The 72,089-nt window shown below is 39.3% G+C and overlaps 2 protein-coding genes and 1 pseudogene across 2 annotated transcripts; all 3 read left to right on the top strand.

Annotated features, from left to right (window-relative positions):
* Positions 1-5,422: 5,422 nt before the first annotated feature.
* On the top strand, positions 5,423-13,193 carry LOC119773110 (zinc finger protein 691-like). The gene is made up of 2 exons (XM_038269929.1): positions 5,423-5,690; positions 11,034-13,193. Exons 1-2 carry the CDS (start codon positions 5,531-5,533, stop codon positions 11,993-11,995), a joined length of 1,122 nt encoding a protein of 373 aa, XP_038125857.1. The 5' UTR covers positions 5,423-5,530; the 3' UTR covers positions 11,996-13,193.
* Positions 13,194-19,083: 5,890 nt separating this feature from the next.
* LOC119773109 (zinc finger and SCAN domain-containing protein 31-like) lies at positions 19,084-22,110 on the top strand. The gene is made up of 2 exons (XM_038269927.1): positions 19,084-19,353; positions 21,141-22,110. The coding sequence occupies exons 1-2, from the start codon at positions 19,194-19,196 to the stop codon at positions 21,983-21,985; spliced, it is 1,005 nt and encodes a 334-aa protein (XP_038125855.1). The 5' UTR covers positions 19,084-19,193; the 3' UTR covers positions 21,986-22,110.
* Positions 22,111-55,165: 33,055 nt separating this feature from the next.
* On the top strand, positions 55,166-69,442 carry LOC119773107 (annotated as a pseudogene).
* The last annotated feature ends 2,647 nt before the right edge of the window (positions 69,443-72,089 follow it).

Genomic DNA, 72,089 nt, shown 5'->3' with positions numbered 1-72,089 from the left:
CAGAAGGCCAGATTGGAAGGACGATTACGTCATAGTGCGGCGCTGAGGTCTGGTCGGATTCCAAGAGTCCTCGTTATGCGGCCTTAAACTGCGTCCTTCTTTTAGTTTGATTTGAAGGACGGGTCTGATGTATCCTCAGTATTGAGGAGGAATCAAGATGAAATCTAGAATTTACAACTAACCCAAAGAAACATTTAAACCTTAACCAAACTTTAAGAAAGCTCCAGCTGCGGAAAAAAGAAGAAAAAAAGATATTGAGGATGGAGAAAGCAAGGAGAAAACAAGTTAGCATCCGAGATCACGATTACAACTGGGGAGCACTGAAAGAGTTGTGTGAGGAAGAAGATTTTCCAGAGTCGGAGGAGTTGGAAGAGAGCGCGGTAACTCCTGTGAATGAACACACACCGGTTCCTAGCCCTGACCACAAAACACTTAAAAAGAAGAAAACAAATATGTGTGAAGAAATTAATATTAGCAATGAGAGCATATATGAAGCCATTCAAACAGTCCTGCAAAGATTCAACACACAGGACAAACGTCTCATGAACTCCACATAGAGGCGAATACAAAAGCTGTTAAGGAAAATAAGGAGGAAATTGGAAAACTTCAAAATCAAATAGCTGCCCTGACGAAAGAAAACAGCACTCTGATGGAAATGTGTAAAGAAAATGCCAGATACAAGAGGAGATGGGACCACAAGCTACTGGGCTTATGGGAGAAAGACAACGAGGATGGAAAAGAGGCTGTAGTCAGGATCCTGACCAGGGTGATTCTAGCGGCGGTGGATAAAATACGGGAATCGGTCGACACCGTTCATCGGCTGGGCAAGAAAAATGACGCAGTGACCAACAAAATGCTGAGACCAATCATCATTCAGTTTGCGAACCCAGAAAGTCAGAAATGAATTCTGGAAGAAATCTAAAGATGCAAGAGAGTCTGCAAGGAACTAAACATCCACTTCAGGGAGGACTTCTCTAAAGATGATCGAGAGGCCAGAGCTAAGCTGTGGCCGAAAGTGGAAGAGGCCAGACGGAACGAGAGAAAGGCGGGTTATGCTGTCATTGATGGCAAACGAGTCGAACCCTGAAAAGTGGACAAAAAAAAAAGATTAAAAAAAGATCAAAAAGTGCCTTTCTATCAGGTAACATGAAACAAAAAATGCTTCTGAATGTGCTGTAAAAGGTGTTGATTGAGAGTTTTCAGTAAAGATATAATTCCAAAAGTAAAAAAAAGAAAAAAAGGTTAATTTTGGGTTATGCAAATATGTTGGCTAACGAATAACAAGGGAGAAAAAATGTTGAAGACTGCCACAGCCCTGTTTTTGTTTATTTTGTTTTATTGCCTTCAAATGAGTTATACTTAAAGGTAAACTGTATGAAACAGTGAAGTTAAAAGAGTTCTGGGGGTTGGTTTAATTAAAATTTCCAATTAAGGACTTCATAAACATTCCTGCGTCTAATAATGTTAGAAAAAAAAGGCGTATTTCTGGAGTTTTCTAAAATATGTCTGTATCTTTTGTTTCTATAAATGTTAGAGGTTTAAAAAATACTGTTAAATGCAAGGCTTTCTTTTTATTTTGTAAGGAACAACAGGCAAATAGTTATTTTTCTACAAGAGACTCACTCAGAGGTAACAGATGAAAAATGTTGGAAACAGCAATGGGGAGATGAAATACTTTTCTCTCACTCTGCAGGATTGATGGTGCTTTTCAATAATTTTTTAAGAAAGGTAATTGCACACAAATGCGATACAGATGGACATTGGCTTATAATGGCAGTAGAGATGTATGATCAGAGATATATTCTACTTTGTGTGTATGGCTATAACAACAGAACAGCTAATAAGTCATGATGGAAAGTCTAAGTTTGGTAATAAATGAGTGGAAAATTACTTTCATGATCGAGAAAGTGGTAATGGGTAGTGGTTACAACATAGCTCCTGATTCATGGCTTGATGGCAAACCTCATAGAGGTCAGCAACCCTGTATATGATGATATTTTGACCAATCTATGTACATCAACACATACAGTGGATTATTGGAGAATCTCAAACCCCACCTCTGTAAAATACACTTGGTCTAACTCTGCAGATAACAATCTGTGTTCAAGATTAGATAATTGTTTAATTTCTTTGATTATAGCTAAAGATGTTTTAAAATGTGATATTTCCATATTCCCCCTAACGGACCACTGCATGATTGGACTGTCTCTGAGAATAATTCAACAACCTAAATCATCACAAAACATCTGGAAATTCAATAATAGTTTAGTACTTAATGCCAAATTCTGTTGGCAGGTTAAAAATTCTTTTTCAAAAAATAAATGGTCTGGATATGTCACATGCAAACAAATGGGAGTGGTTCAAATTTGAACTTAAACAGCCATTGGAACACAAGGGAAAACATTTCACAGGTGAGAAAACAAAAACAAATCATTTTTAAAATATATGAGATATGTGGAAAAACTGATATAACAACAGAAGAAAAGGCTGAATTGAACACCCTTCAAGTCAAATTAGATGACATGTATAAGGAAAAAGCTAACGGGTTATTTATAAGATCAAAAGCGAAATGGATAGAACTTGGAGACAAAAATACAGCATACTTCTATAGATGAGAAAAACAGAGGCAAAACAAAAAGAGAATAAATAAACTGAAGAAAAATGACACAATTATTAATGACCAAAAACAGATAAATGTTAAAATATGGAGTTTTTACAACAACTTGTATAAATCCAATTTCCAAAAAGAAGAATGCGACATACTGAAACAATCAAAGACAACAAAAAAAAAAACTAAATGAACAAGGGGGAAAAATATTAGATCAAGACTTAAACATATCAGAAATGGAAACTGCAATAAAACAGATGAAAAATGGGAAGTCACCAGGAATTGATGGCATAACATCAGAATTTTATAAACACTTTTGGAATGATATTAAAGAGCTGTTACATAAAGCTTTTTTTAGAATGTATAGATAAAGGATACTTATCCCCCACGATGAAAACTGGACTGATAACTTTATTACCTAAACCTAATAAGAATTTGCTAAACCTGAATAATTGGAGACCTATAACTCTTCTGTGCAATGACTACAAATTAGTAGCTTTAGTTTATGCAAATTGACTTAAATATGTACTGGCCACTCTAGTTGAGTTCAGTCAGCCTTCATAAAAGGCAGAAATATCCATGATAATGTGAGATTAGCTTTAGATTTGCTAGACTATCAGTCGCTTATAGATTTTGAAAATCTCATTCTCTTCATTGACCTTTTCAAAGCTTTTGATTCTATAGAACACCCCTTTCTGATTCAGACACTAAAAATGTTAGGATTTGGGGAAAAGTTTTGTAAAGTAATAAATATATTGTATAAAGACATAATCAGTTATGTTTCTCTAAACCCAGGAATGACCCCTAGAGTAGAAATTTCTCGTGGTTTTGACAAGGTTGTCCGATAGCACTAAAACTTCTCATTTTATGCACCCAGATGTTGGCTTATTAAGGTATAAATATTTTTGATTATGAATTTCTCATCAGTCAATTCGCAGATGATGCAGTTTTCTTTCTAAAGAACAAGTCAGTAGTTTTCCAAGCACTGAACATTATTTCTGTTTTTTCCAAATCATCTGGATTGAATATCAATTTACAGAAAAGTGAAATACTACCATTATATTCATGTACAGAAGCACAAATAATGTCCATTCCTGTGAAATCCAAAGTCAACTATCTCGGAATAAAATTAATGAAAGAAAAAAAAAACAAGGGAGGAAGGAAATATTAATGAAAAAATAGATAAAATGAAAAAGAAACTTAATCTCTGGCTAATGAGAAATTTGTCCATTGTTGGTCAAAATCTGAGGGGATATCAAAAAACATCAAAAAAGCTAATTCTATAATATACAACTTTATATGGAGAAACAAAACGCATTATCTTAAAAAAATCACAACTGGTTAAAGATTATGAGAAAGGAGGTCTGAAAACTCTAGATTTTGAATCAATGGTAGGAGTTTTAATAATAAATTGGATAAAAGCTTTTATGTCACAGAAAGAATCCATCTGGTTTCATATCCCTAAAAATATTTTTAAGAAAGTTGGAGGGCTGGAAATCATCCTGAAATGCGATTATGAAATGAGGAAACTTCCAGTCAAATTATCAGAATTTCATAAACAGATATTACACTTTTGGAAGATGATTTTTTTCACATAATTTTACTCCACATGGCTCCACACTGTGGAACAACAGAACTATAATGATAAATAGGAAAACAATATTTAAAGAAGTTTGGTTTAAAAAAAAAAGTGATCTTCGTTACTGACCTAATAGATGAGTGTGTAAATTTCTTAAATTTTAATACTTTTAAAGAAAAATTTGGTATCCAATGTTCATACACAGAATTTAACAAAGTATGCAAAATAATACCTGCTGTTCTGTTGCATTTAATACAAAGCTCTCTCTCTCAGTCAAATATACAACAACTCTTGCCAGAACTAAAAATTGAGCAATTTTTTATTAGACATAAAAAAAAAAATGTAACAATCATTTTATAGGGACAGCATTTAAATGCAAAATCCTATATAATTTTACTGGAATAACAAAAAGTTGTATAATTAATGATTCCGATAACAAAATATTTCAAATATTTAAAATGGCCAATTCCTCCAAAGAAATACAATATAAAATTATCAATAGTTATTATCCTACAGCAGAAACTCTTAGGAAAAGATTTGGATTTGAGGTGGATGCTTGTGTGTTTTGTCTTGAAGAACCAGAAACTATTAAACATCTCTTCTATTCCTGTCGAGTCACAGGTTGCTTTTGGCAGAACCTGCATAATTGGTTAAATAACAAAATAAATAATATAACACCTTTTGAGAAAAATCAAACATTAACATACAAGAATGACATTCCAAAGGATTATCTGATATGGTCAATATTGTTATAAGTATGGGAAATTGTTATAAGTATTAGCAAAATGCTAAAGTAACGTGACGTAAGGAACTGTCTTGTAGTAGAATGAGGCTGTCTCTTTTAATGTCTTTTTTTCCCTAAGTTTTGTATGTTTCCTTTGGTTGTAATAAAACTGCCTGTTTATTTATTCATTTATCTCTGTTGCCTTGCAATATTTAAGTTTATAATATATGCTGTCTTCTTTTTTATGCAAGAAAGAAATGTGGTGATTCCTACTTGAAAATGTAAATAATGTTTTTTTAAATTCACAACCAAAACTCTTCCGGACTCCTTATGTACACGGACTTAGAAGGATCCAGTCTAGCTAGACCGCGTCCTTGGAAGATGCAGCCCATGAATTCGAACAGAGCCAACGTTGTGGTCGTTGAAGACAAATGAGTCTGCTTTTCCTGCCAATCTGCTGCGGCTCTGCTTCAGTCCAGCAGGGGGCGGTAAATGAACCAATCAGCTGCTTCGTCTCAGTGACATAAAGCGGAAGGAAAACAAAATAGTTCAACGGCTGGTTTGGATTCAGCTAGCAGTCGACCGTGTTTTCATATCTTTGCTCAACATTTCAGTTAAAATGTCTCCAGTTCAGCATCTGAGAGAGTTTATCAGAGAGCGACTAACTGCTGCTGCTGAAGAAATTTTCACAGAGGTAGAAAAAACCATTATCCGCTACGAGGAAGAAAACAGACTGATGGAAAATTACTGGAAACCTCAGAAAAAACTCCAGAGAATCGGTAGGACGCTTTTGATTTTGCTAGAGGTAAAAGAGGTAATGCTGTTTTTATTGTAGTAAAGATAATTATTGTGACCGTATCGTATATAGTCTCTAGTCTACGAAGGTATCTGCTGATTATGGGGTGCTGTTTGTGCCAAAAATATGCTCACGTCTATATATATATATATATATCACTGATTCTTGAAACTTTGGCAAAAACATGTCCCACTAAGGAAAGTGCTAATTCTGTTGGAAAGAAATAAAATTTTCATGAATAAAAACAATCAAGGTTATAATCAGGGGGTCCTTTGCACAAATGCAAGGTTCTTTTAAAGTTTTTTTATTTTATTGTTAATTTAATGATTATATGCTGGCCCATTGCCTATAAAATCAGTTGTCCTTGGATAGGAGATAATCATTTCAACTTGATTAAAAAAACAAAAAGTAATAATTGAATTGAATAATATCTTTACCAAATGAAAGGGTACATTTTAATATGTATTTAAAACTACAAACAGTGAGTTTTGAACAATAATAACCATTATTTTGTGATTGTTCAAAATGTGTCCCACATATTTGTCACCACCGTCAGATATTTATAAAAAGCAATAAAATCAGGCAACTAAAAGGTCAACTACATGCCTGAGGACCCCATTTTCAAATCTTCAGCTCTACTGGATGCCTTAAGGTCACTCAAGCTCCTGTAGGTTTGCTATTTTCTCTTAAACTTGTTCATATTTTTTGGACACTGCTAATGTCACAACCATAACATGTCAACACCGTCTCTTTTGTATAAAAAATATTAGATTAGATTATGACATAAATGTTTACTTTTTAAGAAGAGGTCTAAAGTAGCTAGCAACAGAGGGGAAACAAGATGGCTAATGTGAACAACTCATGCATATCATGTGAAAGAGTAGGATTTTGTCACCACCGTCAGATTTTCTGTCTGACGGTGGTGACAAAAAACTACAAATGGTTCTCAATGGAGGCTAGAAAATAATTGTTGATCTGTAATGTTTCATTAACCTCTTTTATATTTTTATTTATGTAATTCCGCCTAGATTTCTTACATATTGTATAACCCTAGGGGATGGGGTGTGCCTTCCCTGTCTCTCAATTCACTATTATGCCATGTTCATTTGGTTTACATCATTTGGGATGCACATAGTGCACCTACTACCTACCTACATAGCACATAGTATACAATATTCCTTGTAAGCTATGGCAGGGCAACATTTAACCAAATCTAACATTTACTGTAATTCCCCCCAATTTCATAGTCATTACACTCAACTTTGACTTTATGTATTTTAGGAAGTTATGGCTAGGAAGCAGCTATCTGTGAAGGAAAGAAGGAAAAGAAACAGGGAATATCAAAAGAAGTGTGAAGGCCTACTGACAAAAAACCTACATATATTCAAGCAATTACTCAGAAGGTTCAAAATTTCTACCATAATGCAGCACGAATGACAACTGACAAACAGGACACAATCACACGCAAGAAAATAAAGCATCAGAGAATGATTCTGACTGATAATGATATTTCTTAATTGTACCTTATATTCCTTGAAAAATATTTGTCACAGTGCTCATGATTGTTATTTTTTGGACCAAATAGTTAAATAAAGTTAATAAGCAAGAAACCATTGACTTGAATTGTATACAGTTTGGAATTGTATGTTGAAATGAGGCCACTGTCACCACCGTCAGTTCTAAAGTCACCACCGTCAGAGGGCTTTTTATTCGTTTTAAATTAATATGCTTGCAATATGTTTCTTCAGTGCTGTTCTCTCATTAAAGTAATGGTCTCTTTTAATACAAAAATATGTTTGTTAAATAAAAAAACATGACTTTTTCTATTTTGGCTTAAAGTAAACGTTATCTGATGTTAGATATTTTAAAGGACTACACATGATACAGTTAAAAAAAATTAACAAAAATGATTATTCAACATTTAACAGCATAAATGTGTGCTAACAATGCCAGATAAAGATTTAAAAACTCTAAATACTTATTAGACCAAATAAATAAAAAATAATTAGCTTTTTATTGTGTCTGATGGTGTTGACAAAAACAAAGTAATAACTGGAAAAATGCCTATTTTATGAAAGAAATACAAAATGAGGAGGTTGCACCTGTACACTGCTGAACAGCCAAGACCTTGGTCTATAACAATATACCTTCAGATTTTGTAATCCAACTAACTTTTTATTTTCAAAATTAAAACCTGTTTTATCCAAATTCCCAAGAATCAGTGATATATATATATATATATATATATATATATATATATATATATATATATATATATATATGGGCTGAAATATCGAATTAATCGTGATTAATTGATTATTGAAATAATTGTCAACTAATTTAGTAATCATTAACTGGAGTTCTAGACACAGAGCGACCCACTTGGAGCAGCTTGTATCAAAATTGTAAAAATTATATATAAATATTTTACATTTAAATAAATGATGCTTTTATCTGTCAATATGATCCATCCATAACTCCTGAAATGGAAAAGTTTAAGTTTCACCTGGTTTAAGTTTGTAAAAAATGTTCCTTCAAGAAACTTTTGCTATTTGATTATCAATTGATTAATTTGAAAAATAATTCAGATTCTTTGATCTTTAAAATGATCATTAGTTGAAGCCCAAGAATATATGTATATGGTTAGACATGTGTGTATATATATATATATATATATATATATATATATAATATATATATATATATATATATATATATTAGTGCTGTCAATCGATAAAAAAATTTAATCGCGATTAATCGCATCAATGCCTAAGTTAACTTGCGATTAATCGCATTTTAATCGCAAATTTTTTTCCTGATTGAAAATCATTTAAATAATCTCGATGACATACAAAAAAATACATACAGGCTAGGTTTGTGCCAATGTTCTTTTTTTAAAATGAGAACAGGTCACAGATACTGATTTATGCCATAGAAACATATGGCAAGTAGATGGGGAGGCATGTAGCAAAAAATAACAAATATGTAGCCAAAAAAAAAGGCCCTGAAAACAGGCTGATGTAAAAGACAGTCTTTACAGTTAATACAGTCTTTTGAACGAAGCGTCAGCGCTTCAGGTTCAGGTCGTCAGCGCTGTTCAATGACGTTCCAAAAAAAGTTTCGTAAAGAAAAAACGTTCCTGTAGTGTTTTATTTAGCATTTTGTAAATCCCATTGAGTTCTGTTGGAATAGTCAATATCCCTCCGCCACCGGAAACGGAAATGGGGCCTGTTTACACTTAGTTGTAGTCTTTTCGCAAGGCCCAAGTGTTTATGCTTCACTCTGTGTACTCCGACGTCGAGGTGCTAACGTCTCTGTTAAACACTTTAAAAAACTCTGAAAATGGAATACGAAAGGTGGATTCTTGAGGAGGACATATTGGACTTTGAGTTTGACGGTAGAGGATACCGTCGCCAACTAGTGGTCTGGAGTGTGCAACGCTTCAGATTCGAACGGGAAGCAGAAGTTTATAAGCGGTTGTGATGTATCGGAAAAAATTGCTCTGGGATTTACAAAATGCTAAATAAAAACAAGACAGGAACGGTTTTTCTTCACGAAACTTTTTTTGGAACGTCATTGAACAGCGCTGACGACCCGGTGAGTAGCATATTTTAAAAAAAGAACGTTTAAGGTTGTTTTAAGGACATTATCGGACATGCACTATGGAAGCCATTCTGAAGCAGCCAGGGGGGGATTCTGCATGAGCCAAATAGCAGAGACAGGACCAATCGTCAAAATTTTGGTGTCAATCGATTTCATCCTGGACACTACAGAAAATGGGCTAAAAGTGTTAAAAACCGGAATTTTCCTTTAATGGGCTCGAAAGCATAAGCAATCTGATTGAGAAGCTAACCTGTCCTTTCAGCTTTATCTTCCATCTTCAACAAATCTAGTTTACATCTCAATAATTGTGGAGTTTTTTTGTTTGCTTTATTTTTAGATTAAAAATAATGAGTAATACAGTCATTATAAGGAGTACAAAAAAAATCTGTTAATCTTACAGGGAAAGAGTCAGTTTGGAGTCGCACATCATGTATATAGTAAGCTGGACAGACTCAATTAAATATAATGAAACCTTAAAAAAAGAATACTTTGCCCATTATAGAATTTCAAGAGGAAAGAAAAGGAATAAAGTGGTGATTCTCTTCGAGCCTCTTAAAAACAACGAGGGACAGAAAGGGCAGTTTATCTCCTCAGAAAAAAACACTTCAGGAGGAGAAAAACGAATATAGTAAAACAGTGATCCTCTCTGAGCCTCACAAAGTAACGAGAGGCTGGCAGAGCAGGTAAACCCAGCATATCTCTCTCACCTCGTAATGAATAAAAGAAAGAAAAACTCAGATAAACTTCCCAGATCTCTCTCTGAGAATCATCTCTCTGCCTCAGTCGGCATATAAACCCTCCCACTTGCTGTGTTTTTCTTTTCTTTAGACGTAGATGTGATTATGTTTTTTTTTAATATAGGCCTATGAACTTTCTCTGTTGTGGTTTCAGGTGCTGCACCGACTGGCTGTGGTTTGTAGAAGGAGCCAGCATTTTTTATTTTTTTTTTGTATGACTTTTCAAAATCTAAGTACAGAGCAGAGAGACAGAACAAAAAAAAATCTGTGCAGGTCTGTCCACCCTCATTGTGACATTGGGAAAAATCTAATCAGAGATTTAAAAAGTCGTATGCAGTCGGTGTTTTCTGGCCTTAACAGAGTTTTTTAAGTGGGAAAAATGCCCCAGTATCCAGTCTGTTAGAATTATTTTTACTGTTTGTGTACTGTATGCCAGTTAATCCCTAATGATGATCGCCTTATGCACGTTAAGGCTCATGTCTCCCAAGCAGTTTATCCAATTAAGACACAATTTGGAAATTAAATGAGAGTTTTCAGACAGAGTTGATGACTCTTAACAGTGAGCAGTCTTTCTTGGGGCATTCAGAATGGCCTCAATCTAAAAACACAGTGTCATATTTTGGTATGTTTGGACTGAGGGAAGTCTCTTCATCTTACAAACATGTGTTTGATGTAATGGTGTGATAATGGGGAAGGCAGGCTGTCTGCATAAAATGATTCTTTACCTGTGACTCGGAGCTGCTGCTGATTCTCTGATGAAGCAAGTACGATGTTACCATAGCATCTGTCCAGCCTCCCCGGTCTGAGTAAGATTACAATTCTGTAAAAGCTGTTGCCTTGTTTTCTAACTATTTAATGCATACAGCTTATAAAGTGATATTTGTTTATTACCCAGATAAATATGTCTTAAAGCATGCCTCCTGCATTTATTATGAAGGAAATGAGGCTAATTGCATTATGTTCATTATCTTTTTTGTCCCCTACAGAACCCCAAAAGCCACATGAGGAGGAAGCTCTGGCCATCCAACATCTCTTTAACCAGGGGAGGAGGTCCCGTCAGGACCAGGAGGAATTAGTCCCTCAGTGGACTGAGGAGGATCAGGTGGAACCAGAAAATTCATCTCCTATTAAAGAACTGGGGGAACCGGGGCCTCCGTGGATTAAAGAGGAAGATGATCCAGAGCTGCCACTGATCAAAGAAGAAAATGAGGAACCTGAGACTAAATGGGCTGCAGAGGAACAGAAGGAACCAGGTTTGCAACTGATGGAAAAACGGAATGAACCAGAACCTCATTGGAATAGAAAGGAAAAGGAGAAAGCAGAATCTCCACTTTTTGAACTTAAGAGGAAACCAGATTGTTCACTGCAGAAACATGAAGTGTGTCTACTAGAGCATTCAGCACCTAGACAGGACCAGGAGGAAAAGCAGCCTGTCCAGAAGCAGTCCGTCACTTTGATGGAGACCTTTACTTTTCAGGAAGTGGATCTGAGTGAAAGCGAGCCAAGAATTGATCAGCTCCTCTTTCATATCGCTCCTGTAGTTGAGACTAGAGATCAGAAAGAAAGTAGCTCCACTATGTCACAGAGTCGGTTTCAAAATTACACAAAAAGAGGGTCTCTGAACTGTGACATTTGTGGAAGATCCTTTAAGAGAAGGTATAACATGAAAAGGCATTACACCTCCCACACAGGTGAGAAACCTTTTTTATGTCAGACATGTGGAAAAGGTTTCTCTACAATGGGTAGTTTAGAATATCACATCAGGACACACACAGGGGAGAGACCTTTTCCATGTCAAATATGCAAGAAAGGTTTCTCTTCGATGAGTAATTTAAAGGATCACATCAGGACTCACACAGGCGAGCGACCTTTTTCTTGTGGGACATGTGGAAAACGTTTCTCTAAAGTTTATAATTTAAATGTTCACATTAAAACCCACAAAGGTTAGAAGTCTTTTTCAAGTAAATTATGCAGAAAAGATTTCCTTCCGATTGATAATTTGAATGATACCATTGTAACTAGGGCTTTTTTTTCATTTTGCAAACATATTTATCTGTCGATTAAATTTTTTGATAAATCTATTAATAACCGGATAGCCAAAGGTTCCTTAAAGAACATATTTTACGAAAGTAAACCAGGTGAAACTAAAACTTTTCGACTTCAGTTCAAACTGATGATTTTATTCCTTTTTTGAGAACATACTTCTCACTCACCTGTAGTTATGATGTCATGTGATGTTTCATGTGATGCTGTGTGTTGCCAAACTGCAACCTGAGAGAAATACTGCAGCTACAGAAACTCTGGGGAGTCAAAAATGCGCTGTTAAAAAAAGTGATTAAATTTTTATTTCTTTTTAATGGTCCGAGGCTAAAGATTCAAATGCATTAATTTATTGGATTTTTTGCCATGGCCCAATTGGCACATTAAATTTCCACATGAAAGAAAAGCCAGAAATTAATAACGTATTTTTCTGACTATAAATTGCACTTTTTCACTGGGGGTGCAACCTGTACTTCAGATTAATGAAGATTATACCATATATATTGATTTACAGTAATAAAACAGTTCTATAAGACAAAAGAAAAGGGAAATGCAATGCATTATGGGCACTTTACTATGGTGGCCTGAGCTGAATAAAAAAAAAAAAAAACGCAATAAAAAATATCAATATAACTGATAACAATACAACAGATGTCAAAAAGTGCGCTCTTATAAATCTTTTTAATGCGAGGTGGTGCCTGCATGTTCCTGAGATTTATCAATGGTTTAAATTTCATCATAATGTGTATTTTGGCTGGTGTGAGAGAATTTGTAATGTGTTATCCATGTCATCCAGATCAACCCTTCCTTTTAAAAATCCATAACTGTGATGTGAACTGTATCCTCTGTCATCAGGAAATGTCATCCATGATGATGATGATGAAATGTCAATAAATCCATAAAGTGTGGAAAGAAATCTCTTCATTCTGAACAAACTAAAACTTCTTCTGAGTTTTAGTTTGTTTTGGTTTTATTAGGGCAACACATAACATCTTATGTGGTAGAACTTGCTCTGCCCCAAATATCTTGGTAACAAATGTAAAGTTTCTAAACCCAATTTTCTTGTTTGTTTCACAAAGACAAATAAAAAACTTATTTTAACTTTAGATTTGTGCTCTAAGTTTGCTGTCTTTTATTGATACTGACTTTGAAAATACAGCTGCTTTAACTACTGACCCCTGGCTCTAATTGTTTATTCTTTAAAATTAGTTTCTCTGTTGAAACTGGGATGAGTCATTAGTGTTACCTGGCAGCTGCAGCAGAGTGTGCGGCTCTTTGAGGGGATAAGTCTGTGTGAAAAATTATCAAGTTTTTACGGCAGAGCTCGAAATCTAAGGCTGACTCTGAATATTTCAAATTCCACATCCTGTTTGTACCCCTTATTACCTCAACATTCTCAGAGTCAACAGTAAGAACCCTATCTCTGGTGAGAAAAGAACTTTGAACTGAATCTGGACACCCTTTAGCTTTACTGAGTCAAAATCTGGGCTCCCTTTAATAAAGCTGGTTTAACAAACTCAGATTCCGAAATCCGCTACTCTAAACTAATCTAGCTTAGGGTCGGGAAGTCTGAGTTTTCGGTTTCACAAGAGCTGTTATGAATTAGTTCAATCAACTCTAATAAGCTCCACTCAGAGTTAAGCGCATGTGTGACAAGTTTAAAAAGCCATCATCAGAGCCCTGATTTGACGAGTCACCATGGCAACAGAAGTGCCTATTTCACCCTACTCGAGCTGGAAATTTTATAATGAAGAAATAAAAAATGGAGAATGTGTTTAAAAGACAAAGCGCTACATCTACATAGGAGAGGAAGATGGCACAGGAGAAAACTGCTGCTCGAGTTAAGGTGTAGGTTTATATGAAGTGGTTTATGGCAGACCGTTTCTACATGTATTAAAAGCACTCTGCTCTCTGTTATTCCATTTGTAGATCACTAAAATGAAATTCTTCCTCATGAAAACCACACTCCTAAACTGAAAAATCTTCTAAATTACATTTTTGCAGTAGAACCTGAATTTCATAAAGTAAAAAAAAATGATACTAGCAAGAATTAAGTTTTACACATCTAGAAATGTCTATACATTTTAAGTTGCCATCCTGAATTTCATCAGCTTAAAGGAAAATTCCGGTTTTTAACACTTTTAGCCCATTTTCTGTAGTGTCCAGGATGAAATCGAATGATCGACACCAAAATTTTGACGATTGGTCCTGTCTCTGCTTTTTGGCTCATGCAGAATCCCCCCCTGGCTGCTTCAGAATGGCTTCCATAGTGCATGTCCGATAGTGTCCTTAAAACAACCTTAAACGTTCTTTTTTTTAAATATGCTACTCACCGGGTCGTCAGCGCTGTTCAATGACATTCCAAAAAAAGTTTCGTGAAGAAAAACTGTTCCTTTCTTGTTTTATTTAGCATTTTGTAAATCCCAGAACTATTTTTTCCGATACATCACAACCGCTTATAAACTTTCGCTTCCCGTTCGAATCTGAAGCGTTGCACACTCCAGACCACTAGTTGGCGACGGTATCCTCTACCGTCAAACTCAAAGTCCAATATGTCCTCCTCAAGAATCCACCTTTCGTATTCCATTTTCAGAGTTTTTTAAAGTGTTTAACAGAGACGTTAGCACCTCGACGTCGGAGTACACAGAGTGAAGCAGAAACACTTGGGCCTTGCGAAAAGACTACAACTAAGCGTAAACAGGCCCCCGTTTCCGGTGGCGGAGGGATATTGACTATTCCAACAGAACTCAATGGGATTTACAAAATGCTAAATAAAACACCACAGGAACGGTTTTTCTTCACGAAACTATTACTTTTACCTAATTTTTTCGACGTGAGCTTATAAAGCTTCAGGATTTGTATATAATGAATATATATCTGAAGAAGACTGAGTTGTATTCAGGAGTGTTTGTATGAGATATTTAGTTTGAATTGCTTTGTGATAGTCCTGCCTGCAATTTTCACAGCGTTCAATAAAAAAAGGATGTTGCCTGTTTTAAATAGACCATTCCATGTGTTATTTCACAGCTACAGTAGGAGCGAAACTTAATTTTCAGAGATTACTTCAATTTCATAATAATTTATCCGAGCACTGCTTCTCTCTGAGCTAGCAGCTCTCACCTTTTCCCCCCCTTTCTGTTAGTCAAGGCCCCTAGCCTTCCTGCTATACCGCAGAAAAGCTGGAGGAGCGCGAACCTCTCGTCGCCGGCCATTTTCCACATACCCATACTAGCAGCCAGAGTGGGGAGACGGAGGATTGATAAATATATATATAAATATATAAGTACATGCCATAAATGTCATTCGGGAAGGTTTTAGGATTCGGAAGGTTTTAGGACCTTTTAGAAAATGTTGACTGTAATCTCATGAGTGAGACAGGGAGAGAGACACAGTGGCAAAGTAAAAGACATCTGCTTTGAGTAAAATTCCAAGTGAAATTTGAATCCCAGTAAACCGACCAGGTGCATCCCCACAGCCTTGTCCTGAAACACTCACCACACATTTGGTGCATACTAGAGATGTCCCGATCCAGGTTTTTGCACTTCCGATCCGATACCGATATTGTTTTTGGACTTCCGATCCGATACCGATACTGGCCGATACCAGCCTATCCGAGCATGTGTTTAAGTTTAAGTTAAAGTATTTAGCCTTAGTTGTAAGACTCATGTTGAAAAGGGTTTTAGTACTCTTGATAACATCTAGCCAGCTAAATTAGGTGAGATTGAATAAAACACAATGCTTGGTAACAACAAACTTACCTGTTTATTAAGAGATAAACACAAACTGGACAAAATTATGAATAGCAATCTGAAATTGCACAGTGAACAGTAAAACCGTAAACAGTTAAAGGTGCAAGTATAACTGTAAGTTTTAATAAAAATGCAAAACAGGGAAACACTGGCGCAAAATAGTGGAGTGGATCGTTTCAATCGGCGAAACTGGAAAATACGGACCGGATTTTTTTTTTTAAAAACTGGATCGGCAGTCTGGATCGGCATTTTACATGCTTTGCCGATACACATTTTTTTGCCAATATCGGCGTCCCGATCCGATCCACGTATCGGATCGGGACAAGCCTAGTGCATACATAGCAGGGGTTGGTGCCTTAGACAATGCAGCCCCTTTGAAAAACTCAAACATTAGAAGTAGAAAGCTACTCATAGATATATTTTGAATACAGTTGCCAAGCTCACCCAGAGCCATAGCTCTGTTGAACCATCCATTCCACCTGCTCTTAGCAGTAATGATTTTATGGGATCTTTATAAATAAGATTGATCTTATTAAAAATAAGATCATTAGCACTCTTCTATCTATGATTGGTTTATCTCTGGAGGGTTAAATCTGAACTGAGTTTAGGCTGCTTTGATCCAGTTCAACTTTCAGAGTTAGCAAAACCATTGTCTTCATCTAAGCCTTCAACTTGTATGTTGCTGCAAAAAGTAGGAGGAAGATGTTAACATATCTTTTCATGTTTGAACAGCCTTATTTCATACAATTTTAACTGCATTTCTTTAATATAAACACTCCAATAGTAATTTTCTTTCTGTTAACAAATAGTTGACTAAGTTCAGTACACACTTGTAATGAAAACGCAACTATTTCGCCACATGTGTCCAGAATTATTTACTTTTGAAAACATGCAAAAAAAGAGGATGTTTTCGAAACAAAAACAAGTTTTTGATGAGATACTGTATAAAACCTCGAACTCAACTCTATTCCTCATATTTTGAATTGAAAAAGCTTCCTGGATGGGAAGCAAAACATCTTCAAACTTGGAAACAAGTTTTTTACGTTTTTATTGGAATAACTATGACTTGGATGACTAAGAATCTTCACCAGCATTAATGTTTTTTAGTGCTTTATAAATAATGCACTAAAAGGCATCTGTCTAAATACCTATAAATATAAACACCTGTGTTTTCAACAATAGGAAAACATTGAATAAATATATGTTTGTGCACATTTTTGGCAAATACAAAAATCTACTGAAAGTTTTTGGGTCGACTCAAGTGACCCCACCAACTTTCATTACAAAGTTACACCCTTGACCTGAACACAGACAGCACAGAGCAGTAGCTGTTAGGAAAAGCTTTCTATGCAGTGGGTTTTCCTTGGGTGAACCAGGAGAGAAGTGGCTCTAATACAGCCAAAAAAGGACAAGCTGCAAGCTTCAGATGAGAACCACAGTTTCTAACAGCTCCTAAAAACTCCTACCAGCCCCTGTAGCCCAGAGAAAATAACTGCTGCTTCAGAGCTGTTAATCAGGACCATCAGTCTTTCAAATAACTTTTACTATAAAAACTAATCGTGTTTAACCCTTTATAGGGGACTCAGTGAAATACTTTGAAAATCCAAATTTCAAACCAATAGTGTTATTGGAATCCATAAAAAGACCTTATTACCTTAAAAATTGACATTTAAATTGCAAAAATGTATATCAATGTAATAACAAGAAATGCCAACTTGCCCGAATATATTAAGAAAAATTAAAAAAGTGCTTCTATAACAAATTAATAAAAAACACTCTGAGAATAAACGAAACAGATTGTTTTTGGTCCAACATAGCCCTAGAGGCATTATTGCTGATACTTGCAATTGCATTTTTTAGTTTATAATTCTAAATATAATTGTTAACTAGGCTTATTAACTTTTAACTTTACTTTTAATATTTCAATGAGCTTTTTACCTCTTTTCCTTGACTTGTTACCTTTTTTTTTAAACTTAACTCTACAGTATATCATTCAAGGGCTCATCTAATTGGTCAAATGCCAAATAAGATGTACAGCCATGTAGCAGCATCTTTGCTGAATGATAAGATATAGATCTTCTGCTTCTAGACCTCACTGAGGGACAGGTGGGGGGACTCCATTTGTAAGGGATAAAAAACGGTAACATGCTGAAGATATATATATATAAATATATATATATATATATATATATATATATATATATATATATATATATATATATATATATATATATATATATACATATATATATATATATATATATATATATATATATATCTTATACATATAAGATATATATATGTACATGTTTTAAGCTAAAAGAATATATATATATATATATATATATATATATATATATCTTATACATATAAGATATATATATGTACATGTTTTAAGCTAAAAGAATATATATATATATATATATATATATATATATATCTTCAGCATGTTACCGTTTTTTATCCCTTACAAATGGAGTCCCCCCACCTGTCCCTCAGTGAGGTCTAGAAGCAGAAGATCTATATGTATGTATATATATGTATATATATATATATATATATATGTATATATATGTATATATATATATGTATATATATGTATATATATATATATATGTATATATATATATATATATATATATGTACATGTTTTAAGCTAAAAGAAGTAAAGAGCTAATTTAAAGCTGTAGCAAAACTTATTGTTCATATATATCAGGGCAGTCATGACAGAGTGTAAAAACATCATATGCAGGTGGAAGGCTGAGAATGACCTTTGCTCGCGCACACATACAGAAAAAGATGATTAACAAGGGAGCAGAAAACAGAACAACACCTCCATACATGGGGATAGGAATGTAAGGAGTATGATCACTCTGTAACTTCTTGCGGGACTGTCTGTGTGAAATTGTAAAATTCTCCTTGATGAAGATAATAAAAAGGCTGTGTTGGAGAGAGTCAGAGCTGCTGTTCGCAGATGTGTGCTGCCGCTCTCCCTTTTGCAAAAGGAAAATCGAAGCTTCATTGTCAAGATTCTTTATTTCATTCCATCTAAGTTACCTGCACTCGAATCAACGGACCCTGGGAAGTCGAGACGACTTTTAACACTGCCCTATAATGGTTTTTTTAATGTATGCTCCATTAATACCAGTTTATAAAAGTTGTGGTCTGATCAGAGAATAGTCTGTTTTTGCGGCCATTTTGCTGTTCCAATCCAATCCGACAGGGGGCGGTAAAAGGTCGGGTGCATTGCCTTAACTTGACAACCAGCGGAAGTAAAACAAAACAGTCAAACAGCTAGCGTTGACTTAGCTAGTGCTAGGTTGTGTTTTCATATCTCAGCTGAATATTTCTGTAAAAATGTCTTCAGTTCAGCATCTGAGAGAGTTTATCAGAGAGCGACTAACTGCTGCCGCTGAGGAAATCTTCACAGAGGTTGAAAAAACAATCATTCGCTACGAGGAAGAAAACAGACTGATGGAAAACTGCTGGAAACCCCAGGAAAAGCTGCAGAGAATCGGTAGGATTCACATTCACAATATTTATCAATAGATTTTATGGGGTTCTTTATAAATAAGATTGATTGTATTAAAAAGAAGATCATTAGCACTCCTCTAACTATGATTTGTTTATCTCTGGAAGGTGAGGCAGCATCTGAGGTAACCATAGAATCTGAACCAGGTTTAAACAGCTTTGATCGAGTTGAACTTTCAGAGTTAGCAAAACTATTGTCTTCACTGCTATGTTAGATCCAGATCTGTGAATTGCAAAGCCAGATAGGCCGGAAAACCCACGAAATGAGTCAGCTGACTGTAAATAGGAGATGCTCTTGCACTCTTTGTTATCGGAAACCAAGCTATAGATGCTGAGCCCTACTGTTGAACTAGAGCTAGATTTGGGGCGGCTCGGTTGTGTCTGGAACGATCCAGACACACTCTGACATTTTTAAACTGTTGGTTTAGCCCTGATTAGCTGGGGCCTGTATGCAGGAATTAGCTTGACAGAAAGGTGATCTGATGACCTGAGGTGGGGCGGGGAGCTGCTCTGAATGCATATTTGATGTTAGAGTAGGCTAAATCTAAAATGTTTTCACCCCAGGTTGTAAAGTCCACATGTTGGTAGAAATGAGGGAGCACAGTCTTCAAGTTAGCCTGGTTTAAATCTCCAGCAATGATGAAAACCCTCTGTGAGATAGCCTGGTATAGAGTCTTCATGTCCTCTTTTGTGTTAGTGCTGGGGGGCACGTAAACAGCAGTAATGCTAACCACACTGAACAGTATGGGCAGATAGAACGGTCTGCAATCAACAGTCAGATACTCGATGTCAGGAGAGCAGAAGCTCGCCACTGGTCTAGCATATTTACACCAGCTGTTGTTGATGTAAACAGACCCCACCACCACTAGTCTTACCTGTTAGTTCTCTGTTCCTATCAGCACAGGATAGCGTGAGGCCGTCCAGGTAACGATGTCCGGTAACAATGAATGAAGCCATGATTCAGTCAGGATGATGCTGGTTTGTAGTGATCTGAATGGCATATTTTGTGGGATTGTTGGGAGCTGCATGAGGCTGCTGTCAACAGGCACCACCATGATGCTGTTCACCACATCCCTAAAACACCAGTAATCCACCTCCATGCTTTACAGTAAGAATGGTCTTCCTTTCTTCATAGGCCTTGTTGTCACCTCTCCAAATGTAATTTATATGGTTTTCGCAAAAAAAAAAAAAAATAAAATTTGGTCCCAGCACTCTAAAATCAGTTTGTTCTGGAAGTCTTGAGGCTTGTTGTGAGATCAGTTGACAATTATTTTGCTTACCCATGACTCAGAAGATGCAAGAGTGTGTCTAGATCCCAGAAACTAATGAGCTTGTCTGCACACACACTTATTACAAGCACAAAATGTCAGTCAAACAGACACAGATGTCAGTCAAACCCATCTGTGTCAACTGTAGTAATTTGGATGCTTATTCTGCAGTCATTATGATTTAAAAATAGAAAACACAATTGTTTATCAATAAATGGCTTCTCTCATCAACTAACTAAGTGACAGAGAAGTTTTTGTGTCATTGTTCATAGTCTCTGAAAAAAAGGCCAAAAAACAAAAAATCTTTCAAAGGTATGTAAACTTATGATCAAAGCATCATGTATTGTTTCATGCTCTATTTTTATATATTTATTTTTTGTGTCCCTTTGTCTAATTTGCCTTAGCACTAGAAATTACCCACATAGATTCGTAAACCTGCCCTTGGCTTCAGCAAGCAATGAAAAGGGGCTAATTGCATCATGTTATCTTTTTTTGTCCCCTGCAGGAATCCAAAAGCCACATATCTTCAACGAGGAGGAAACTATAGCCATTCAGCTGTTTCGTAACCAGCGCAAAAGGTCCAATAAGGACCAGGATGAAGCAGTACCTCAGTGGACTGAAGAGGATTGCAAGGAACCAGAAAATCCATATTCACATATTAAAAAACAGGGGGAACCAGGACCTCCATGGATTAAAGAGGAAGAAGAACATCAAGAGTCTTCACTGATCAAAGAAGAAAAAGATGAACCTGAGTTTTCATGGGCTGAAGTGGAACATCAGGAACAGGATGTGTTATTGAAGGAAAAACAGAATGAATCAGGACCTCCATGTTATCAAGAAGAGGAAGAGCCAGCATCCCCGCTACTTGACATTAAGAAGGAACCAGATTATTCACTACCTAAATATGAACAGTGGCTACCAGAGCATACACTGTCTACACAGTACCAGGAAGACCTAAACAGCAGACAGAAGGAAAAGCAGCTTTTCCAGAAGCAGTCAATCACTTTTATGGAGACCTTTAATATTCAGGAAGTTGATTTGAGTGAAAGAGAACCAAGAACTGATCAGCATTCCATTGATATCTTTTCTGCAGCTGAGACTAAAGAATGGGAAGAACGCAGCTCCACTACGTCAGAGAGTCAGCCTCAAACTGACATGGAGAAAATGCCTTTAAAATGTGACATTTGTGGGAGATTCTTTAGGAATAAGTCTACCATGAAACAGCATTACATAAACCACACAGGTGACAAACCTTTTTCATGCGAGACGTGTGGAAAAGGTTTCTCCAGGATTAGAAACTTAAATGACCACATTAGAACCCACACGGGTGAAAAAACCTTTCCCATGTAACGTTTGTGGAAAAAACTTCTCTCAGATTGGTAGTTTACGGATTCACATTAGAACCCACACAGGTGAGAAACCTTTTACATGCCAGACATGTGGAAAAGGTTTCTCCCTGATTAGAAACTTAAATGACCACATCAGAACCCACACAGGTGAAAAACCTTTCCCATGTAACGTGTGTGGAAAAAACTTCTCTCAGATTGGTAGTTTAAGGATTCACATTAGAACTCACACAGGTGAGAAACCTTTTCGTTGTAAGACATGCGGAAAAGGGTTTTCTGAGTTTAAAAGTCTAAGCATTCACATCAGAACCCACACAGGTGAGAGGCCTTTTCCGTGTAAGACATGTGGAAAAAGGTTCTCTCAGGTCAGTCATTTAAATGTTCACATTAGAACCCACACAGGTGAGAAACCTTTTCCATGCAAGACATGTGGAAAAAGTTTCTCTCAGATTAGTAGCTTAAATGCTCACATCAGGATCCACACCGGGGAGAAACCTTATCGCTGTAAAATATGTGGAAAAAATTTCTCTCATCATGGTACTTTAAATGCTCACATCAGAACCCACACAGGTGAAAAACCTTTTCCATGTGAGATATGTGGAAAACGTTTTTCTCAGATTAGTACTCTAAATTCTCACAGGCAAACCCACACAGATGAGAAACCTTTTCTGTATAATACATGTGAAAAAAGTCTTTCCTAGATAAGTATTTTAAATGATCACATCAGAACCCACACAGGTGAACCTTTATTTCAAATATGTGAAGAAAAAAAACTTTGTTGATATTGGCACATTTCCACATCAAATGTTAAAGTGAAAATGGTTAACCAAACTCAACTTAATTCAAGAGATTGTTTCTTACTATTATCAAAAATTGTATTACAAATTTGAAAAATATAATTGTAAAAGAAAAAAATGTTTTTTGTTGCAGTACTCAAAGCTGTGATGTAATGGGTTGGTTGATACTTCAGCTAGCAATTGAAAACAGTGGAGATACATCACAACCATAAAACACTTAAATAATTTGGTATAACGGAAGATGAAGCTGAAAGGACACTCAAGCATCTAAATGATATTAGCTTATGCTTTGGAGCCCATTCACCGTGTGACATGAGCCGCAATAAGGAGGGAGGAGGCAGTTTTGGTGCCGGGGTTCTGACTATCCCTGCTACCCAACAGAACACCGGCTGTGGAGATAATGTAAAGCAAAAACATTTGAGACATGCAGCTTATGATCCATCGGCCAGTCGGCTAAAGCCTGAATCTGCTCCAGGTGATTTTAACCTTCTTTAGACTGGGCTTTACTGGCTGGCCAAAACTTTCTAACAGTTGGTCAGCAGTAACAGTCAACCATAATGACTAGGTGAAAAACACACTAAGCAGGTAGAATCATGTTATGTTGTCAGTCATCAACTATGCCCCTAACTCCAAAACAAACGTCCATCACTAGAGCTTAGCTTTCCACAGTTATTCCTGTTTGAGCTTCTTAATAGCACACTTTTTTATACCTCCAGCTATCAGGATGAACACATCTATGCAGCACAGGATACCGCTGCAGTCCAAACCTCCAAAGAAAGGGTCTATTTCTTACCGTGATTCCCCGTTTCCATGGCAGGCAGTCAGGTTATCCTAAGATCCCAGCTCTCCCTCACCATCCTACGGGCTTTATCCCTGAAATGTCCGGTCATGCCGTGTCTCTGCTCTGGGGTCATTCAGGGACACCTCCAAAGCTTCCATCTCTTTGCAGAGCGATCTAAGTGTCCGAACATTAGTAAAGCAAAACTTTACTAATATAAAGTTGTGATGGACGTTTGTCCATCACTAGAGCATAGGGGCATAGTTCTTGACTCGGTAAGTGGCAACATGAATTTACATATAAAAGAAAAAAAAATTCCAATTACTTTTTTTTTCTTTCCATTTTTGAAGACGTTTAGCTTCCTGGATGGGAAGTTAAACGCCTTCGAACTTGGAAGCAAAGTCCAGTGGATTTTTTCTTTTTTTTTTTTTTTTTTTTTATTCTGCCTGCTTATGGTGTTTTTGCACCATGTCACTATGCTTGATTGTTGCAGCTGACCTGCTGTCGTAGTTTTTGGCCGGTCAGTAGAGCCCAACTTTTATAGGCAGCGAAATAAACTAACTTTAGCTGGCTGTCTGATGGACCACTAGCTTGCCATACTGAAGAGTTTTTACATTATAGTGGGTGTTCTGTCAGGTAGCGGGGCTAGTAAGAACCCCGGTTCCAAAACTGCCTCTTCTCTCCATCCTACGTCTCACTTCACATGGTGAATGGGCTCATAAGCGTATGTCATGTGATTTAGACGCTTTACTATCCTTTCAGCTTCGTCTTCAATCGTACTAAATTTTTAAAGCATTTTATAGTTATGATGTATCGCTGCTATATTAAATTTATTCATTTGCTAGCTGAAGCATTGACCAACTCCATGGCGTAACTGCTTGGGGTACTGTAATATGGCGGCACCCATACCAAAAAATATTAATACTGTTTCTTTTATATTTATGTTTCTCATATTTGTAGTATAATTGTTGATAATAGTAAGACAAAATCTCATGAATTAAGTTAGTTTAGTTAACTGTTTTATTTCCCTTTAGCACAAAAATGAGAAGTAGTCAGTGGACCTCACACAGATATAAATAGAAAAAAAAATCTAATTTTACTTTTAATTTGACTTTTTTGCATAAAATAGTACAAAATGAAAAGTCTAGATCAGTTTAAATATTCTTATGAGTGAAGGTGTCTGGCTACATTAGGTTTGATTGTTTAACTGTAACTCATAACTCTTTAAGAATGTAGGTTTACTGCAAGGAACTTGAAATTAAGTCATTTGAGTTTTAAACTAAATGTATGTTTTCCTGTAGTTTCCACAGACTACTTCCAAAAATGGATCTGATCCATGTCAATTCTCCCAAAGTTACTGACATTGATGAACTTTGGTTGCTCAGCAATTAGCCAATGCCTCGATGTTTCTTTCGATCCCTGCACAGAATTAAGCCAACCTCTGCAAGATGCAGGTTATAACTCCAGAACAGAAATGATTCTTCTCCAGTTGGACAGCAGATATTATCCTGTCTTTGAAAGCTTCATTTAAGGAAGAGCTTGTTGAACTTAGATGATCCAGTGTTCTCTCATATCTTGATTTCATAATATTTCAGAACTCTTCATTCTGTTCTGTATTTGTTGATTGCTCACAATAAAACTAATTCTCTATTTGCATTTCTTTATGCTTTGATTAGCATGGAACAGACAACTGAAGTTAAAGCTTTCCTAATTTTAACCATTTACCCAACTGCTTGTAAATTTGGATATGAACTGTAGATAATCTATGTAGAAAACCTGATATAAAAATCTATTTTTTCTTTATTATTAAAATATTTTTCTCACAAAAGTACATATCCCTTTACTTTCCTTAGGATCTTCCAGATACGTCTTGCAACAGTAATAATGTTCATTAACAATCTCTTAGTCTGACACAAATAAACCAGAAATGAAACGTTTTGCTTTGAACAAAGGGTTATATATGATGTACCAAGTCTGATATAATTGAATTATGACACCCTGAAATTACCCATTAAAGGCAGAAATGAGAAACAGATGAGGTCTAACATCTTTATTTCTGAGCATCAAAATATGGAGTGACAGCTGCTGAAAAGATGGGGACTCCAGGCATTGCGTTCTAGTGGTGTACTTTATAATAGATGCTTTAAAGGGGAACACCGTTTTTTTTTTTTTTGTTTTTTTTTTTTTTTTTTTTTTTTTTTTAGATTGGCCACTTGATTTTACGTTATTACATCGTGTTCTACTCACCCATATTAGTTTTGTGCCATTTGGAGCTGTTCTGAAGATATTTGGTTTTGTTATATGTAACGTCTTCCTATGGGCAACGAGTTGAAGACACAAACTAAACTTCATAATTTATTCTTTATGGTACGCCAGTATTCATAACATGTAGGCGAATCACTGTTCCCCAGACATCCGCAGTTATATTTTTCATATTTATATTTGGTGAGTAGAACATGATGCAATAACGTAAAATCAAGGGGCCAATGTAAAAAAAAAAAAAAACAGTGTTCCCCTTTAAGGACATTTTTGATGTCTTTATAGCATCTATTACGAAAAAACAATAGCAGCATAGTTTTAGGACATGTAACTTACATGAAAAGGCATTTTGCAATATTTGGGACTTTTTGAAGGGAAAGGTTCTTAGAGCCCAGAGCTTGGAATCCTAAGGTTCCAAGTACGAGACCCACTCCCTCAGACTGCCACTCTGGCTCTCTGAGCAAAGACCCTTAACCCCAATTGCTCCCCGGGGGCTCAATGGTTAAATGCATGGTTAAAAGATGGGTTAAAAGCAGATTTAAATTTCTCCATTGTGAGATCAATAATGTTCAATTAATTAATTAATTAAAGAAATTAATAAATTCACACTAGTAATTCAAATAACACAAAACCGAAAAAGTAATAAATACATCCATCTTCTGCTTAGTCAGGGTGGTGTTGGCCTATCTTCGTCTTTCTATGGCCAAGAGGCGGGGTACATCCTGGACAGGTTGCCAGTCTGTCGTAGGGCAAGTAATACATTTTCTAACTGAAAATTAGTAAAAAAACAAATATAGATTTTGAATTTTGTCTATGAAAATAATTCTAAAAAATAAACAGCCCCTGACTAATTAAAGTACCCTGCTCATACACTTATCCACCGGTGCAGAAGTCTGACTGAATATTTCCTGAACATTTTGTTCAAGAGCTCCATCAGGCTTGCTTACTTACTTTATGTAATCGCTTTACCCTAAATGGCTATCCTTTGCATTCCTGGACAATTGAGATGTTCAGACTAGACATTGATGATCTTAACACAAAAAAAGTGGTAGACAGACGTTTAAAAATCAACTTTCATTATGTGGACTAAGATAAATTTAACATTTGAACCCCAGGATTTCTGCCTTTTACTGACCTCTGCTGTCATATGGGAGAAACTACAAGTTGATAAAGATAATATCTTTTAAATAAATATTAACTACCTAATCACAACCCAAGCAGTAAAACTGAGTGTTGAAAAGAAATAAGAAGTTAAAAAAATACAGCAGCTTACTTAACCATTTAACAGCCTGGTCAAACAAATGGTTTGAGGTGGAGAAGGCAGTTAAGACATTAATAGATTAATGTTTTCTGTGTGCTTTGAATGTATAATCCCGTGCTATTATCTCAACTTAATTATAATGAATTACATGTTAAGGATCTCACTTATTTCTGCCCCAAGATCAGTCCCAATAGAAGTTATTCCCTAACATGAGGTGCCACCTTTATCAGAGCACCGCTTGAATTTCTCAGTGTAACATTGTAGTGATGTACAACAACAGGCAGACAACTAAGGACTAAATTGATTCAAATTAATTCTCAAGCCTGTACTCTGCTGCAGAGTTGAGGTTTAACTTTTCACATATTACTAATCTATTATAATCGTTTGAATGCACAGCAAGATTATTTATAAAGCACTTTTCACTAACAAGACCATTTAAAGTTCTGGATGAAAGTAAAATAGAAAATCATGGGAAACAAAGCCTTAATCAAGAAAAGGCATTCCAAGGTCAAGCCCACTGCATTGGAACAGCTCCAGCAGGTTTTATACAATGTAAGTAAGACTATAAACTACAACAATAACAGTCAAAGGCAGTTCTGAACAAACTAGTTTTTAACTTTGACTTCAAAGAACTCTCGCTTTCAGTACTGTCAAAGTCTTGTGGAAGTTTGGTCCAGACAAGTGCAGCATAAAAATTTGTGGTTTGACCCAAAAGATTTTATGACCTTGAGGTTTGATGTTAATGACAAGTCTGTGATGTATTTGGTGCTGATTCATTCAGTGATTTATTCACTACCTTTCTTTGAGATGCAGGGAGGCGGTGGAAATACTTCAGGCTGATGCTAGATCTGGTAAGAACACAGGCAGCAGCACTTTTGACATAATCACTTCTACTAAAGATTCAATTCAGTCTATTTACATAGTGCCAATTCAAAACACATGTCATCTCAAGGCACTTTACAGTTCCCCAGATCATACAGTCAAATTGATTCAAAGTTTTCTATCTAAGGAAAACCAGTTGATTGCAACGAGTCATTGACTCGAATGCAATCCTTCATACTAAGCATGCTTGTAGCGACAGTGGAGAGGAAAAACTCCCTTTTAACAGGAAGAAACCTCCAGCAGAACCAGGCTCAGTGTGAGCGGCCATCTGCCGAGGCCGACTGGGGTTAGAGGAGACAGAAGCAGAGACACAAAAAGCAATTTTAAATGGCGGCCCCGTCCAGGAAACACACAGCCAGACAGACGAGCTCCGAGCCAGCTCCCATGTCAGAGGATGAAATAAATGCAAGAATGAGGTTTTCTAGATCCTGCTTGGAAATCAGTCCTTTAATCCAAGGAATGTTCTTCAGGTGATAGAAAGCCAACTTTGTAATTCTGTTTAGATGCTTTTGGATGTTTAGGTCTGAGTTTAAAACAACACCCAGATTTCTTGCCTGATCAGTGAAACAATCAAAGCTGTGCACCAGTTTTTTATCAGCTCGGTTTTGTTTTTATTCACTTTAAGAAAATGTAGCTAAATCCATACACTGATTTCTTCAAAACATTTACTCAGCTCTTGAATGGTGACATGTTGATAAAGAGCTGTGTGTCAAGTGCATATTTATGGTAGCTGATTAAGTTTTTTTTTTTATTATCTGAGCTAAAAGGAGCATGATACTGAATATTAGGGAACCCAAGATGGACCCTTGAGAAAAATCACATGTATTTTTTGTTATCTATGATGTAAACTTTAGCCTGGGTGCCATTCCGAACTTAGTCCCGCCCACAAAGTTTGAGGTCGGGAAGTTCGGTCTGGCTCTGCTCCATAGTAGCGCGAGTATTATCGCCCACTGTCAGACAATCCAATCAAATTGTCAGGGCGGGCTTTATACGATGATGGACAGATGACCAACAGTAACGTAATCAACCACGTGACCAATGCGCGCTTGGGTGACAACAATAATGGCTGCCGCTGGAGAGTTTAGGTGAGTAGATTCTGCTATTAGGTCTGTTCTAGAAGATATCGACAGCAAATTAATTTTAAAAGAGGAACAGAGAAACGCGATCAAGTCTCATCTTCTTATTCTAGGCGTGCAACTGCACGCTTTGATTTTTGTGGACAACAACTATGCCTCGCTTAACATACGTCACGCACTCCGTTGCTCTTATTGGTTGTAGGTCTATCCAATTGAGTGCAGAGGCATTTTTTTTCCTGGTTCGTTCGAAACACGCCCCATAATCACAGCTCTATGGAGCAGTATCAGACTCATATTCTGACTAGAATTGACTAATTATTTAAAAACAGTAAGGTGATAGCTTCAGTCGTATTGAGATAGGATCCCATTTTTCATCTGCTGAATGTTTTTTTTTCTAAACAAATAAAAAAAAGGTACTCTGATTTTTATAGCTGAATTTATCAGTTCTAATTCAGATTTAATAGAAAATGGTAATTATAACTTTGTCATGATGGGTTACTGAAAAGCCCAAAATGCAGAACACCACGGAGACTGAAGAAAAGTTTAACAAGTTTATTGTTCACAAGCACATGGAAATAACACAGGTACTGGTTCAGGCCTGGGGGCTGGTTCACTGGAGTCTGTTTGGGAGATAGTTCAGTTAGGTTGGACGCAGTTGAGTTTGAGTTTGAGAGTTTCAGGTTTATACCTTGAGAAGTCCGGTTAGGCTTTGAGAGAGGAACTGTTGGGTCCAGAGATTGTTTAGTTCAGCAGAGTCCGATAACTGCTTCAGCGTCTTACTTCTAGCGTGAGGGCAGACCTTGGCTTTGGGTTTCCAGCTCTTAGTCCAGAGCTGCATGGGAATCCAGAGAAGAGTCTTCAGGTTTGGCTCAGAGGGAGCTCACAAGAGAGAAACAGGATTCCTGAAAGCAGAGACAAAAGGATTAGAATCCTATCTGGATTCAAGAGCAACAAAGGTTCTCAGAAGATGCTAGGCTCAGGTGCTAACCAAACTGGATTTAACACTGCGGCGTCGAGGCAAGGTCTGAAGGCAGGTTATATACTGTGGATCCTCTGATGATGAGATGCGCCTCAGGTGTGTCGAAGGCTCAGCTCAGGAGGATCCATGGCGGACTCTGCTGGAGAAAGATTAACTTCTCCAGCTCCCAACAAACTTATGTAAATAAATATGTAAAATTCCTAAATTATGAATGTATATTGACCTCATAAGAAATAGAATTTTTATTGAACCTAATTGAAAAGAAATGTCACTTCATGCAGCTCTCTTAATATATTTAAAACCCTTGCCCTGTTTTTTATTTCATGCTTTTCTCTGCCCCCATGAAAACACGCTGGCCCACTCGTGCATTTGGTCTAGATCCGCCACTGTGGCTGCTGCCGGCAGAGCCTGACATCGGAGTGGCTGATGGTTCCCGCTGCTGCCGGCAGAGCCTGACATCGGAGTGGCTGATGGTGCCCGCTGCTGCCGGCAGAGCCTGACATCGGAGTGGCTGTTGGTGCCCGCTGTTGCCGGCAGAGCCTGACATCGTAGTGGCTGATGGTGGCTGCTGCCGGCAGAGCCTGAAATCGGTGTGGCTGATGGTGCCCGCTGCTGCCGGCAGAGCCTGACATCGGAGTGGCTGATGGTGCCCGCTGCTGCCGGCAGAGCCTGACATCGGAGTGGCTGATGGTGGCCGCTGCCGGCAGAGCCTGACATCGGAGTGGCTGATGGTGCCCGCTGCTGCTGGCAGAGCCTGACATCGGAGTGGCTGATGGTGCCCGCTGCTGCCGGCAGAGCCTGACATCGGAGTGGCTGATGGTGCCCGCTGCTGCCGGCAGAGCCTGACATCGGAGTGGCTGTTGGTGCCCGCTGTTGCCGGCAGAGCCTGACATCGGAGTGGCTGTTGGTGCCCGCTGTTGCCGGCAGAGCCTGACATCGGAGTGGCTGTTGGTGCCCGCTGTTGCCGGCAGAGCCTGACATCGGAGTGGCTGATGGTGCCCGCTGCTGCCGGCAGAGCCTGACATCGGTGTGGCTGATGGTGCCCGCTGCTGCCGGCAGAGCCTGACATCGGAGTGGCTGATGGTGCCCGCTGCTGCCGGCAGAGCCTGACATCGGAGTGGCTGATGGTGCCCGCTGCTGCCGGCAGAGCCTGACATCGGAGTGGCTGATGGTGCCCGCTGCTGCCGGCAGAGCCTGACATCGGAGTGGCTGATGGTTCCCGCTGCTGCCGGCAGAGCCTGACATCGGAGTGGCTGATGGTGCCCGCTGCTGCCGGCAGAGCCTGACATCGGAGTGGCTGTTGGTGCCCGCTGTTGCCGGCAGAGCCTGACATCGGAGTGGCTGATGGTGGTTGCTGCCGGCAGAGCCTGACATCGGTGTGGCTGATGGTTCCCGCTTCTGCCGGCAGAGCCTGACATCAGAGTGGCTGTTGGTGCCCGCTGCTGCCGGCAGAGCCTGACATCGGAGTGACTGATGGTGCCCGCTGCTGCCGGCAGAGCCTGACATCGGAGTGGCTGATGGTGGCCGCTGCTTCTGGCAGAGCCTGACATCGGAGTGGCTGATGGTGGCCGCTGCCGGCAGAGCCTGACATCGGAGTGGCTGATGGTGCCCGCTGCTGCCGGCAGAGCCTGACATCGTAGTGGCTGATGGTGCCCGCTGCTGCCGGCAGAGCCTGACATCGGAGTGGCTGATGGTGCCCGCTGCTGCCGGCAGAGCCTGACATCGGAGTGGCTGATGGTGCCCGCTGCTGCCGGCAGAGGCTGACATCGGAGTGACTGATGGTGCCCGCTGCTGCCGGCAGAGGCTGACATCGGAGTGGCTGATGGTGCCCGCTGCGTCTGGCAGAGCCTGACATCGGAGTGGCTGATGGTGGCCGCTGCCGGCAGAGCCTGACATCGGAGTGGCTGATGGTGCCCGCTGCTGCCGGCAGAGCCTGACATCGGAGTGGCTGATGGTGCCCGCTGCTGCCGGCAGAGCCTGACATCGGAGTGGCTGATGGTGGTTGCTGCCGGCAGAGCCTGACATCGGTGTGGCTGATGGTTCCCGCTTCTGCCGGCAGAGCCTGACATCAGAGTGGCTGTTGGTGCCCGCTGCTGCCGGCAGAGCCTGACATCGGAGTGACTGATGGTGCCCGCTGCTGCCGGCAGAGCCTGACATCGGAGTGGCTGATGGTGGCCGCTGCTTCTGGCAGAGCCTGACATCGGAGTGGCTGATGGTGCCCGCTGCTGCCGGCAGAGCCTGACATCGGAGTGGCTGATGGTGGCCGCTGCCGGCAGAGCCTGACATCGGAGTGGCTGATGGTGCCCGCTGCTGCCGGCAGAGCCTGACATCGTAGTGGCTGATGGTGCCCGCTGCTGCCGGCAGAGCCTGACATCGGAGTGGCTGATGGTGCCCGCTGCTGCCGGCAGAGCCTGACATCGGAGTGGCTGATGGTGCCCGCTGCTGCCGGCAGAGCCTGACATCGGAGTGGCTGATGGTGCCCGCTGCGTCTGGCAGAGCCTGACATCGGAGTGACTGATGGTGCCCGCTGCTGCCGGCAGAGCCTGACATCGGAGTGGCTGATGGTGCCCGCTGCTGCCGGCAGAGGCTGACATCGGAGTGACTGATGGTGCCCGCTGCTGCCGGCAGAGCCTGACATCGGAGTGGCTGATGGTGCCCGCTGCGTCTGGCAGAGCCTGACATCGGAGCGGCTGATGGTGGCCGCTGCCGGCAGAGCCTGACATCGGAGTGGCTGATGGTGCCCGCTGCTGCCGGCAGAGCCTGACATCGGAGTGGCTGATGGTGCCCGCTGCTGCCGGCAGAGCCTGACATCGGAGTGGCTGATGGTGCCCGCTGCGTCTGGCAGAGCCTGACATCGGAGCGGCTGATGGTGGCCGCTGCCGGCAGAGCCTGACATCGGAGTGGCTGATGGTGCCCGCTGCTGCCAGCAGAGCCTGACATCGGAGTGGCTGATGGTGCCCGCTGCTGCCGGCAGAGCCTGACATCGGAGCGGCTGATGGTGGCCGCTGCCGGCAGAGCCTGACATCGGAGTGGCTGATGGTGCCCGCTGCTGCCGGCAGAGCCTGACATCGGTGTGGCTGATGGTGCCCGCTGCTGCCGGCAGAGCCTGACATCGGAGTGGCTGTTGGTGCCGGCTGGTGCCGGCAGAGCCTGACATCGTAGTGGCTGATGGTGGCTGCTGCCGGCAAAGCCTGACATCGGAGTGGCTGTTGGTGCCCGCTGCTGCCGGCAGAGCCTGACATCGGAGTGGCTGTTGGTGCCCACTGCTGCCGTCAGAGCCTGACATCGGAGTGGCTGATGGTGCCTACTGCTGCCGGCAGAGCCTGACATCGGAGTGGCTGATGGTGCCCCCTGCTGCCGGCAGAGCCTGACATCGGAGTGGCTGTTGGTGCCTGCTGCTGCTGGCAGAGCCTGACATCGGAGAGGCGGATGCTGGCTGCTGCCGGCAGAGCCTGACATTGGTGTGGCTGTTGGTGCCTGCTGCTGCCGGCAGAGCCTGACATCGTAGTGGCTGATGGTGCCCGCTGCTGCCGGCAGAGCATATAACAATCTAGTTAGAAGTAATACAAATAAGGCATTTGGTGAAAAACGGCAAGAATATGACAAAAAAATTATTAAATACCAAGAAAAGTACTTAAAAAACTACATAACAAAGTAATTCAGTGGCTCCGGCCAGTAATACGCCGTGCCGTTTGCCCGCGAGCCACCGGAACTGCTGCAACGAGCCACGACGAGCCGGCGAGCCACCGTAACTGCTGCAACGAGCCATGACGAGCCGACTAGCCATCGGAACTGCCATCGGAACTGTCACCGGAACTGCTGCAACGCAGCCACTGCCACGAATTGAGCTTGCTGTCTCTCCACTTTGACACACACAGACTTTTTCATTGCATAAGTAGATTATTGCAGTTACTGCCCAAATCAGAGCTGCTCCTGGATGAACCAAAGTGGACTTTTTTTTTTCAGAGCTTTTGGGGAGAACATTTATCATCAGTCTGTGATCAGTTTTACCGTTGCTGTTATTGTAAAATGACAGAGTGCCAGGAGTAAGGCCAGGTTAGAAGCAAAGGGAGGCTGGTGATTAACTAAAGGTAAACATGCCCACTGTTATATTTAGTACCAGCACAGGGGTGACACGTGATGTTATGCAATACCTTTATATCAGGAACAAGCACAGAACTAATGTCTGCTGGGATGGTGACGTCATTGGCCATAATTAAAAATAAATCTATCCTAAAAACCAAATCAGCACGAACGATAGTTTTACCCGCAGAAATGCAGCACTGAAAAAGTAGGCTGAGCTTAATTTTGGGATCATCAGTGGCATGTCATCTTCACACAGCTTCTTCTTCTTCTTGTTTTACTGGCGTCTTGCAACCAAATGGAGCATTATCGCCACTTGATCTTATTTATGTTTCCTTAAATCCTTAGGTTTAGTCCAGTTTTCTTCACACAGCTATGATGCTGTCCAGGGTATAAACAGTGCATCTGAAATGTAGAATGGTGAACTACCTGTGCAAAATCACCACCTTAACTGCATGCGGTCTGAAGGCACCACGGACCAGGGTTAAGAATCCCTGATGTAAAACATGCAGGCCAGTGCTACCAGCTCTGACAACTACAAGTCAAAAATCCCTTTAGCGAACCTGCTTTCTATTGATGGCTGATTAACAGGCTTTTGCTGAGTTGCAATCATCAGAATCAGCTGTGCTGAAGTCAAGAAACGTTGAAAAACCAGTAAGACCCCATATGCCTAAAACACACATTCCTTAACCACTTCTTTTAACTAAAAACGTCATCATTTCCGGAGTTAATCGTAATTTTTGTCAAATAAACAATTACTGCTCTAAAAAATAAACAGTGAATAGATTTATATCACATTTCTGTCAAATCCTCCAGTCCTTCTAGAATGGTTTTAAGTTTGGATCACACTGATTGCATATAGTTTTTTTTTTTTGTTCTTATATTTTTAATCTCAGATCAGATTTTTTTAAAATAAAAAAATATAAAGAGGCTTCAACTATGCAGCACTTCACAATATTTGCAGATTTTTAAACTTCTGTCTCTGTGCCCCACAAATAGAAACCCTGTCTCTTATTTGACTGGGAAAGATGATCAAAAGTTATATAAATAAACAGTGGCGGCTGGTGGACAGAGACCTCTTGTCATTGCCAAAAAAGGTTATGTTACAAAGTATTGACTTGAACTTGAGTTATTGACCAAATACTTATTTTCCACCATAATTTACAAATAAATGTTTTAAAAATCCTACAATTTAATTTCCTGGATTGTTTTTCTCGTTTCGTCTCTCTTAGTTGAAGTTTACCTATGATGATAATTACAGACCTGTCCCATTATTCTAAGTAGGAGAACTTGTACAATCAGTGGCTGACTGAATACTTTTTGCCCCGCTGTACCTACTAGATGTATATTTTCTTTGGAACGTCAATAATGTAATGAACAATGCTGTAGATAATGCATGTTTTTTTTTAACCTTTTGTCAATGTTCACACTTGGGACTTGCAGTTTTGGGATTTAGGGGATTTAGGGGATGATCTGCTAAGCGAAATATAATAAAGTGCAAGAAATATGACGGATTACACCTTGTTTAATTCAACAGCACTTTGTCGAATTAAACACACTGTCGAATTAAACATGTGTGTTTAATTCAACAAAGGGGCCATGTTTCATTCAATCTGAAGTTAGCAGGTTGCTACCTCACTTTCACAAACAGGCACTGATCTTTTCAACTGTAACTTTTCACTTCAGTTTAATCATGAGTTTTCTCCAACCATGTAGTTCTACACCTAATTTGCATAACTCAATCAATGTTTCTGTCTTCACACAGCTGTTACAGATATCATCCTATCTTTTCAAAGTACAAACCTGCAGCCAAGGTGGCCCCTTCATAGATTAGTTTGGGGGAACTTTAAAGTAACAATCATAAAATCGCTCCTTTCATTCTAATATATATTTAATTTGAAATGTCTGTAAAGTAAAATGGCTTCTAGCCTCTCAAGTAAGTAAAGAAATATAACATTTCTTGTTATTTATGCTATGTCAGGAAGAAAGGTAGCTTTTGGCTGTACTGTGATTCAGTGTAAAAGAGTAGAATATTAATATTTGGAATACAAAAACATAAAATAAACTCCCTACATATTGTAAAACTACCAATAAACTACATTACAAAATGTCTTAATACTTTGCACAAATCCTTAAAAAAAACCTGCACTAAAAGTCCAATGCAATGGAGTTTTTACAATAATATCCATCTGAAAACTCATATGGATCATTGTTAAGGGGGATATACAAAGCAAACAGAGAATCTGTTCATCTGTGTACATCTATTTTATTTTGAGAACATTTTTAAAAGATGCGATTTACTGGCAGATGATTTTGCTTATTTATATTCTTCCAAATTAACTAATATTTTTACTAAGAATATCTGACTCAAAACATGATCAATACGATTTTTTAGCTAGATGAATGTACATCTGTTTAGTCGGATTTTTAGCTGTGTGTGGTAATCAAAGAAGCTGAACAGGGCTATTATGTAGCATCACATATTAAATTCTGGTGCTAATTGGCAAACGGGAAAGGTTTTTAAAAAAACAAAAAAGGAGTTGAATAAATTATGTGTGGATTAAATTCATATTCCAGATTATATGCAATATTTATTTCTTGTTTTCTAATCTAGGGCAGTATATCTCACAACTTTGCACATGTTTGATTTATTTGTAATAATGGAAACTGAAAGGGCTCCCCCCTGTCATGATGGATCAAAGGAGCAAGCCCATATGCAGAACACACACGGAGGAGGCAGGGAAAAAGTTAAAATGTTTATTAAAAGTTCTGAACACGAGATCATAAAGAAGTACTGAGACTGGTTCACTGAAGTCTTGACTGGGACCGGAGACTGTTGGTTAGCAGAGTTCATGAGAAGCTAAGCATCTAGCTTCAGGCTTAGCATGGCAGACCTTGATCTGAGCTTCCAGCTCACTGCAGAGAACAACAGGGGAATATCCACATAGGATTCTTCAGGCTGAGCTTCCAGCTCTTTGCAGAGAACAACAGGGGAATATCCACATAGGATTCTTCAGGCTGAGCTTCCAGCTCTTTGCAGAGAACAACAGGGGAATATCCACATAGGATTCTTCAGGCTGAGCTTCCAGCTCTTTGCAGAGAACAACAGGGGAATATCCACATAGGATTCTTCAGGCTGATTCCACATAGGAATCTTCAGGTAAACTCCACATAGAAGTCTTCAGGTTAAATCCACACAGGAATCTTCAGGTTGGCTCACCAGGGCAGATTAGCAGGTTAGGCTCACCTAGAGCTTCAGGGTAGAGACAGGTTTCCTGTGAGGCAGCTCATCCAGAGCTTCAGACTAGCAACAGGTTTCCTGTGAGGCACAGACAAAGAAGAGATTAGAATCTGATCTCACACTAGAGACAACTAAGATTAAATCAGTAACAGAGGCTCAGGTAGCTAACCAAAGTAAGATCAACACTGCGGCGTGGAAGCAAGGTCTGGAAGGAGCTTATAAAGGGAAGGTCTCCTAATGAGTAGATGGAAATTAGGTGTGCTGGAAGACTCCAGCCCTAGGAGACCCACGGCGCACTCTGCTGGAGACAGAGGGTAATCTCCAGATCCCAACAGTAACTCCAGTCCTAAAAGACAATAACAAGAGACAGAAGAGGATCCTCGGCGCCCTCTGGTGGGCAAGCCTGAGGTTCCCAACACCCCCACTGAAAATAGCATTGTGCTTTTCCAGTAACACAGGGAAGAATAAACTTACATTTGAATGCACATGTTTCGTCCACCTTTAGTTCGCCGTTACACCTGCTGCTAAATTCAAGTGGGCATGCAATGATGTATGGTCAATGATGCAAGGGGTGAATGGTCCACTCGTCCTACACACTAAGTGGCTTTGGATGGTCCTTAATGTGGCGGACCCTCCACGGGAAACGGAGGGTTAGTTTTGGTTTTTAGACTCCGGTTTGGGATTAGGCCTATCTCTGAGACAGTTATTTTCCCCTGAACTAAACTTGATAAGTGCCTGAAATATCTCTCACCTGTCTGGTAGAATTACAGCACAGCTGATAATTTTACCATCAATCAGATATTGCTGAGTGAGGTGACGTATTGCTTTACTGATGACATGTCTGAGGAAATCCTGCTTCCAAGAGAAACTCTACTGCTCTGTTACTGAAGTCTCCAAATGAACATTTTACCTTAGGCTTGTAATCTTGAATGGACTGCATAGATTATGCTATATAGCTTAAATCTTGAAACTTTTTCTTGTGACAGATTTATGGGATAAAAGTTAAACTTCTACACACTGCCACCTGATCCTCATGGGATGATGCCTTGCTGTTCATGACCAGTGGGGAAAAGATCAAATGCATCCTTTTAATTATCCCTTTTTGTAACCCACAGAACTCCAGAAGCAGCATGTCTCCAATGAAGAGGAGGTTTGGGCAACTCAACTGCTCTGCGACCAGGGGAGGAGATTCAGTCATGACCAGGAGGGAGAAGTACCTCAATGGACTGCAGAGGAAGAACATCCACCGCCTCTGCTGATCAAAAAAGAAAATGGGAAATTAAGTTTACATGGCCTACAGAGGGACAGACGAAACCAGAGTTGCTACTGACTGAAGAACAGAATGAAGCAGGACCTTCATGGATTAAAGAGGAAATCCCAGCATCTCTACTACTTGAACACCAATTTTCAATTCAATTCAGTTTATTTATATAGCGCCAAATTCACAACACATGTCATCTCAAGGCACTTTACAGTTCAACCAGATCATACAGTCAAATTGATACAAAGTTTTCTATCTAAGGAAAACCAGTTGATTGCATTGACTCATTGACTCAAATACAATCCCCCACACTAAGCATGCTTGTAGCGACAGTGGAGAGGAAAAACTCCCTTTTAACAGGAAGAAACCTCCAGCAGAACCAGGCTCAGTGTGAGCGGCCATCTGCCGAGGCCGACTGGGGTTCAAGGAGACAGAAGCAGAGATACAAAAAGCAGCTGTAAAAGGCGGCCCCGTCCAGGAAACACACAGCCAGGCAGACGAGCTCCAAGGCAGCTCCCATGCCAGAGGACGAAGAGAGCACATCCACTCAGTCACGGTCAGAGAAACAGGACCACACTGGAAAACAGGCCGATCTCCAACATCTATTAACAAGGGTGTTGATAGAAGCAGCACAGCTGATGTTTTTTTCCAGGATGACGTCACAGCCAAACAGGAACAGACGAGGCAAAGCTACTCTGAGGAAAAGCAGAGAGAGCAGAAGGTTAGAGATTGAACTAACAGATTCTGCAGAATAGGAGAACAGAGAGAGAATGAAGCAGAATGATGAAATGGGGGTCCCTATGTCCTCCAAAAGTCTAAGCCTATAGCAGCATAACTATAGAGATAGCTCAGGATAACCTGAGCCACCCTAACTATAAGCTTTATCAAAAATGAAAGTTTTAAGCCTAGCCTTAAAAGTAGACAGGGTGTCTGCCTCACGGACTAAAACTGGTAGTTGGTTCCACAGGAGAGGAGCCTGATAACTAAAAGATCTGCCTCCCATTCTACTTTTAGAAATTCTAGGAACCACTAGTAAACCTGCAGATTGAGAGCGAAGTGCTCTGTTAGGAACATAAGGAACAATCAGATCTCTGATATAAGATGGAGCTTGGCCATTTAAGGCTTTATATGTGAGAAGGAGGATTTTAAATTCTATTCTTGATTTAACAGGAAGCCAATGAAGAGAAGCCAGGATAGGAGAGATATGATCTCTCTTTTTCATTTTCATTAGAACTCTGGCTGCAGCATTTTGGATCAGCTGAAGGCTTTTAACTACAGTTTGTGGACTTCCTGATAGTAAAGAATTACAATAGTCCAGCCTTGAAGTAACAAATGCATGGACTAGTTTCTCAGCATCACCCCTGGACAGGATATTTCTAATTTTTGCAATGTTCCTCAGATGAAAGAAGGAAATTCTAGAAACCTCTTTGATATGGGATTTAAATGACAGGTCCTGATCAAAAATAACACCAAGATTTTTTACTTTATTATCTGAAATCAGTTTAATCCCATCCAAATGAAGTGACTGGCTAATCAGTTTCTTTTTCAGAGACTCTGGTCCAAAGACTATAACTTCTGTTTTGTCTGCATTCAGAAGCAGAAAATTAAGAGTCATCCAGGTTTTTATGTCTTCAAGACATGCCTGTAATCTATGTAATGGGTTAGCTTCATCTGGATTTATAGACAGATATAGCTGGGTATCATCAGCATAACAGTGGAAATTAATCCCATGCTGTCTAATAATTCTACCAATTGGGAGCATGTATAAAGTAAAGAGAATTGGTCCTAGCACTGATCCCTGTGGTACTCCACAGGTAACCTTTGAGCGTGTTGAAGATCTATCATTAACATGAACAAACTGAATTCGATCAGATAGATAAGATTTAAACCAGTCTAGTGCTGTTCCTTTAATTCCAACAAAATATTCAAGTCTTTCTAAAAGAATATTATGGTCAACTGTATCAAATGCAGCCCTAAGATCCAACAGGACGAGCACAGATACAAGTCCATTATCTGAGGCCATGAGAATATCATTAGTGACTTTCACCAGAGCTGTTTCAGTGCTATGATGAGCTCTAAAGCCAGACTGAAACTCTTCAAAAAGTTCATTATGGTGGAAGTGATCGCAAACTTGTTTGGCAACTACTTTCTCAAGAATTTGGGATAAGAAAGGAAGATTGGATATAGGTCTATAATTGACCAAGTCATCTGGGTCAAGAGACGGTTTCTTAAGCAGAGGTTTAATTACAGCAATCTTAAAAGCTTTAGGTACATATCCCTGTAACAGAGATAGATTAATCACATCTAAAATGGAGGAGGAGATCAAAGGGAATACCTCCTTAAATAACCTGGTTGGAACTGGATCTAACATACAAGTTGAAGGCTTAGATGAAGACAATAATTTTGCTAATTCAGAGAGTTCAACTGGATCAAAGCAGTCTAAACCCGGTTCAGATTCCATGACTACCTCAGGTACAATCGCGGATAGAGGAGTGCTTATGATCTTATTTTTAATAAGATCAATCTTATTTATAAAGAATCCCATAAAATCATTGCTGCTAAGAGCAGGTGGAATGGACGGTTCAACAGAGCTATGGCTCTGAGTGAGTTTGGCAACTGTATTAAAAAGAAATCTAGGATTATTCTTATTCTCCTCTATTAATGAGGAGAAGTATGCTGCTCTTGCTTTACAAAGGGTCCTCTTATACAGCAGTAAACCATTTTTCCAGACTAGGAAGGACTCTCGCAGGCCTGTGGAGCGATATTTTCTCTCCAGTTTCCTAGCATTTTGCTTCAAAGTACGCAGCTCTGCATTAAACCAAGGAGCAAGCTTTCTATTTTTAACGGTTTTCATTTTCAAAGGAGCTGCGTTGTCTAAGGCAATACGCAGAGAACTAGCAACCCCCTCAACAAAATCATCAACCTGTGAAGGGGAATAAGCACCAGAAAGAACTGGGTTCTTCTCTGCTTAAACATGACCAGTGGCTACTACAACATTTGCTGCCTAGACAAGACCACAAGCAACTATATGGCAGACAGGAGGAAGAGCAGCTTTTCCAGAAGCAGTCCATCCCTTTAGTGAAGACTTTCATTCTTCAGAAAATGGATTTTAGTGAAAGAGAAGCAAGAACAGGGCAACGCTTCATTTATGTCTCGCCTGTGGTTGAGACCAAAGATCAAGGGGGAAACAGCTTCTCTGTGTCAGAGAGTCAGTCACAAACTGACACAGAAAAGAGGTCTTTCAAATGTGACATTTGTGGTAGATCCTATAAGAACAAAAAAACATGAAACAGCATTACAGAGCCCACACAGGTGATTTACCATTTTCTTGTCAGACATGTGGAAGGAGTTTCTGTAAAGTTAGTAATTTAAAGACTCACATAAGAACCCACACAGGTGAGAAACCTTTTCCATGTAAGATATGTGGAAAAAGTTTCTCTCGGATTGGTAGTTTGAATGTTCACATCAGAACCCACACAGGTGAGAAACCTTTTCCATGCAAGACATGTGGAAGACGTTTCTCTAAAGTTAGTAACTTAAATACTCACATCAGAACCCACACAGGTGACAAACCGTTTCCATGTAAAACATGTGGGAAAAGTCTCTCTCAGATTTGTAGTTTAAATGTTCACATCAGAACTCACACAGTAAGATATGTGGAAAAAGTTTCTCTCGGATTGGTAGTTTGAATGTTCACATCAGAACCCACACAGGTGAGAAACCTTTTCCATGCAAGACATGTGGAAGACGTTTCTCTAAAGTTAGTAACTTAAATACTCACATCAGAACCCACACAGGTGACAAACCGTTTCCATGTAAAACATGTGGGAAAAGTTTCTCTCAGATTTGTAGTTTAAATGTTCACATCAGAACTCACACAGGTGAGAAACCTTTTGCATGTAAAACATGTGGGAAAAGTTTTGCTTTGATTAGCACCTTAAATGTTTACAACAGAATCCACACTGGTATGAAACCTTTTTCATGCAAGACATGTAGACAGCGCTTTTCTCTGTTGAATGCTTTAAAAGCTCACATAAGAACCCACACAGGTGAGAAACCTTTTCCATGTAAGACATGGGAAGAAATAAGTTGTTAAAGTATATAGCCAGAACCCCTACAAGTAATGTGGAAAAAGCTTCATTAACATTGGCAGACAGAAGTTCTTCATAAAACAGAAATAAGACGTAAGTAGACCTCTTAACAGATTTAAAATATAAAAACATTGAAACTCCTGGTGATAATTTTGTCTTTGCAACAAACAGCGAATAGTTAAAACTCACTAAACGAGTTTAAATATCTTCTGGACTGAAAAGGTTTTTGCTAAATTTCATTTGGTTATTTAACTTTACTTGAGCTACTTTCAGACTGTCAGGTATTGTGTTGTAAATATCAGTCCAAATGTGGTACAGTAATTAAAGGATAAAAACATTTTTATCAAGTTCAACACTAATTTAGCATCGTAGATAAAGTGTTTTATGATGCTACTGTAGTAACACTAATTCAAAACTACTATGTAAAACTGGTTTTGGTGTGTATATATATATATATGTATGTAAATATGTGTGTATATACTAGGGGTGGAACGGTTCACAAAATCCACGGTTCGGTTCGATTCACGGTTTCGTGGTCACGGTTTTCGGTTCGGTTCGATTCGGTATATGTTGATTGTTACACCGAAATCCCATAAAAATCTATGAAATTAATGAAAAGATCCCCCAAAAAATAATGGATTGTAATTATTTTAAATGATCCGCGGAAACCCTGGATCATTTCCGTATGTTTTGCTGCTTTGAATTTAATCATCTCACGCATGCTCTCTACCATCTCCAAGGGACTCAGAGGGGAGCGACCGGGAGCCGCAGTGGGGGCTGTAGGCTTTGCTTTGAGCAGCCGGCCTGGGGCGCAGCGGGGCGGAGGGGGGGTTGCTGACGGAGTATGAGGGATTTCGGGGTTAGCATGTCATGTTGGTCATGTTGCTGTTAGCATAAACAAAACGTGTTGCACAATGCTTGCACACTGTTGCACTTTTATCCACAACTTTCTTTCCGCCGTCATCGTAGATCACTGTAAATGCAAAGTGGTCCCATACAGCAGACCTATAAAGTGCTGCTGGTGCGTCTTCCAACTCCTGTTCTTTCCCACTCGCCGTTCCGACACAATTCTCCACAACAACTGATTTTTTCCCTGCTGCTTCGCTTCTTCTTCTTCTTCTTGTTTACTACTAGTGGTTGGCTTTGGTCGCAGTACCGCCACCTTCTGCTCTGGAGTGTAAACGCTTCGCCTATGAGAAAAAGGAGCAGCGCATGAACCGACCGAAACACACGTGAATCGAACCGAGAAATTGCACCCCGCGCTTCCAGAAGCAGCTCCCACAAGTTGGATTGGTTGGATGGGCACTTCTTGCGTACCATCAGTCAAGCTGCTCCCACAACAGCTCAATGGGGTTCAGATCTGGTGACTGCGCTGGCCACTCCATTACCGATAGAATACCAGCTGCCTGCTTCTGCTCTAAATAGTTCTTGCACAATTTGGAGATGTGTTTAGGTTCATTGCCCTGTTGTAGGATGAAATTGGCTCCAATCAATCACTGTCTACTGGGTATGGCATGGCGTTGAAAAATGGAGTGATAGCCTTCCTTATTCAGAATCCCTTTTACCCTGTACAAATCTCCCACCCTACCAGCACCAAAGCCACCCCAGACCATCACATTACCTCCACCATGTTTAACAGATGGCGTCAGACATTCTTCCAGCATCTTTTCATTTCTTCTGCGTCTCACAAACGTTCTTCTTTGTGATCCAAACACCTCAAACTGGGATTCATCCGTCCACAACACTTTTTTCCAGTCTTCCTCTGTCCAATGTCTATGTTGTTTTGCCCATCTTAATCTTTTTCTTTTATTGGCCAGTCTCAGATATGGCTTTTTCTTTGCCACTCTGCCCTGAAGCCCAGAATCCCGCAGCCGCCTCTTCGCTGTAGATGTTGACACTGGTGTTTTGCGGGTACTATTTAATGAAGATGCCAGTTGGGGACCTGTGAGGCGTCTGTTTCTCAAACTAGAAACTATAATGTACTTATCTTCTTGCTTAGTTGTGCAACGCGGCCTCCCACTTCTTTTTTTACTCTGGTTAGAGCCTGTTTGTGCTGTCCTCTGAAGGGAGTAGTACACATCGTTGAAGGAAATCTTCAATTTCTTAGCAATTTCTCGCATGGAATAGCCTTCATTTCTAAGAGCAAGAATAGTTTCAGATAAAAGATAAAAGTTCTCTTTTTCTGGAGATTTTGAGCATTTAATTGACCCCACAAATGTGATGCTCCAGAAACTCAATCTGCTTAAAAGAAGGTCAGTTTTGTAGCTTCTGTAACGAGCTAAACTGTTTTCAGATGTGTGAGCAAGACTTTTCTAATCATCAATTAGCCTTCTGAGCCAATGAGCAAACACATTGTACCACTAGAACACTGGAGTGATAGTTGCTGGAAATGGGCCTCTATACACCTATATAGATATTGCACCAAAAACCAGACATTTGCAGCTAGAATAGTCATTTACCACATTAGCAATGTATAGAGTGTATTTCTTTAAAGTTAAGACTAGTTTAAAGTTATCTTCATTGAAAACTACAGTGATTTTCCTTCAAAAAGGACATTTCAATGTGACCCCAAACTTTTGAACGGTAGTGTGTATATATATGTATATGTATGCATATGTATATATGTATATGTATGTGTGTGTGTGTGTATATATATATATATATATATATATATATATATATATATATATGGCTAACCAACCAGACATTGTATTGATCGACAAACAGCAGAAGAAGGCAGTAGTGATCGATGTTGCAATGGGCTCTATGCACAGCTCCACTACTTCCTGAATTTAAGGCAGCTCCTTTGTTTCCTGTCTTTCATTACTGGACGAACTGATTAATCCAGGTGTGTCTGGCCAGTTACTTAGGTCATACACACCTGGATTAATCAGTGCATCCAATCATGAAAGACAGGAAACAAAGGAGCTGCCTTAAATTCAGGAAGTAGTGGAGCTGTGCATAGAGCCTATTCCAAGCAACAACAACATCATGAAAAAGGATCTCAAGAAGCTTGAGAAATACCAAGGGCTGAAATGAAAGAGGAGCTAGAAAAGATGTGGAAGGTAAGAGCAGCAGTGGTGCCAGTGGTAATTGGAGCACTGGGGGCTGTGACCCCCAAACTGGGAGAGTGGCTACATCAGATTCCAGGTAAAACATTTGAGGTCTCTGTCCATAAGTGCGCAGTCCTAGGAACAGCTAAGATACGGCGCAGAACCCTCAAACTCCCAGGCCTCTGGTAGAGGACCCGAACTTGAGGATGACATATACCACCCCACAAGGGGTGAGGAAATAGTTTATATAAACACAGTGTTGGGCAAGCTACTGGAAAATGTATTTAAACTAATAGCTTCGCTACATGTAGCGGCGCTACTGCCCATCACTGTATAAACATATATGCATACATATACATATAGTTTTTCGGCACTTTGTTCCATTTACTGTACCGTCTTTTCTAGACTTAGGCAGGGCCCTGCCCAGAATATTCTCTGTTTAATTTAAACTTTTGTCAACCAATATGAGAAATAGAACCTCAGACACAAAAAAACTCATACAGATCAAAGTGTTGGAAAGAGATCTGATGTTTGTTTTATTGCTGGCTTTTATTGATCCTGCAGTGCTCACTAACAGTGAGCACTGCAGGATCATTTAGTGGAATCCTGATGTCTATTCACTGCTAGCTATTTCAAACAAATGTAAAGAATCATTTGCCTAAAGGTTATTGGTTCTTGATTAAGCAAATCATTCAATAAAACATTATTTGGCCAAATAATGTTTATTCACCTCATGGATTTGCATTGTGAATTGGTCTGAAAACATTCCAATTTCTCTAAATTAGTGAAAAGCTTATTTGATAATATCCCAAATTCTTCCAGATAAACTTTGGTTTTCAAAGACAAAATCCAGCTTAAACTGTAATGTGGTTTTCAGCCATGTTCCCCTTTCTCTTTGTACATAGTAGTTTAGTTTAATTGAGTTTTACTAGTCTTAGTAGAGAGCGTTAAACTGGAATACGTTTGACTTGGAGCTGAATGATTTTTGTTATAAATTCATATTTTGAACAGAGGTTGTGGTGAATTTATTCCATGTATGTGCAGAATTAACTGTTTGACCAGGATTAGTGATCGAATCACTATTTAATTTATTGTTCTAACACACAGTTAGTATGACTGTGTGTCATAAACAGTATATAACAGCCGAAATAATACCTGATTAAATAAGATATTTTACCCCCCCTATCGGGGAGGGCAATAAACATCTTAAAGTATCAGAAATACAATTTCCCAGCTGGCTGGGAAAAGAATTGAACATAAAATCACAGCACAGATAACATACATCAATGAATGAAATACCAGCTAGGGCTACCTATGTACGATGATTGCCTGCGATCAGTACTATGATTGGTCAAGACTGATTATTGGTAACTCAGCTATTGCCTAACATTGAATGAGACTGACACAAATTTACCTTAGAAATAATACAAATCTATATATATATATATATATATATATATATATATATATATATATATATGTATGTATGTATGTATGTATGTATGTATGTATGTATGTATGTATATATATATATATATATATATGTATGTATGTATGTATGTATGTATGTATGTATGTATGTATATATATATATATATATATATATATATATATATATATATGTATGTATATTGTGTATATATATATATATATATATATATACATACATATATATACATACATACATATGAAGGACCAACTCTGCCATATTTAAAAATAAATACAGAAATAAATAAATGCTCAATAAATGTATAAGCATACAATTAATTGCCAACAAAAAAGTGAGACATAAATGTATATAACTCTTAATTAGCTTCTTTATTTATTTGCCTTTGTAATATTTACCTTATTTATTTTTCTGTCCTTTATAATCTTCAACTTTATTTTTTAATTACTTATATTTTTAAGTATTTATTTATGTGCATGTTATAATATTTTTGTCTGTTTTATTCTTCCTTTGTATTTTTTTACCTTAGTTATTTCTTCGCCGCTGTTTATTTCTCTCTGCCCTTTTTACATTTCTCTCTGCCCTTTTTACATTTCTCTATGCCCTTTTTACATTTCTCTCTGCCCTTTTTACATTTCTCTCTGCCCTTTTTACATTTCTCTATGCCCTTTTTACATTTCTCTCTGCCCTTTTTACATTTCTCTATGCCCTTTTTACATTTCTCTCTGCCCTTTTTACATTTCTCTATGCATTTCTATCTCATTATGCAAATGAGGAGGGGGTGTGTCCTAGAGAGTCGGCTTCTGCTCATTGGTTGGCTTGGCGGTCCATCTTCTTAACTCACAGAGCTCAGAGTACTAAGTTAAATGTTCTCTTTTCTGTTGCTGTTGTTCAATAAAAGTACGTTTTAAGATCATTTGAGGCGAGAACCTTATACTTTTAAGCATCACCATATTGCCCATTCACAGATTTAATGCGTAATTTAAAAGGAAATGTGACGAACTTGAGAGGACCGTGGCAACCAGCGGAGCTCCGAAGCTGACGGCAGCCAGGTCTATAGCCAGGCTATGATGGCGATTTTTTGTTGTATTTGGCAAAGTCCCTACTCAAGTTCTAATGACTTCAGACTCGACATCAGACTCTCCTCCTGTAGATTCGACCGATGTAGTAAAATGCTAACCAACACGCTTCACACACGGCTATGCCGAGAGAGGGCCGCTGCAGATGGGTTGTGGTTAGACCTGGCTGCCGTCAGCTTCGGAGCTCCGCTGGTTGCCGCAGTCCTCTCAAGTTCGTCACATTTTCTTTTAAATTACGCATTAAATCTGTGAATGGGCCATAAGGTTCTCGCCTCAAATGATCTTAAAACGTACTTTTATTGAACAACAGCAACAGAAAAGAGAACATTTTACTTAGTACTCTGAGCTCTGTGAGTTAAGAAGATGGACCGCCAAGCCAACCAATGAGCAGAAGTTGACTCTCTAGGACACACCTCCTCCTCATTTGCATAATGAGATAGAAATGCATAGAGAAATGTTAAAAGGGCATAGAGAAATGTAAAAAGGCAGAGAGAAATGTAAAAAGGGCAGAGAGAAATGTAAAAAGGGCATACAGAAATGTAAAAAGGGCAGAGAGAAATGTAAAAAGGGCAGAGAGAAATGTAAAAAGGGCATACAGAAATGTAAAAAGGGCAGAGAGAAATGTAAAAAGGGCAGAGAGAAATGTAAAAAGGGCATACAGAAATGTAAAAAGGGCAGAGAGAAATGTAAAAAGGGCAGAGAGAAATGTAAAAAGGGCATACAGAAATGTAAAAAGGGCAGAGAGAAATGTAAAAAGGGCAGAGAGAAATGTAAAAAGGGCAGAGAGAAATGTAAAAAGGGCATACAGAAATGTAAAAAGGGCATACAGAAATGTAAAAAGGGCATACAGAAATGTAAAAAGGGCAGAGAGAAATGTAAAAAGGGCAGAGAGAAATGTAAAAAGGGCATAGAGAAATGTAAAAAGGGCAGAGAGAAATGTAAAAAGGGCAGAGAGAAATGTAAAAAGGGCAGAGAGAAATGTAAAAAGGGCATAGAGAAATGTAAAAAGGGCATACAGAAATGTAAAAAGGGCAGAGAGAAATGTAAAAAGGGCATAGAGAAATGTAAAAAGGGCAGAGAGAAATGTAAAAAGGGCAGAGAGAAATGTAAAAAGGGCATAGAGAAATGTAAAAAGGCAGAGAGAAATGTAAAAAGGGCATACAGAAATGTAAAAAGGGCATACAGAAATGTAAAAAGGGCAGAGAGAAATGTAAAAAGGGCATAGAGAAATGTAAAAAGGGCAGAGAGAAATAAACAGCGGCAAAGAAATAACTAAGGTAAAAAAATACAAAGGAAGAATAAAACAGACAAAAATATAATAACATGCACATAAATAAATACTTAAAAATATAAGTAATTAAAAAATAAAGTTGAAGATTATAAAGGACAGAAAAATAAATAAGGTAAATATTACAAAGGCAAATAAATAAAGAAGCAAATTAAGAGTTATATACATTAATGTCTCACTTTTTTGTTGGCAAATAATTGTATGCTTATACATTTATTGAGCATTTATTTATTTCTGTATTTATTTTTAAATTTGGCAGAGTTGGTCCTTCATACATACATACATACATATATATATATATATATATATATATATATATATATATATATATATATATATGTATATATGTATATATGTATATGTGTAGATATATATATATATACATATATATATATATATATATATATATATACATATATATATATATATATATATATATGTATATATGTATATACGTATATGTGTAGATATATATATACATATATATATATATATATGTATATATATATATATATGTATATATATATATATATATATATATATATATATATATATATATATATATATATATATATATATATATACAAATAGAACTGTTTTGTGGGCGAAAGGCAGGTTAAAACCTGGACAGCCCATCTAAAAAGAGTATAATCTGATAAGTAGTACAAACATTTCTTAAATAAAATCGGTTGACCGTCTGTTCAGACATATTCCAAATCTTTGATGATGAAAACTGTGGTCCGAACTCTGCCAGATAACAGAGAAGCATTAACTGGTATCTTATAATCTGTGATGTCATGTCAGAACAGCAATGCATGCTGGGAAATGTTGTTCCAATCCAATTATATACAGAATGTATATATTGTGTATGTGTTTATATATATATATATATATATATATATATATATATATATATATATATATATATATATATATATATATATATATATATATATTAGGGGTGGAACGATTCACAAAATCCACGGTTGGGTTCGGTTCACGGTTTCGTGGTCACGGTTTTTGGTTGGGTTCGGTATATTTTTAATTAATGAAAACATTTTTTTTAATGAAATAAATTAAAAAATCCAAAAAAATTAATGAATTGTAATTATTTTTAATGATTATATATATATGTATATGTATATATACATATACATATATATACACATATATGCACAAAGTCTGGGCTGAGGGGCTTTACAAACAAACAACCAGAGGAATTAAACATCTTGCTATGTATGTGACAGTGTGGGGTCCTGGAACTATGCATCTGACTGCTGAGGTGTCCTGGCTACTTGGCTGCAGGTTTATCCCTTTTGCCCTTGTTGCGTGTGTAACAAGGATAATTTCTTCCATTTCACTGAATTAATCCTAAACTCTGACTTTATGTCCCCTTGCAGTTTCCTACCAGTTTTCTGTACAGACAAGCCCTAAATTTCATCATCTTCCCAGTGACCAAAGACTTGCAGCCAGGGTGATCAATACTCAAAAGTCATTTATCCCAGAAATTTTCATCCAGAATTCTCCAATCAGATTTAGTGTTAATCAAGTGAGACAATCTAAAGCGAAACTAGAATCTTTTATTGCTGCAGAGCCTACCTCACCCTTGGCTCAAAGTAATGCTGATGTTCCTGACTTCACTCCCCTCTTATTCAGAGCTCAGACGTTGAGGCGTTTATTCTAACTGAAGATCATTGATCTAAAACAGAGAAATCATTCTTTTCAAGACAACAAGTAGAGGTATCAGTGGAATCACAGTAAAACGAAGAACGTCATGTGGTACAGGCCTCTGGTAGCAACAAGAGCAATGACAACAGAAATACCTGCTAGTTTGATCTGAGAGGACTTCGTCTTTGCATAAAATGGATATTTATTGACACCTGGTGGCCAAAGCTTTAAAACAGTGCCTTGGTTGTTTAATAACATTTAGAAACCTCTTAACATCCACCTAGTTTTAAGTAATCCTAGCCTATTTTGCATACTCAAATGGAAAAACAAATAATTTAGGAACTGTAAGCCCAAATTACAGGTGTGATACAGCATTTGGAAGCTTCTAGTTTCTGAAAATATAAATGAAAATAGTGACCAAAACACATTCTAAACTGCATCAGTTCAAACCTAGCTAAAAGTTGTTTCTTTTTCTTCTCAAAAACGACAGGCCTTTTTTGAACAGCAGTAACAAAGACATGTTTGAGAATAGGCACATGTCATTGTATTGCATTTTTTCTGTATCATGTCAACCACAACTGTAGAATATTTCAGGCTAGCTATAACAGTTCCAGGCCTGCACAGGAAAGAAATCAAGATCTAGATACATATTTTTTCTTCTTAAAATAAATGTATTTGTTCTTGAATTGAGGAGCTAAAAGAGACATTTTGCCAATGGAACAAGAGAACTTAAATTAAAAATAAGAAAACCCAATTAAATTGTCTTATTTCAAGGGCATATTATCTAATTATCTTATTTTAAGATAATTAGATAATATAAGTAAAAACACTCATTCCATTGGCAAATAATCTTATTTAGCTGCTCAAATTAAAGGTAAATCCACTTAATTTAAGAAGATTTTACTTATTTCTAGATAATTTTTCCAGTGTGTGGGGCTTTAAACTTTTGGTGTCACCAGCGTCTCGAAACCTCTCCAAATGTGTCAAATTTTGCCAAATGCCTTTACTTAACTATTTGACTGATGGAATAAAACTGAAGCATTCTGATTGCCACAAAACATTTATGAAGCAAGTATTTTTCCAGTATTTTTTTTATTTTCAGTTTTGTCTGATGATTGACTGGTGAGGTCACCACCCATCTCATCTGAACATATGGTTTCTTGATTAATCTTTTTTCAGATATAATTCAGAACATATAATGAAAAAAAAATGACAAACCACCTTGAACTAGATTAAAATTATTTTAAATCTTAATTTAGATTTAACCAAACTAGCAAACATGTCGTTCAAATGAAAAGTGGTTTTACAGTATGTAGTAAAGCTTGCCTGTCGGTTGATTTGACAAATACCTTAATTTCGAAATTTTGTGTTTAGAATGTCTTAACTTATAATTCAGTTCAGTTGAAAAATGCCTTATAAATTCAAAGAGAAACTAAATAATATCATCTAAATAAATAACTGCAGCTATGTTAGTGGGAGTTGTTTCTGTAAAATCATTCCTATCACTATAGATCTACCCTCTAGAATCCAGAATGGTTTGTTGTTGAATCTTTGTGAATCCAGGGCATGTTTGGTGGAGCCTGATAAATATGTTTTCTCTTTATCAGTAATTCTGGTACAAATTATGAATAAGTTTGGTAACCAGGTGGGCTGCACAGAGGCGCAGTGGGTAGCTCTGCCAGGGGTCTTTATGCATGGAGTTTGCATGGTCTCCCTTTGAATGTGTGGGTTCTCTCTGGGTACTCCAGCTTCCTCCCACAGTTTAAAAACATGACTGTTAGGTTAATTGGCTTCTCTAAATTCTCCTTAGGTGTGAGTGTGTGCTTGAATGGTTGTTTATCCTGTTTGTCGCTGAGTTGCCCTGTGATACATTGGCGACCTGTCCAGGGTGGACCCCGCCTCTCACCCGTAGACAGCTGGAGATAGGCACCAGCACCCCTCGCAACCCAGCCGGGAAAAATGTGACAGAGAATGGATGGATACAGGTGGATCTGTCAAATGCTCATGTTCCCCGTCTGGGTTTTTATTAGAAATAAGGCTAATCACACCCTTCTGTGGTCCCAATAAAGCTCATACCTGCTAACTAGTTACACATTTATATCTAGCAACCCTCTGTTGGTATAAATGTCAGACCTGTACGGATTGTCAGTTTAAAATGTTCAGTAAGGTTAATCACAGTCTAACCGCCCCACCAGTTCAGTCTGGCTGGTGGAAAAATTTCCAGCAGCTTTTCCGCTGACATTTGACAACAACCTTAATCAACATGGCTTCAGCTTGATCCCACAACTCTTTAGAAAGCTGTCCACTGAGAGATCCTCATCCTCCACTGGTGGATTAGTGATCTCTGATGATCCACTTCTTTCTGTTGACATGTCTTAGGTTGTGGCTGTGGGGCTCTGTTGTGAAATCCCAAGTGCAGTTCTGTGAGAGACAGGAGTGATGACATCTCTAGAGCAAGAAGAAAATCTTTAATGTTTTCAATGTTGTGGTAAGGGTTGTTCCTGGTATCAATGCTCCCGTCAGTTTACACTGAACCAGCTGGGGAGTGGAAGGAAACATATCAGGTGTTCTACCATCATCATCCTCATCTGTAAGGATGCCAGTCTGACATTGAATGTCAGCTGCAAGTGTTTTAAGATTAGCATCACCCTCAGTTGTGCTGCACACTGCAAAAAATAAAATCTAGAAATGAGCAAAAATGTCTTTAATTAAGTGTATTTACCATTAATTTCAGTAGGTAAATAAGATGATTTGCCAATGGAATGAGTATTTTACTCTTATAATGAGATCATTAGAATATGGATTTGAAATAATGTTTCCTTATTTTAAATGTAAATTGTCTTGTGCACTTATTGTAAGAAATGACTGATCTCGATTTCAATTTTTTGCAGTGCAGTGTTGCTATTCCACCGTCCTCCATTTTGTCCTTTGCTTTCTCTGCTGGAACCACTGAATCCTTCAGGATGAGAGGTGATTCAGATGGCAGGAAAGTTTATGTTTAGTTCAGGATGAGGTTCAGTGTCACTCAATGGTGACCAACCTGATGGATCCATCATGGAGGATAAATCTTTTCTATGTGATTTCTATTCATATATCTATGAATACATCTATACCATACAGATCATGTGCCTTTCCCCCATTCAAACCAACTAGTTCAAGCCAGGAACTCTACATGGGCTGATCCCTTAAACAATCAACACCATACCAGCAGGTGCTGCTTTAAAACGTCCTTCCCCTCTAAGCAAGACAGAGTCTCCTAAGATGTCCCTGAACCAATGGTCCTTGCTCAGTCAGAGAAGCAGAACCAAAAATAAGGCTAGAACCCTAGGTTTGAAAAACTGCAGTGAGGAGAGCAGGTCTCTGTTATGAGTCAGCTGATCCAAATTCACTGAGGATCTGAAATCAGGCAATAACTTCAACAAGCTCAGAAACACCAGTCACTGTGTCCAGAACTCTCAGTGAAATAAAAAAGCTGTAAGATTTCTAAGATTTCTTTTAGGATTTCTGGCAGTCTGAGTTGAAGTATGGTTTGGCTGCTTGCTGAGGTTTCATAATATACTGTCAACAAGGGATAGTGACCTGTAGGTGGGATTGGAATAAAGTTATCTCTACACTTTTGACAGAGGATATCTTCTGAGTTATTTCAAATTTTATTTTAGAAACCCATCAGGTGAATGTAGGAGGGTGGATATAGAAACATTAGTCACAAAAAAGCTAATCAGATTTATTGGACGACTCTTAAACAAGCACTGAACAATTTTAAATAACTTTAACTGCAGAACATATACAGGCTTGATATCTGCTTTTCAGATGACCGTTTAGAAAAGTTTTTGTCTGGTTCAGAAAATGTAATCTTTTTGCTGCTTTTCTGCTGTCTAACTTCCGTCCAGCAGGGGGCGCTAAAAGGAACAAGCAGCTGCTTTGTGTCAGTGTGACACTCAGCGGAAGTAAAACAAAACACTGCTATGGTAGCTAGCTTGGTAACAGCTAGCAGTCGGTTGTTTTCGTATCTCGGCTGAATGTTTCAGTAACAATGTGTTCATTTCAGCATTTAAGAGTTTATCAGAGAACGACTAACTGCTGCTGACGTCACCTCTAAGTCTTCACATTGTTGAAAAAAACATCAAAACATCGTTCGCTACAAAGGAAGACACCAGGCTGCTGGAAACCTCAGATTAAACTCCAGAAATCGGTAGGAAGCTTCAGAAAGCGCCTGATATATCAGTTAGTTACGTTATAATCTGAGCTCTCAGCTTTAATAACATTGTTCTGACGATTTACGGCTGCTCCATCAGAAAGTCACAACTGGTCGAAATTCACAGCAGCTGTTTAAGTCAAATATAATAAAGTAGCGGAATTAAAGCGGCAGTTCTGTTTAGCCCCTGAACTCATAAATGTATTGGGATACAGAAGAATGTTGCAGATGATGTCTGGAAGCTAATTAACCCGGTGTAATAGATGAACTGGTTAGAATCTATGCGCACCGCAGATGTTCTTAAAGCATAGGCGGCTGTGTTGATGCCTGATGTAAAAAAAAAAAAACATAGCAAAACTGTTCGCAAAAAATCAACCAGACATATCTAGCGAATGGATCTATGTTTTTTTCAGTTTAGAAAAAATTGGCAAAGAACTTGTATCCTCAGAAAAGCAAATAGTGAAAATAATTCCACACAAAGAATAGTGTCGTTCACAAGTGTACAGAAAAATATAAATAAAAGTCTGTCCCACGATGGAGTGTCATTTCTCCTGCTGAACCATAAGCTATATATCAAAACCTGCAGCTTGGAGGAGCAAGTCAATGTAAATTCCCACTATATAAATTCCTGATTGTAAATATAAATCCATGTAAGCCTATCATTCAGGATGCAACACATGTGTAAGCAACTTTTTCAAGAAAAATGACTGCAAACTGAACTATTCTCATCCTTCCTTCCAACTATTCTCACTTTATTTTACAAATTGTGACAAAAAGTAATTTTCTTTTTATTAGATTCCATGCTTTCATGTTTTGTTGATTTTCTTGTTTGAACACAAATACAAGTCTTTACAAAGGTATTTTTTTAGGATCCCCAAAACTGTCCTGTATGATGACCTGTGTCATTTCACACAAACAGTGATTTAAGGAAAGAAACACCTATAATTGTAATGCTATTGTGTTCAGTCTGTATGCAATTTCAAGTTAGGAGACCATAATGGCTCCTTCTGAACTGGTTTTACTGGCCCATATGTACAAAGGAGGTAAATATATTTAGGCGCATTTCAGGTAATCACGTACCTGCTGATGCAGAAAGATTACTTTTTATGTAATTTTTTATGACAGTAGAATATAAATCCCAGAGTTAGCAGCTACCACTGCGTTGTATCACACCCCATGGCTTCTTGATATTTTTTCATGTAGAAAAAGGCAGATAAGAAATCAGTAAGCAATCAACTAGATATATTTGTGACTAACCGGGTCCATAACACAGCTATTTGGACAGATTAGGTGTCTGGTGGTTGCCCGATCACATTCAATTCAATTCTGTTTATTTATATAGCGCCAAATTCACAACACATGTCATCTCAAGGCACTTTACAGTTCAACCAGATCATACAGTCAAATTGATACATTGCTGCAAAAGTAAACAAACGGGTCAGAATAAATGTAATAATTTATTTTGGCCTAAGATCCATCCAAAATATTATATATATATATATATATATATATATATATATATATATATATATATATATAAAATGATAAAAAGAGGGAAAGTCCAACAGACTGTGCTGATGCAAACTGGCCTGTCCCTGAACACATTGTTATGTTGCTCACCTGTCACTGGGACAGGGAGGGAGGTGGGGGGTGGTTGAAGAAACAGGGCTGCTGGTGGATCATCTATTTACTTTGTGGAGGACAAAGTTTCAAGAATTTATTGTCATTGTCAAAAAAAGGCAACGAAATTATGTTTGGGGTACAATACTTAGTAGCAGCAAGTTCCAAGTAAAGTGCACAAGGGGTAAAAGTGACACCAGTGCTGACAACCCCAGCCCCCCCCCCCCCCCCCCCCATCCCACTTAAAGTGCAGCAAAGATTATTAAGTGCCATAATGCACACCATAATAAGGGGGCCCTAATGAATAAGGCAAATCATTCAGAATTTAGGTAGTCCGTTCCTCAAGTCCTGTGAATTCAAGAGTCTTATGGCCTGGTGGTATAGGCTGTTGGCCAGTCTTTTGGTCCGGCTCTGAAGGGACCTGTACCTTTTACCTGATGGTAGAAGTTGGAACAAGTGATGGGCAGGATGGTGGCTGTCACGCATGATGTTCTGCACTCTCCGTAGACAGCGTGTGGTGTAGATGGAACTAATCTCTGGGAGAGGCATTCCAGTGATTTTCCCTGCTGTTTTCACCACACGCTGGAGTGCCTGCTGGTCTGCTTTGGAGGAGCTAGAGAACCACACTAGGAGCCCATAAGTCAGAACACTGCTGATGGCACAGTTGTAAAAGTTCACCAGCAGTGGCCTGGGGATGTGGTAGCTCCTCAGCTTCCTCAGGTAGAAAAGGCGCTGCTGGGCCTTCCCAACAGCAGAGGCGATGTGAGTGCCCCAAGACAGGTCCTCCGCCAAGGTCACCCCTAGGAATTTAAAAGTACTGACTCTCTCCACCACCTCTGAACTGATGGAGAGGGGTTCGTGCTTTTTAGGCAGTTTTTTCCTAAAGTCCACAATCATTTCCTTGGTCTTTTTGGTGTTAAGAGCAAGGTTGTTGCTGTCACACCATGATGCCAGATGTTGCACCTCTGCCCTGTAGTCCCTCTCATCGTTGTTGGTGATGAGGCCCAGGACGGTGGTATCGTCAGCGAATTTGACGATCAGGTTGGAGGGAGAAGAGGCAGAGCAGTCATGTGTGAACAGGGTGTAGAGCAGAGGGCTTAAAACACACCCCTGGGGCGCGTCGGTGTTTATGGAAAGAGTGGAGGAGATGTTGTTGCCCACTCTGACCCTCTGTGTACGATTGGTGAGGAAGTCCACAGTCCAGTTGCACAGGGTGGTGTTGAGTCCCAGTTGGTGAAGTTTGTGGCGGAGTTTGTAGGGCCGAATGGTGTTGAATGCTGAACTGTAGTCCACAAAGAGGAGGCGAGCATAGGTGTTTTGGTGCTCCAGATGCTCCAGCAGTGTGTGGAGCACGATGGCGATGGCGTCCTCTGTGGAGCGGTTTTCCCTGTAGGCAAACTGGTGTGAGTCGGGTGATGGTGGAGTTGCGGCTTTGATGTGCTTTATGACCAGTCTCTCCGTGCACTTGGCGGGGATGGGAGTGAGTGCCACAGGCCTGTAGTCGTTAAGGCCTGTGACATGGGACTGTTTGGGAAGGGGGACTATTGTGGCGGCTTTGAAGCAGGCTGGTACCCATGAGGTGGACAGCGAGATGTTGTAGATGGAGGTGAGGACGTCTGTGAGTTCCGCAGCGCAGTCTTTGAGCACCCGGCCCGGTACACCGTCCGGCCCGGGTGCTTTCCTGATGTTGATGCGGCGGAGAGCGCACCTCACCTCGTGTGTGGTCAGGACTGGGGCTGGGACTGTGGGGGGGAGAGGGGGGAGGGCAAGGTTGTTGTTCTCCTTGTCGAAGCAGGCATAAAAGACATTTAAATCCTCCGCCAAGTTGGGACTGTTGGCCGGGGTAGATGGTGTTTTCTTTTTGTAGTCAGTTATGGCCCTGATGCCCTCCCACACCTGCCTGGGATTAGCCGTGTCTGCAAATCTGGCTTCGATGCGCCTCCTGTGATGTTGTTTGGCAGACTTGATGCCCCTCCTCAGCGCAGTCCTGGCCCTGCTGTATGCCTCATGGTCACCAGACCTAAAAGCACGATTCCTAGCTCTGAGGAGCTGCTGTACTCCGTGTTTCATCCAAGGTGGAGTGTTAGGATACACACGGCTTTGTTTCCAAGTTGTAACATTGTCCAAACAGAAACAGATGTAGTCTAGAACAGAGGTGGTGTAATTGTCCAGTATATCCCGCGTTACTGTGCCCTGCTCTCTGAAAACATCCCAGTCTGTGTGGTGGAAACAGTCCTGTAGCATAGGAACAGCGCTCTCTGGCCATATTCTTACAGTTCGGACGGGGGTCTCAGCACTCTTGATTTTGGGTGTGTACTGTGGGTGCAGCAGGAGGGAGAGGTGGTCTGACAGACCCAGGTGAGCTAATGCCTGGGCTCTGTAAGCATCTGCTACATTAGTATACTCCTGATCCAGAGTTCTATCTCCTCTGGTAGCACATTTGACATTTCGGTGGAATTTGTGCAGAACAGATTTTAAGTCCGCATGATTGAAGTCCCCAGCTGCGATAAAAACACAGTCTGGGTGTGCTACCAGGCAGTTGTTGATGCTACTGTATACTTGTGCTAGTGCTACCTTAGCGTTAGCGTCAGGTGGAATGTAAACAGCACATATGTAAACAGCACTGAACTCACGAGGAAGGTAGAACGGTCGGCACTTAAGCAATAAAAGTTCTGTGTCTGGACTACACAGTTTATCCACAACCGTATTGTTGGTGCACCAGGAGTTCGCGATGTAGATGGAGAGGCCGCCACCGGTTTTCTTACCCGAGTCCGCTGTCCTGTCGGCTCGGTAGACGCTGCGGTCCGCCAACTCGATAGCAGCATCGGGAGTGGAGCTGTCTAGCCAGGTCTCGGAGAAGATCATGCAGCAGCAGTTGTTCAAGGCTTTCAGTGTGGACAATTGCAGTCTGATCTCGTCCATCTTATTCCTGATTGACCGCGCATTAGAAAGGAAGATGGTTGGAAGCGGTAGTCTGAAGGGCTTAGCTTTTAGCCTCGCCCAGACGCCCGCCCGCTTGCCTCTCTTCTGCCCCCGCTCACAGCGCTTCCTCCTCCGGCTCGCTGCTGCGGGTGTCCTGGTTGGTGGTTTGATGATCTCCGGAGGCATGGTATAGTGTCCGATCGGCAGGTACTGTGCACCGCGATTGAGTTGTAATAGTTCGGTCCGGCTGTATTGTAGTGCAAGAGTGCTATAACTGTGCGTTATAATAGAAACTACCACCAAAAAAACATAAAAGCTACTAAAAAGTTTAGTATCCCGGGCCGCTGCGACTCTGCGCACCGCCATCTTGTCAGCAGATCAGCTGATCAGCTGATCAAAGACAATTATTTAATATAAATATCCTGCTAGACACTTACTAGCGTTTATTTGATGCTAACACTCTGATAACTATGGCATTTTAATGTTGCCTGGTCTGTTTGATAAAGGTAAATTCTCAGCCCTGTGTGCCTGTGTTATTTAGAGACACGCTATAGGCTCAATAAATGCTAGATTAATCCTGGTTTATTTTTTCCTGAAAACTAAAAACGAAACCCATTAAAAAAAACAACAACTTGCAATCATGTTCCGTTTAAGACGCACCCAGCTCATATTTTGCCAGCAGGTTTAAACATTTTAAGTTAATTTAGGGGAGTGGTCATTAGGGCTGGGTATTGTTCAAAAATTTTCGGTTCCGGGACCAATACCAATACCTTCACTTCGATACCGGTTCCTGAACGATACTTTTTTTGATACCAGTTTTATAATTTCAATTCGAAGAAAAAGAAAATTACACAACATAAAAAAGTACAAATGCTGAGTTTTATTTTAAGCTCTGATTTTTCCATTTACATTTTTCCTCTTACATAAAAAAAAAATGTCAGTGTCTAATATTCACTGTTACATTGTGAGGACCTTTATACTTAGCAGTTTTCCTTTAGAAAAATTAACATGTCTGACAAACAGGCCCGTTGAATGGGATCCTACTGACAGCGCACCGCTGGTATGTGGGGGTCTGAGCGGCTCCGACAGAAATAATATTGGAAGGCAGGATGAACTGACTGCACTGATTAACTTTTCAGGTGGAATTTCCCACTTAAAAACATAATAAAACTACTTTATTCCCACTGATCACAGCAAATATAGCTGGAAGGCAAATAAAGGATAGAGTAGCTCCGCTCAACGCGCGTCAGACAGTGGCGGCTGGTGAAAAATATTTTTGGTGGGGCTGATATAGCCTAGTGTATGTCTCCAACTAATCCGGAATAAGAATTCAAATAAACAATTGGACAATACATACAATTTAACAGTAATGATTTAATTTACTATATAATAACAGTAACAGTGATGATTTGGGTCACTGTGACGGGGTTCTTTGGCCTCCAAGAATCCAGTCTCAGTCGGGTTACCGGTGTTGGTGATTTATTGAGCTCAAAAACTCAAAACAGGGTGCAAAAGAAACTAAACATACAAGATACTCTGGGCCTCAGCCTCCCTCCAGTTACCAGCAATGTAACAAAGAAACAGAAAACAAAAATTGCCACTTTTCTTCCCACAGCCCTCATTAAATAGTTTAAGCCCCTCACATCAGGCTCTCTTATTTCTGATTTCTTCTCATTAATCAGTTTTGTCCATATATTACCTCCACAAACAATTGATGTACAAAAACAAATAATTTTTACAACTTACTTCTTTTACACAGATTCATTGACTTATTCAATTACACCAAACTGGGTTTGAACCCAGCAAAGACGCAGCCAGACTGAAGATGACAAGTCCCCGTAGCATAAACACGTACACACCCACACCCCCCCCCACACACATACACACACACGGCTAACCCCACTGAAATATTAAGTGTGCACCCTCAATACGCCAGCAGGTAACCAGGAACAGCTTGTGTGTTTTAAGTTCATGGAGCTACTGGTCTCAGCGCGAGTGTATTGGTCCTCACAAACACAGTATAACAGGAATGTGTGTGTGGCGCGCAAAGTTAGAGAGGTTGTTTTAAGCGACGAGGTGGATTCGTCACAGTCACAATAAACATGACATGAAATGTTCATATCCTACAACAGGGATATTCTTCTGGCAAACGGGTAGATAAATAAGGATCTCACCGAATTTGGTGGAAGCTGCATCTCGGTCGTTACATTCGCCATCTCCCCTCTAACTGTCTGCACCTGCGCTTGGGTTCAGAAGCCTGTTAAAGCGCAGTATTTTCAGCGCCCCAATACCATAAAGTTCCGAGACGCTGATTGGCCATTAAATTCACCTAGCAATAGTACATGATTGACAGATTCTCTGCAAATGTGGGTCAGTCTGATCAGCGCCCCCAGAACAGAGACGGTAGGAGTCTGTCTGTGGAAATCCACAAATTAATGACAGTAGATAGGGAAATGTAGTTTATATAATTTGTTAAAGCTGACATTTATGAGTTAATTTCTAAAAATATATTTTACGTTTCTATCTTCTTATCAGGGAGGGCGGTGCCCCAGCGCCCCCTATGGGCCGGCCGCCACTGGCGTCAGAGCCATTTTTCGACCGCGCAGCCTGAGCAGCAAAGCTTCTTCAGCCGCGCGCGCGTCAGAAGCTGGCACAAGCAGCAAAAAATTAAGCAGCAGACGTGATTTTGCTGCTCCTGCTGCGTCCAGTTTGAAAGCAGCATGATTCACTCCGCTCTGGCTTTGCACTGCCCACGGGCTGCTGAGAGGAGGATGGTTGCATCGGCTGCGGTCCGCACTTCTTGCATTCAAACACCGAGCAACTTTCTGCTCTTAAATTGTTTCCGTGCACAATGTATTGCATTGCGCACTATTGGCATCAGTCTTAATGAAGTGAAGCCACACTTTTGACCTGGGGGGCATTTTAAAGGGGTTCCATGACGCTCGCAACCAGTTCACAACAGATACACACGAACCCTGGCGTAGGTGTGACCACCTGTGTATTTTTCCTGGATGACGCAATCAAGTTAAGTGTTACAGCCAATCACCGAAACTTGGTACCGAAAGACGAGGCATGGTTCGATACCCTGTAGAACCGAAGCATTTCGGTCGGTACCATAAAAGAACCGAAGTTCGGTACCCAGCCCTAGTGGTCATAGCGATGTATGCCAGCAGTGCTTTGTCTGTCTCAGCATCTGCTGATTGTGAAGTGTGTCACGCGCATCAGATTTTTAGAAGCTCATGAGGCACTGCTTTGGCTGCTCAGTTGCGTTGCTCCTGCTGCTCGAAACGTGGTGCAGGACCTTTTGATGTGTGTCAACCATTGACTGTGCATGTAAAACCAGCTGCTGAACATAGCATAAGAACAGCTCGCTGCAGCATGCAGTAAGAGAAGGCCGACTTAATGGAAGAGACCCATACCATATTTGGAAATGGCACTTTTCACTCCAGAAATGAAAGGAATTCTAGTTCATGTTTTTTTTTTTTTTTTTTATGTTGCAGAGCAGAAATGATATTTTACATTTTTTGCTGCACCTAATTCTGATTACAGATAAAATATGAGTTCAAAATATATTTTTTCTAAATTATTTATCTTTAACATTATGATACATTTAATTATTCCCTGGTTAAATAGGAAAAAAAATCTATTTACTTATAAAAAACTAAAAAATATTACAGATGAAATTACTTGAAAAAAATCTTAGTTTGTTATGGCTGTTAATGTTTTCAAAAAAATTATGTGTTATAAGATTGAAATAAATGCTCAACCGGTCCACATAAAGAAAAACAACAAATAATGACTGCCATCCAATCTCCCCGGTTAGCATCCAAACCTAGACGCAGCCACCCGCTGCCTCTGCCTAGCTCTTCTGTCATGTGGCTCAAATCTGACACTAGATTGCTGCACTGTTTTGTTGAGCCTGCAACAATCCCTCACACAAAGCATGCATACAGCAACAGCTTTTAATAGGAAGAAACCTCCAGCAAAACCAAACTCAATTTGACCATAGACTTGAATGTGTAGACGCCTATTTGAGTGGGTTGGCCCATTGCTGAGACATAACCTCATGATCACTGTATTTGAGGAGTGCTGTCTTTTTAAAGCTGTTAGCCGGAAAAAATTTTTACACAACAAAACAGTAAATTTTTTGAGATTCAGGTAAATGATATTATTTATTTATTTTCCATATGGGATTAATAGTGTTTTTTAATTTAATTGAATAAACAACATCATTACAACATTGACATTAGAGCTATGGAAAAAAAAGTAAGATTAGAAAACAGACAGTATTTTCTGGACTAAAAGCTGCTACTTTTTTTTCCACGCTTATGCTGCGTTCACACCGGACGCAGCAGGAGTAGCAAAATCGCATCTGCTGCTTCATTTTTGCTGCTTGTACCAGTTAGTTCTGACGCGCGGCTGAAGCAGCTTTGCTGCTCTCGTTGCTCGGTGCAAAAGTGTGTGTGACGCGCGTTGGGCGGAGCTACTCTATCCTTTATTCTCCTTGCAGCTATATTTGCTGTGATCAGTGAGAATAAAGTAGTTTTAATATGTTTTAAGTGAGAAAATCCACCTGAAAACTTAATCAGTGCAGTCAGTTCATCCAGATGACAGGCCCACCTTCCAATATTATTTCTGCCGGAGCCGCTCAGACTCCCACATACCAGCGGTGCGCTGTCAGTAGGATCCCATTTAACAGCAGCCTCTGGCCAGGTCGCCTCCTCCCGGTTCACCGCGGCGGCTGGTAGGTGTTTTTCATCTAAATAATCCAAACTGCAGGCACCAGGATAATAAAAGTTAAATTAATTTAAGTTAATTTAGGCGTCAATAAAGTGTTTCAGAGGAGCGATCACAGCGCTCTGTGTCATCAGCGATGTGTCCGTCTCCCCGCCAGCTCCCAGATCAGCTTCTCTGATTATTTGATGCGGCGCGTCAAGCAAGAAAAGTTAAATTTTTCCATCTCGAGCAGCAGCGCGTTTGCGGCGCATCACATGTGTCAGATGCTTAAACTCGCTGCTTCAGCTGCTCAGACGTGCTGCGCCTGCTGCTCAAAACGCGCTCCGGGACATTTTGCTGCGCCTTGACGTGCGCCAACCATTGACTTTGCATGTAAACTCGCTGCTTCTGCTGCGCCTATTATCTAGAGACTATTAATAACAGGCGGTGAAATGCAGCTCTACATGAGCTGGGCATGTGGTGACGTTAAGAGTATGCTTCTATTCTAATTGACCCATATTAATGTTGCGTGCTCCCGTTCTCCCCGAGTCCAGACTTTCCTGTGTTCTTCTCACGAACATACTTGGCGAGGACACAAGTCCTTACTCGCGTTCTAGTGAACTGAGAAAAGGCATGCCCTAAATTCACACATTTGATGTTTATTTGATGCATTGAAGGTGTCAAGATTAAGAGACTATGCAACTCCTGCAGGGCTGAAAGCAAAATGTTGGGTATGGTTGTAAATATTTGCGTGACTATGACTTCTTATTTTTCTGTTTTCTATTTGCAACAATCTCAAAAAGAATGTATTCACTTTAACACAATGGGTATTGAGTATTGTACTTGTTAATGATCTCCCCTTTTCCCCTGTAGAACCCCAAAAGCAACATGTCTCCGCTTCGGATAAAGCTTTGGCCATCCAGACGTCATAACCATGAGAAAGAAGTACCTGAATGGACAGAAGAGGATCAGACTGAACCAGACAATTCATCTTCTCCTATTAAAGAACTTGGGGAACAAGAGCCTCCATGGGTTAAAGAAGAAATTGAGGAACCAGAGTCTACATGGGATGAAGAGGAACAGAATGAACTAGATTATCTACTGGTGGAAATACAAGATGAACCAGGACCTTCATGGATTAAAGAGGAAGAAGAAACCCCAGAGCTTCTACTAATCAAAGAGGAAAATGAGGACCCTGAGTACACATGGGCTAAAGAGGAACGAAAGGAAATGGATATGCTAATGATGGAGGAACAGGGAGAACCAGGACCTCCATGGCATAAAGAAGAGGAGGAAATAGAATCAGAACTTATTGTAATAAAACAGGAACCAGATTCCCCACTGCCTAGAAATGAACAGGCACTACGAGAAAATGTACCACCTAGACAGAACGCAAATGATTTACAAAGCTGTAAGGAAGGACAGTTTGTGCAGAAGTCCAACAGGTTGATTCAAACTTTTGGTGTTCAGGAAATTGCTGAAAGAGAATCGAGAACTGAGCAGCTGTCCTTTTATATCTCTCCTCTAGCTGAGACTGAAGATCAGGGAGGAAATAGCTCAATGTCGGAGAGTCAGTCACAAACTGATATAAAGAAGAGGCCTTTCAAATGCGACATTTGTGGGAAATTCTATAAGAATAAGTATACAATCAAACAGCATTATAGAACTCACACAGAAGAGAGACCATATTCATGTCAGACATGTGGCAAAGGTTTCTATAACATCAGTACTTTAAATATTCATATCAGAACCCACACAGGTGAGAAACCTTTTCCATGTGAGACATGTGGAAAAAGTTTCTCTCATATTAGTAGTTTACAAGCGCATAGGAGAACCCACACAGGTGAGAAATCTTTCCCATGTAAGACATGCAGTAAAAGTTTCTTTGATGACAGTTCTTTAAATGTTCACATGAGAACCCACACAGGTGAGAGACCATATCTATGTAAGACATGTGGAAAACGTTTTTCTCAGATGAGTATTTTAAATGTTCACATAAGAACTCACTCTGGTGAGAAACCTTATTCATGTAAGACCTGCAGAAAAAGTTTCACTGATGTTGGTAGTTTGAATAATCACACCAGGACCCACACAGGTGAGAAACCTTTTCCTTGCAAGACGTGTGGAAAAAGTTTCTCTCGGAATAGTCATTTAAATGTTCACATCAGAACCCACACAGGTGAAAAACCGTTTCCATGTAAGACATGTGGAAAAAGTTTTTCAGATCTTAGCAGTTTAAATGTTCACAGCCGAACCCACACAGGTGAGAAACCTTTTCCTTGTGAGACATGTGGAAAAAGTTTCTCTCAAAAGAGTCATTTAAATGTTCATATCAGAACCCACACAGGTGAGCAACCTTTTCTTTGTCAGACATGCGGAAAAACATTTTCTCGGAATTGCTATTTAAGTGCTCACCTGAAAATTCATACAGGTTAAAGACCTTTTTATGTCGAATTTGACCATTGGACCTTTACAGAGATATACAGTTAAAGAACTTTAAAATTTTAATTATAGTTTTTGTTTTGCAAAGAATATTGGAAGAATCTATATATTAGTTTGATCATTCTTAAGCATAGTTATTAGACCCCAAAGGTTTTCTTATTTGATTTAGGCTGAAATGCTCTGTCAGGCAGGTATTGTAGGATTATAGAATTGTAGAATATATGACCAAATGTAGTGGTATCAGAACAATTGCAACAACAATGGGAACAAAGCAGTTCCCATTGCTTTCAGATCATTAACTCTTACTTGATGTAGACTAAGGTTGGAATCTCTGAGTTTACAATTTCAAAACAGCTGCTTTGTTAGTTGAATTACCTCTGAGAAGGTTCACTCAGAGTCACCGCATGAGTAACAACTATGAAACGCCATTATCAATGGAGCCCCAATTTGGCAAATTACCACGACATAAGAACTGGAGTTAGAGATGTAAATGCAGAATAAAAAAAATTTTTTTAAAGCAAGAGAAAGGGCGCTACATCTGCAAAGGAGATTGAGAAAAGTTGGAAAAGATACCTGCTTTAGTTGAGTGACGATAAGAATATGGAGATCTGAAATTCATTTTTAGAAATCTGGAATGTTTAGTTAAGATTTGAAGGCTGTTATTTTAATTGTCTGAAATGTTCATTTTGAATAGATAGGAATTTATTTCTGATATCTGAAATACATATTCAGTCCTACTGATGAATATCAAAACAGCCTGCCATAGACTGATATAACCACGATAACATTCATGGGGGAAACTACTTTTCTGCTTGAATGGTAGTGTATCAATGTACTTTTATTTAGGTGAAATCTCACGGGAAGAGGAGTTCACCTGTCAGTAGGTGAAGATAAAGTATACAAATATTGTTTAAACAGGTAGGATCTCTGCATCATCTCATGGGTTCCTCCTCATCTTGATTTTGTGTTGCATTACACAGTAAATACTAAGTGGCTGCTTGACTGTGCAATCGGTTTCTATAACGCTGTTATCCCACACATCAATATGCTGTCACTGATATCAGGTTTAGTTAAATATCTATTAAAGAAGTCTTTGCAATGCTGCAAATGTGAGGACGGATAAGGTTGTGGAAATATGTGACGGATTGTAAGGTGAAAAGTTTGGGCTCTTAAAGATACATTTTTGAATGTGAAAGGACAGCTATGAACACTACCTATAAATATTTCAGAGAATGTTACTATGGTAACAGACACAGAGGTTTAGTTAACTCTCTTTGTGAAACTGAAAACTGAGACTTTCCTTGATTTCAAAGTTAACAAACTGAGTTTTTATTAAACCTGATTTGTGAAACGGACTTCAGGATACACCGAATAAAATCACAATATTAGCTCTACAATATGAAGTGTTTTTTCAAAATGATAAAACTCCAAGTTAAAATACAGTATTGTATAGATACATTGTTAAACCTACTAGAAAAACTCAAATAATACTAAAAAAATACATGTTTTATTGTATTGTGTGTTTTATGACTTATAGTAGCTATTGTGTACATCACTGTAATATCTATGTTACAGAGAATTGTCCTTCTCTATCCTTCTCTTACTTTATTTTTATTTTCATTTTTGGGCTTGCTTAATGTTTGCTAATTTCTCCTATTTAGGATTGTACCTAGGAGACACCATGTTGATGAAGGCCCTAAAAGTCAAATCTGACTTGACTTAAAAGGTCTTTCAGTGAGTTTATAAAAGGCTGCGGGATATAAAAAAAAGAAAAAATATAATCCAGATTTTAGAGTATTTACTTCATTAATATCTTTGTTTAAAGTTTTATTTTTTGGTCAAATAGGTCTTCATTTTCTCATGCTTATGTAACACTACCTTAAAATGCTAAATAAAATGCTCTCACTGAACTACATTGTTCTCAATTTAACTTTTATTACTTTAAATATTTAGCCGCTAGTCAATCAGTTTATCTTATTGGTGAGTCCACATTCTTTGATGGTTCATGTGTGAAAATGGAAGAGGTAAGACAGCTGTTGTCAGTGGAAAATGCTAATTAACCAGGAGCTGGAGCTTTATACATTGAGGAGAGCCAGATGCTGACTTGGCGAATAAGTCAGCATCTGGTCAACCATAGATAAGCTGCTTACATGCAGGCTATATCTTGACAGGCTTTTGGATAAATAGGTGGGAAACATTGGGGCCGTTCTTTTGGATAACATTGAGTTGTGGTACAGACCTGAAGTAAATTTGATTCTCTGTTGTGTGCTGTTAAAAAAAAGTGTTATGCTTTATTTGAATAAATTTCGTTAATACTGAAAAATTTCTTTTTTCCCTTTTTCATTTCATGGAGATCACTCCTCCACAAGTAAAGAATTGGGATGATGCACCCTGGAGGTTGTTTTGACCCTCCATACAGCAGCTAAAAACTATTGATATGGTGCAAAGGGGAAGGCTTAAAACCATGCACTGGGAGTATCATGTGGCATTTCACAGTGGTGTTGGTAAGGTCTGCAGACGTTGATCCTTGCCAGAGAGGGGATGCTGTCGGGGAAAAAAAGGTCTAATAACAAGAAATTGAGATTGGCGTTTTCATCCTACCAGTATTTATTAATCCTTGCAAAGGAGCAAAGATCAGATTCTTGCCAATATTCCTGTCTGTTTTGGTCTAGACAAGTTTTTTCTAACTAACTTAAAGCCTGCATAGAGCTATGAAGGTCTCCACATACAGTTAATCAAAACAAGTTACAGGCAGTTGAAGAAAACAGAAAAATGTTGCAAAAACCTTGAATCCGAAGGAGTCTAGCCTCTGTTCCAGTCTCTAATTGTATTAAAACAACCCCTCTGATACAGAAAATGTGTACACTGGAAAAAAATTAAATCTAGATACGGTAAGTAATTTTTTCTTGAAATAAGTGAATTTGTTCTTGAATTGAGGACATAATGCATTTTACCAATGGAACAAGCCAATTTACATTTTAATTAGGAAAACACAATTGCATTGTCATATTTCAGGTGCATGTTATCTAATTTCCTTATTCTAAGAGTAAAAACACTCATTCCATTGGTAAACCATCTCATTTCCCTACTCAGATTAAGGGTAAATATACTTAATTTAAGACATTTTTACTTATTGCTAGATGGTTTTTCCAGTGTAGCCTTGCAGGTGTGAGATGTTTTTAGTGAATACTTTTTAAAGTAAGTAAATACAAATCAGCACTGATAATTAATATTAGAAGGGATGTGATAGTAGATAGATTTTTCCAAACACAGGGGACAGACACCTATACCTGCGGGACACCAGCGTTTAGGAGAGGGAAGGAATGTCGGCTCTCCCAACCTGAGTTTATGGTGAAGATTGTTCAAGAAATCAAAAGTGGACATATCCATTCTGAAAGTCTCAGGCAAAGTCTGTTCAATGTACAGCCAAATATTTTAGCACTGACAAATGTATGTGTTTTATGGTTTCATCATTCTTATTTTCTATTTGATATTTGTATATTAAAGTACATCAAGGGATATACAGAAGGACATCTGATTCTCTTTTTTTTGAGGAATAAATGAGGATAGTGAGCAGTTTAGAGAGCTGATGTGTAGAGCGGAGACAGTATGCAGAACTTCAAAGTAATTAATGGAACATTGAATGGGCGATCACAATGAACAGGACGGAAAAAGAGTTCAGCTACCAATCCGAAATTTTTAAGCCAAAAATTAAATCTGGAAGACTGATCAGGCTCACCTGGACCATCTGGGACCCCAGGGGAAGATTAGACAGAAGAATAAACCTTTTCAATGGTTATTTATCCAAACTGATCCCAATTCACAGCATCAAAGGCTGTCAGGCCCGAAAGGCCAAAGAACCTATTTCACTTATATCAATAAAACTTTTGTTACTAAAGCTTTTCTCTGTGTGAGGCTCTCCAGGTGGAATGTTCTGTCTGAGAGCTTTTTGTTGACTGTGTGTGTGACTACGATTCTGTATCAATCAATGAGCTGTAATAAAAGACTTCAATATGATATGAAATTAGTTCCAGTAAATAAGAAGCCATCTGGCTCTTAATGATAGCAGGACAGTGATGCAAAGGACCTTAACGCTTTTGTTGTTAAATGTTTAGTTCTGAAAAGACCTTCAAATAGATCATCAGTGGAACAATGAAAAGACACTGGGTGGAAATAGTATAGGGCCAAGGACTGAGCCCTGTGGGACTTAAATAGACGAAGCAGCGGCTGGCAGCAATACAGTACATCTGAATAATTTGAAAACTATCTTGGGAAGCAGTGAAGATCTGTTCCACAGAGACAGAACCAGTTTGAAGTGAACTAAAAAAAAGCCCAACTTTGACATCCAGACTTCAACCATCAGGAACTGAACTAATGAGGCGAACCAATATGGACGTCTGTTCTAGCTCATGTCTTCAGAAGAACAAACTACTCTGACATGTTTGTGTCAGTGGTTTGTGTGTTTTGCCTCAGTGTGGTCTGTGTTGCTCTGATCAGAAAGAACAGAAGCAGTCGGCTGCTTTGTTTCTTCATGAAGCTGAACAGTTCTCACATTTATTGAAATAGTGTTGCAATAAATGCAGAAAAGCATTTAATGATTTGCAGAATATATTAGTATAGTTTAGTATAGTTTAATAATTTCACGTTGTCATTGCTCTTATTTTCTGCTAAAATAATTTATTAACTTTGATTCTGTTTTTCACAAAGTTTTCACGATTGTATGGAGATCAGAGACTTCATTGTTTTTGTATTTAATTCAATCAAAGCTCATTGATCAGCTATATGCTCATGGTCTGAGCTCTTTTTTCTGTTAAATGAAGAACACAGGTGCTTCCTGGAATGACTGTCTCAGCTAAGCCAATGCTTGTAACTGTCATTGTGTTTTTAAAGTGAAAAGCCACAGCTAACGGCATGGGGGCTGCAGAGCACGAACCCACACAGCTGCAGGAAGGGGTGAGGGGACCTGCTGA

This window comes from Cyprinodon tularosa, unplaced genomic scaffold (assembly GCF_016077235.1).
Source record: "Cyprinodon tularosa strain WSP-4 unplaced genomic scaffold, ASM1607723v1 ctg743, whole genome shotgun sequence".
Classification (NCBI taxonomy): domain Eukaryota; kingdom Metazoa; phylum Chordata; class Actinopteri; order Cyprinodontiformes; family Cyprinodontidae; genus Cyprinodon; species Cyprinodon tularosa.
The sequence above is the reverse complement of the archived record's forward strand: the minus strand, read 5'-3'. Positions and strand labels throughout refer to the sequence as shown.

Excerpts from the sequence above, each read along its gene's own strand:
- LOC119773110 (XM_038269929.1), top strand. The coding sequence starts at position 5,531 with ATGTCTCCAGTTCAGCATCTGAGAGAGTTTATCAGAGAGCGACTAACT. Across the intron at positions 5,691-11,033 it reads GAAAAAACTCCAGAGAATCG|AACCCCAAAAGCCACATGAG; the intron begins GTAGGACGCTTT and ends TGTCCCCTACAG.
- LOC119773109 (XM_038269927.1), top strand. The coding sequence starts at position 19,194 with ATGTCTTCAGTTCAGCATCTGAGAGAGTTTATCAGAGAGCGACTAACT. Across the intron at positions 19,354-21,140 it reads GGAAAAGCTGCAGAGAATCG|GAATCCAAAAGCCACATATC; the intron begins GTAGGATTCACA and ends TGTCCCCTGCAG.